The sequence below is a fragment of the Nicotiana tabacum genome, chromosome 3 (genome assembly GCF_000715075.1).
Source record: "Nicotiana tabacum cultivar K326 chromosome 3, ASM71507v2, whole genome shotgun sequence".
NCBI lineage: Eukaryota > Viridiplantae > Streptophyta > Magnoliopsida > Solanales > Solanaceae > Nicotiana > Nicotiana tabacum.
In genome coordinates, this window is record NC_134082.1 from 97,325,007 (window position 1) to 97,397,095 (window position 72,089).

Here is a 72,089-nt window from a genome sequence, read left to right on the forward strand (position 1 = left end):
GAATTCAACTCGCTTTCACTGAAAATGTCTTGTTAGTTCCTATCTCTCCAGTCCCGTGCTTGTCTAACTTTTTGTCTTCGTCTGGTTGCCTATTTTCTTGCTAGATCCGTTGGTTTTTCCCCTTTTAAAGTTATTTGGGTTTTTTTTTGGGGTGGAAGTATCAAAGGTTGGGGCTGATTCCTAAAAGAAAATGCAGAACTTAGAACTTAAGTAGACTTTTAGACATACTTATTACTTGCTAATAATGAAATATCATTTGCAAACACTTATTATTTGCAAGTCCTTTGTTTCATAATTTGTTCAATTTATTTCAACTTCAACTTAAAATAGAGAATATGAAGTTGAGAAAGTGGGTTGTGGAATATTTCTAGTGAAATGATAGTTGTCACCCACAAATGTCTAACTCTTTTCCCAGGTGAATTTCATGTCTAAACACAAATTTCATCTTTCAAATACTCCTTTTCAACTTCAAATACTCATTTAATATTTCAACAAAATATTGTCCAAAGGAGCAGACTTTGCTAGTTTATTGCGAGGTTAAGTGCAGTTTGCCTGCACAAGCAAGCGAGCCTTACTTTGAGATGCATTTCTATTCCACTCCTGAGTTAGTCGCCGTGTCCATGTGCATGTGTGTGGGGAATATGCTTCGCAATCTTGTCTAACAGGTGACTTAGAAAAGTTGAGGGCACATGGGAGGTAGGTGCTTAACTTATCGTATTAAACAGAATCCAGAAAAGTGTATCCATAAATATCCAGAGAGGGTCACATAACCATACACATCACCACTAAAATCCATCATAATATTACAATTCCCGTAAGAAAAAAAAAAAAAAAAAAAAAAAGCAAAGGCCAACGACAAGACACTCAAAATTCCACACTAAAGTAATGATACAACTGCAAGGCACTTTGTGCTTGCCTCTAGGTCATGTTAGATTCCAGCAAACATGGTACGATGGGGCAACAACAAAAGTAGAAAACCAAAGAAAATATTGTCCAAATCAAGGCCCTACAAAGGGGAACACAAAGGCTCCTCCTTTGTACTGAAGTTGATGATGATCTTATCCTTGAAAGATAGCCTCTATTCAAAAGCACGCAAGTAAATAGTGGTGGAGTAATGGCCCTTGAGTTTTTGTTGATGGTGCTGGTCACTGGTCACAAAATTAAATCCTAAGGCATATATGCACCAAACACATGCCATTGGCATTCCCCTGCCAACCCTGCACATGCTTCCTGTCCCCCCCCCCTATCTATACCATCCTTCCTTTTATTCCTTTCTACTTTCCCCTCTAAATATTCTTTCACTTCTTCCACCTGTCTATACATTAACCAACTCAATATCTTTACAATCACCAAATCATATCACTTGACACCTCTAAATTCATCACCCAAATAGAAAAAAGGGGAAATATTGTTAGACAATCAACTAGGCTTCTTAACAACTTTTTTGCTACTTAAAACTATGGCTTAGTAGAGCATTTAACAAACTTGGAGATGATTAGGTAGTTATTGAGTTGGGGGTGGTTGAGTTGTCAATGCCTCGCATTTGACATGTCGTGGGCAGGTGGTTAGGTGGTCGTTGGTAAGGCCGGCCGCCTGCATGAAGGAGTGTATAACGGTTGGGCCGACGTAGCGGAAGCCTCTTTTCACCATGTCTTTGCTTATGGTTTCTGATTTTGAGGTCTTCACTGGGATTTTGTTGCATGCCTTGTATTGTGTTGCAATGGGCTTGTTGTTTACAAATCCCCACAGATACTTGTCGAACGACCCAAATGCCTTCTTTATCTGAAATATATTGAAGAAATTGATCCCCACATTTAAAATTTGCAAGACTAGAAATGTCCAAATTTTATTTAAGAATCACAGGAATGTAACAGTATATGAGAAGTCTACTTTATTTTTTAAGCCTAAAACATTTATTTAAGTTACTAATCTTTTTTTCTTGGGGTTGTCAGGATAGGCATGCAATACTTATTCCATATGGCCCATGTGGTTATGTTATTTAAGAGGTGTTAGCTACATCCATGATTGGCTTCAAGCACATTAATTAATTTAAGAGTTTCCCATCTGTACTTTCCATTAGGGCATCATAATGTTTGGAAGGATTGAAAAAGAATGAAGATGCTGAAATAGAAAAGACAGTTGAAAAGTTTAATTAGTGTTTAAAATTCTTTTATAGAGCTCATATTGTATGATTACCTCTAAAATTCTGTTAGAGTTGTCGACAGCTCCTCGGACTTGGCTAAGCTCTATACCATATTCAGCACTTGTTGAAGTTATCTTCTTTTCATTATACTTGGAAACAAATTCTGGATCAAATCCTGAAAAGGCATCCCTGGAAGAAAGTAGAATGCAAAATACAGCTAAGGCCTCTGAATTTTTCGCAAAAAATGTTAATCAAGAATCAGTTAAACACCAGCAAAAACCTACCTGAACTCTTGCCTTTTCTTTAACACTGAAGTCCAGTCCGATCCAACTTGTGCACCAGTTAACACCAGCAACTCAAAGAGCAGACTGTGTATATACAATAAAGAAATTAATATAAGTATGAAGCTGACAAATATGAACAATGCACAAAAAACAGGGGAAAATTGATGCTTACTTATCGTCATGGACAGGAACTCCCCATTCTTCATCATGGTATGCAATATACAGCGGGTCTGGAAACACAACAAAACACCAAAAACTTTAGTCCTATTTATCCACTTACACTAATTTGTGTTAGAAGATAATTTTAATTACCAGAATTAGGCGTGATAAAGCTGCATCTTTTTTCCTCTCGCGTACTGGGGTTAGCTGCTGAAGGAGAGGAAGAGTCGAAAGAAGATACTTTTCCTTCATATTTGGCAGATTTTGTTCTTCCATAATGGGCAATTTTCATTTTTCTTTGAACTTGCGCGGTTGCAACTTGTTCCCTTCTTGCTGCTGCTATGCTTCCTGGAGCCTCGACTATCATCGAGGACGAATATTTCAATAAAGAGTTCTTCACGGAAGGGGGTGAAGTTATTCCCCCACTGCTTTGCTTAGGCTTCTTCAACAAAGTTGGTGCTTTATTAGCAGTGCCTTTCGGAGTCAAAATTTTCTCAGCACTTGAAGTCAAGACATTAGGATCAATATTCCCTCTTTTGATAGCTGGTTGTCTTGGCGATTTCAGTTTAGGAGAGACCGGTGGAGTTGTTACTGAAATCTTGACTTTAGTACTGCCATTTGTAGCAGGAGGAGCACTGTTAGTTCGCTGTAATACATTTGGAGGTGTCTTTTTAAGGGAGTTACGGTGTTCAAAAAGAGGAAGTATGTTGCTATTTGGTTGAAGAACAGGGCGACCATTGATTTGGGAGATGGTTTGTTGGCTGCCCTGCAGTTTAGTTTTGGAGGAACACATCTTTTATGGCTAGCTGTACTTCTCTTGTGAAGAGATAACAAAAGGAAGAAGAATAAACGAGGCAAAATGAGAAGAGGGTTGAGGCTTTTTCTTGGTGTTGATCAGGCTCAAATTAAGGGACTCGAGTATTGAGAGAGTTTGGGGGAAGAATGTGGGCGGATTTTATAGAGAAAATAATAAAGCAAGGGGGGTTGGGGCCTTTATGGGGGGAGGTAGGGAAAAGGGGTATAAGGGGGAAGTTATGAATTTGGAACATGGAGAGGTTGGGGTCTGCCATATATAAGACCTCTTTTCTTGTGAGGTTGGCACTTTCTTCTGTTTAAAGTGACCACGAGGATGACAGTGACCCAATCCTTACTCTCATCTGCATCTGCATTTCTAGGACTTTAGAGTATTATCTGTTTTAAGTTACTACTCCTAGTACTTATTTTGTTTATTTGCTCATCTAACTATAGGAAATCGAGTAACTTTGTCCTCCCTTAGACACGTCTCATCTAATATTGTGTCCGAAAAAGTATCATTTTTCTCCCTAATCTCTAATGGAGCTAACATGAGGTAATTTTAAATTATAGTTAAAAGTAGGTGTGGTTGGGTTGAATATGCGCGGGTAATGCAAAAATGAATAAATTATCCGACATGTATTTAGTACGAATAGAAAAAAGGTTAACCGGCGGATAAACATAGATATTCATATGGTTTATTGAATAGGATCACTTTTGGGAGAATTTATAGTCTGTCAAACTTGAAGAACCCTCAATTTGAATCTTTACAAATGTAAAAATTAAACCAATTAGTTCTTCATTGGCTATTCATTTTCTAAGTTGAATAATATGGTTCTTTTCCACATACGATCCGTTTTTAAAAAGTTCATTATTCAACCCATTTTTAGTGGATAATATGGATGAATAACTGCTTTTTATCCATTTTGCCACCACTAGTCGAGAGCATATGGATAGATTTTTTCTCAAATATTTAGACACATGAAGTTCAACTATTTCATGTTGTACCTTTGTTAATGACAAGGGCAAATACATTACAATTTGCTAACGGCAAGAAGAAGAATAAGCCGAAAGTATAACGGAAGACAAAATTGAACAATTTAAAATAAAATAAAGGCAAATTTAGCCGTTATAGAATTAGAAGGGAATCGAAGTGGTGCCAGTGCCAGCAGTTTAGGATCCTTCCTTTTTCATTGCCAACCAAGCCTAGTTCGAAAAACCCGAGCTGGAGTGCTTGTGAAGTTTTTGGGGCCAGAAAACAACCAATCATTGCTCTCTCTTCTTTAGACCTGGCTTGTATTTACCCTTTTTTCCCCAACTCTTTTCTTGTATATACCAATTCACCTTCTCTCCATTAGTTAGTAAATTAGTAGTATAACTTAGTTGTTGGAACTAATCATATACTTACTTTATTACACTACTAAAAGATTATCGCAACTCTCCAAAAGGGTTTGTTTATCCACATTTTTGTCAAAGTTGACATTTTAATTCAAGACGTAACCACTTTTTAGTCTTCTATTAGTAGCTTGTGTCATTTATACACCTTTTTGCTGCTTTTAGGAGGCCTAGAATAAGGATATCTCGTGTGAAACCTCTAAAGAATCTGTCGTTATTAGTAAAAGAAAAATCAGGGAATGAGTTTGAGATCCCAAAACCACAGAGTTAAAAGAATTCATTAAAAAATAATAAACTATGAGATTGAGCAGTTGAGAACAATAATATCCAATTACTAGGAATAAATCTTGAAACGCGTTGTTCCAACTAACAGAGAGATTAAGTAAACAGGTTGTCATTTCCCCTAAACAAGTAACATAGCCAGCTATAAGGTATTGAACATGAAGCCGATCGTGTCCTAGTAATTTCGTTCTGATACTATTATGGTTTTATGTTCAAAGCTTCCCCTGTTTTTGGATAAGTATCTTATTCCCCTTGTCCATCTAGGCACGCCAAGTATAACGATTTCTTTTGTTCCTATCAATCAGCTATGGCATTTACACTACCCTTTGTGAATGTACCTATGTTAAACATTGTTTTTTTCTTTTGTGCACTTTGATTATTTCATCTGGGGTTTACAAACCTAACCAGAAAACTGCACCAAATCGAAAAGTCAAACCAAATCGATTAAAAAAATCCGACTAGGTTTGGTTTGATTTAGTTTTGTATTGAGTAAAAAACACTCGAACCAAATCGACATATAAATATATAAATTTTTATATATACTTTTAAGATTTTATATAGAATTTTCTTTAAAAAAGTCCAGAAATATTTGGGAATTCTCTTGCGTGATCGAATATTTAATAGAATATGAAGTGCTCCATATTTATTAACCTTAAATAATGGGTTGTATGATCACTTTCTTATCAAGTGTTACTGAAATGCGTCAATCTCTTTGTTCTTCCATATTCATATGTCAAGATCTATTAAATTCTTATATCTTTTTCTAATTTGAAGTGGTTATTATTATTTAAGTATCATATTAATTTTTATGTTTAATTACTAAATTCGATTAACTTTGAAAGTATACATCGACGAAAAATTATTGTCACATGACTAAAAAAATAACTACATGTTACTACGTAAATTCTCCCAAAAGAATATTTTAATAGATAATATATTTGTCAATTTTTTTAAATTTTTACTAAACATATATTTATTTATAAAAAATTTAACAAAGTAAGATTGAAATAGTAAAAAAAAAAAAAAAACTGACAAAACCGAACCAATCCAAACCAATATATTGGTTTGATTTAGGTTTTTTATAAAATCGAATCAACCCGGTCCATGTACACCCCTATTCATCTGATATATGTAACCTCGCACTTCATTGGATACTTACTATCTCCTATTAGAGCAAGTCTTGTTTAACTTTTTCCATCAAAGCTTAGTTAGATAAAAAAAAAAATCTTCTAAAATTGATACCCTTATCTCCAAATTTTCATCAATCTCACTGAGCAGTAGGCCAAGATATGTAGCTATTCGGACTTTCTGCAACCTTGCCCCCAACGGGGAATATTTGGGGGAATTTAGCTCCAACCCTTCCCTATTTTTGTCCCTAAAATGGGGATGAATAGTGTTCCCTCAAATATGGGGTACACTATTCATCTCCCATATTATTATTCATCACTTTTTATTATTATTTTATTATTTAATATTTTAATTTATCTTTTTATATATACCTAATTATGTTTATGTAATATATTTATAATATTAATATTATATCTTAACTTTGGTGTATAATTTTGATAAATTAATTTTCGTGCATTTATTATTTTTATGTAGAAATGACAGTAGATGGAAATCAACGATTTCAAGAATTTTTATTTAGACATAAAAGAATTAAGGACAAAGATGTTCATTTTGCACTTCGTAATGCATTAGTAGATCATTTATAAGAGAATATTAGAGGTTGGAGTTGAATATTTATCTAGTATTTCGAATGAATTTTATCGTTATGTAATATGTTTTTAATTAATCTTGTATCGCAATGATTTTACTTTTATTTGAATTATTAGTTAATCTATAATAATTGCTTACAAATTATATTATTTAAAATTTTATAGAATTGTTTTAATTATGGAAATTACAAATTAATAAAAATAAAAGATGGAATTTGTTTAATGGAAATTAAAAAATGAAATTAAAATGAAAGATAATAATATAATATAGAAGAATTAGAAGAATATAAAAAAGTTTGAAGAAAAAAATGGGGAAATGATTGGAATAAGTTGTCCCCAAAATAAGGAAAGCTCCGTTTTAGGGACTAAAAATGAGTTAAGGGTAAGAGATGCTAAGTCCACTAAGTCTCAAATAGTAATCATGTCCAAAAAATATTGGAGAATATAGTAGGTTTCTCGGGAACAGTAATGGTTAAGTAATTAATGGATCACAATGATTCAGCTGCAGGAATTGTCCATTCTTTGGTGCCTTGTTCCAGTCACTAGCTTTTAATTTCTCCATGAGTATAACCTAACCTTAAGTTGCAAGCAAATTCAAGCTCACCAATTGTGACATCTTGGGAATTGAAACGATAAAATTTCATCTCGAGGATTCATATAAAGTGATTATTCAAAACAATAAAAATTACTCCTTCCGTTTTAATTTACGTGAACATATTTGATTGGGCATGAAATTTAAGAAAAAATAATTTTTTTTGGAATTTGTAGTCTTAAACAAGTTAAAAAGGGGTCCAGAGTATTTGTGTGATTATAAAAGCTTCTAATTAATGATAGAATTGAAAGTTTAAGCTAAATTGTTTTCAAATGAAAAAGAGGTCGTTCTTTTTAAAATGGACAAAAAATAAATAGGTTCACATAAAAAAAAAAAAGGATTAACGGATTGAGTAGTTTTTTTTAAAAAAAAAAAAAAAAAACCTTCATAATATGTGTCATTTGGCTTTGGCTAGAGGACTCCTTTAGTACTGACCTTAGACCGCTCACTTATGATCAAGCCTGAAGAGGTGAAAAGTAGCTAGTAGTGCAATTGATTATAGCATTGTTAATTTGGTTCTTCCCAATTAATGGCAGCTACTTTGTTAACGTCAATTACCTAAAATACTGATTAATTAGTGGATGTTAATCACATTTAAGTCACGCTGGAGCTCAAGGGAAAAGAGAAACAGGCCATGTGGAAGTGCAACATAATTGTACCAATAATGAAAGGCAATCCTAAGCATTAACACATGATTGACTTGATGACATCTTATCTAATTGTCCAAGATGTCTATTACTAAGAAATTAGTACTATAATTATATGTATACTTTCCAGCCTTCTTCGTATATTCTCTTATTAGGAAAACGGCCTACGAAGGATATACATATGGTTTTGTGTTAACATAATTAAGAAAAATCATATCTAGCAAGTTTCTTGATTCTATTGGAGCCACTTCTTAAAGCCATCACAATTAGGTTTAATTGTTTTTGAACATCATTAATCCGTCATTAAGAGAACTTTTTACCATGACCATTCTCATAATTAAGCATCCGCATTATTGATTGAAGAATCAATTGAGATGACATCCAAGACTTCCTAACATAGTTGGACCATATTGTAATGATAGTCGTCCTCATATGGTCCATTATTTGTTCATATGCTAGATTACATTGAGACTCTATAAATTACAGGTACAACGTTTCAAGTTGTGCATTTTCCCCCAAAAGTATATAGTTTTGATTGATGAAACGCGAGGCTAGTAGTAGTAGAGCGTACTTTCCTTCTATTCCCATAGCTGTTGTATTACTCTTCTTCGTCTTTTTATTAGATTTTTAGTAGTATATGATGTTGCTTCTGCTTTGATCTAATTATAATTAGCTAGTTGTGCTACTATCTCTTCTCCTATGACTCTTTACTATTGGTATATTTCAATTTGCTTTACTTTTTTATCTGTGCTTGCCTGAGCCGAGGTCTCTGGAAACAATATCTCTACCTGCGTAAGGCAGTGATAAGGTTTGCGTAGATATTACCCTTCCCAAACCCTACATGTGGGAATATAATATATCGGGCATATTGTTATTTGTTTGTTTTCTAGGTTGATTATTGTCCTACTATATCCGGGTTCATATCGTCAGTTAGGGTATTTTTTAATTAGTCATTTACATTAATAACATACTCTTAACAATTTATAAACACATGAACGGGCAGAAAAAAAAGTGGTATATAATTAGGAAAATGTCAATATAGGCAACCTGTGCAGATATCATCAACTGCTTTTGACACATGTTGGGCTCTATGACAACGTTTTTTCCTCTCTTTTGTCTTATTTTCTTCTCCCCCATTTAAAAAGAAGAAACAAAAACGAAAATTATTACTACATTATATCATGACTCATGAGGAATTAATTATTAGTAACGTAACTCATACGATCATTGTGTAAGTACGAACGAGAGTACGATCTGAAAGGGGAAACTTCTGATTTTGTTCCTCGATCGATCATGCTCTTTTTTATTATAAGTATGTAACCCGTATGTCGACCGCGCGCCTAGACATATTATTCTGTATACAGCTAAATAATTCATAATATGTTCTTTTCTTATTCTTTTTGACAATGGACGGTATACGTTATTTCAACAATTTATTCATCCAAAATAGTACCATTCATGTGCAATATAATTCTTCTTTTCTTAATATTTTATCATTTTTTTTACAAAGTGAAAGTAGCGCGAATATTTGAATGATGAATTTGTTGGACAGATGTCATTATATTAAACATGCACTTATAAAAATGGAGAGATACTGTATAGGAGTTGAGCCATCATATAATTAAGTTATTATCAATGTATCACAAATTACTGTACACACAAAATTAAATGCTCATACCCTCTTAGTCTTTACCCCTCCGGTCCATAATAAGTGATCAATTTGCTTTTTTATTTTGGTCCAAAATAAGTGTCCATTTATAAAATCAAGAACAGATTCAATTTGTTTTTCTAAAATTACTCTTATGTATGTATCCCTAAAAAGTCATTTACTCCTCACATTTGAAAAGAGAAGTGCTATTATAACTATGGTGCAACATTTAATGAAGGATAGTTTAGTCACACTAACTATTTTCGTCTAGAATTTAGTATTTCCTTAATGGGCGTGCCAAAAACAAATTGATCACTTATTGTGGACCGGAGGGAGTATCTCATTACTGCGATCTTAATGTCTTATGAAAGCTATATTATGGTGCAGTAAGTAAGCGTTGTCTTTTGGAACCATGTAGTTTATTCAATTTGCAAAAGATAGCCAATTAGTATTGTGACCTATTACAATTTTTTTTTAGTTCTACGTCATAGATTTTCAATTTTACGCATGAGAAATCGAAAAATAGAACACAATAAGTTTTGTAGGTTTTCTTTTTTACTCTTATTCAAACCGTAAATATTGAACCATTTCCTCGTCAGCGTGGCCTAAGTTAACATTATTAATTTCGTCTTGTCATTGCCTCTGAATCTAGATGAGATTTTACTGCACTGTGTTATGGTCAATGCTAACGTCTCCATTCTCCAAGTATATGATAAAAGAGTATTTTTAGCCCTACCATGTGCCAACTTAGAGATTTGGAGACAAATACTGTTCCAATGAGGCAATGAGAGCAAGAAATTAGTTCAAATTGACAACCACTAAAGCTATCACATGCAGCATGCCCTAACTATTGGGCAAGAAAGTTCAAAGTAGCAACAGAAATCCAACACGCGTACACAGCAATATTGCAAGGTGAATAGCAATGAAATCACATGACTATCTGACATCACTAACAATTATTCTGTTCCATTTTATTTGACACTATTATTATTTGAAAAATATTGTCAAACATTTTTATATTTTAAATTGTTAATAATATTGACTTTCAATATTACTATTCACATAGTTTTCAAGAGTCCAATACTCAAATAATCACTCAACTACCCTAAATTATCTCCTAAAGTCACTTTTCTTTCGTTTTTAACAACAAAGTCACTGAACTATGCCTATTGCACTCAGAAGATCACTAAATTGGATTTTCCAAATTTTGGATTGTCAAATACCTATTTTACCCCCTATATTACAAACATTTATCTTATTTTTATTTTTTATTTTTAACTTTTTTATATTATAATTTTTCCCTTTTTAATTTACATTACGTACTTCCTATAGATAAATAAATAATATTTATAAATTAAAAAAATAAAAATTATTTAAGCATATATAATGCTGGAATAACAAAATAATGAGCATAATAAAAAAAATTAATTAGAATAATTTGTTAGTAATAATAATTTTAGTATTAACAACAAAAATTCAAAAATTTATTTAGATAATTCAAAATGAAAGAAATAAAGGTTGTAAAATATATATTTCATGCACGCAATATAAAAATAATTATTTAAATAAAGGTATTTTATGATATACATTATATATTCTTAAAAATTATGCTCAATTATATTATATATATTCCATGCACGACTTAACATAGCATATTTTACCCTATACATATAGTACTCATGCTTTTCGGTGACATAACTTTGTGTCATCGAAAAGTTGGTAGAAACATAATAATATAATTGAGCATAATTTTCAAGAATATATAATATATGTTATAAAAATACCTTTATTTAAATAATTATTTTTATATTACGTGCGTGGAATATATATTTTACAATGTTTATTTTCTTTCATTCTAAATTGCATGAATAAATTTTTGAATTTTTGTTGTTAATACTAAAAAGTTTAAAAAAAAATAAAAAGAAGATAAATGTTTATAATTTAGAGGGTAAAATAAGTATTTGGCAATCTAAAATTTGGAAAATCTAGTTGAGTGACCTTCTGAATGCAATAGGCATAATTTAGTGATTTTGTTGTTACAAAGAAAAATGACTTTAGGAGATAATTTGAGATAGTTGAGTGAATATTTGAATAATTGACTCTAGTTTTCATACTGAAAATTAAGTGTTTTGACATTTGTCTTTCACTCCCGAACACCTTCAAATAAAACGGGACTGAGGATTAATGTAATGGAGTGTTGTTGTTGTACCCACTTTTTGTCTCTGAAGCTGCATAAATTGTGTCACGAATCACGATGCCAAGAGGCGAATCCAAGATTTAAATTTTATGGGTTTATATCGCAACTCTACCACATCTCATCTAATTTAATGTGTTCAAAATTTACTATTTGTACATATTTAATAATTTTTTGAGCAAAAATACAATATATGAGCGAAAACTATGAGTTAAGTCAAACCCATAGCTTCTACGAGGAACACGCCTCTAACAATGCCCATTGCCCCAGCCCTCACCCATCCCCCCCCCCCCCAAAAAAAAAAACAACATATTAAGATATGCAGACAATTATAAAGGAAATAAAAAGGACGCGAGAGGGAAATGTATAGAGCTCGGTAAAGGTCTTCAGAGAAGAAGGCGGCATAGGTCCAAGGGAAACTAATTGGCTAATACATTAAAGTGTGGGGCGCCCTTAATGAGTAATTTGCAGACAATGTGCCTTCTCAAGGATAGAAATATTTATGGTTTCTGGTTTCTGCGTCAGTAAACGCTGCATGAGAATTTATGATAAGTCTACCCAAAAGTTCAGAAGATATAAGGAAATTAGACAGGGAAAAGGAGAATGCGAAAGAGACCTCTCCTACCAAGTGTCCAAGTGATTACAAACACAGTGAATCTGTCCTTTGGCATAAACTGTGTCCATATGAGCACTGCCAGTCGTGTAGCATCACTTTCATCAATAATTAGGATAAAATGAACCTCACCAATTATTGCATCCTAACATTTTGTCTTTCTCCTTAGGAAAATTATGTTAGAAAGAAATTTTTTTTATGCTTAGTTAAAACATGTTTTCTATCATAAAATATAAAGGATAATATGAGCTTTCCTCACGGATAGGTAAGAAATTATTTTTTTAACAAACACAGCCGTGCACTACCAACACAATATGGGCGAATCGAACAAACCTCCATTCTTAGGGCAGCTATGTGGGGATTAGCCAGTACTTTTTTTGTTCTGAAATTTCAATTAAAAATTGTAATTTCAAAACAACTCAAAGCATTGTGTCGCGAAAAATTAAACTGAAAAACATTCATCCGGGGCTCATTGGCTGTTTTCTAAATAGCAGCCTTTTAGAATGGCTACCCGGTGAATTCTACATAATATTTAGCAAATAATAACTATTGGGCTAGATTGGATCTTTTATTGGGGAGAAATTCAAAAATAGCCAGATTTACAAGTGGTCATTCAAAAATAGCCATAATTTCAAAAGTAATCGAAGTTTAGCCACTTCTCATGTAAAGATAAATCTGAACTGTTCAAAATTCGGAAAAATACTCCAGTATAATATACTGGAATTTCAGTATATACTGGAGTTCCGGTATAATATACCGATGCAACATAATATATTGGAGATTGGAGCACCGGTGCTCCAATCTTCAGTATATTATACTGGAACTTTCCGCGTGTTGGAGCTCCAGCATAATATGCTAGAAGTTCATACACAGGTGCATCGATCTCCAGTATATTATGCTGAAACTTTCCGTATTGCAACAAAATAGTGGCTATTTTTCAATAATTTACAAACGCCGACTATTTTTGAATGACCAGTACAAAAACTGGTTAGCCCGTGCTATTTTTACCGTTTATTGAGTTGCTAACTAAAATTTTGCACTTCAAAAGACATAACATTTAGAAAAATATAACATGTAGCATCACAAGAAGTTTAGGAGAAAATATAGACTATATAGTTTTTTTAAAAAATATTATAAAAATATTGTAAATGTGTTTATTATGGTCGATTCCAAATTGTTTGAGACTAAAATATACTTCCTCCGTCTCAAATTAGATGAGGTATTTTTCTTTTTAGTCTGCTCCAAAATAAATGCACATTTCTAAATTTGGAAATAATTCAACTTTAAACTCTTTATTTTACCCTTAATAAAAAGCTTTTATATTCATAAAAATATCATGGTCCCACAAAACTTTTACCTCTTAAGCTTTTAAAATCACAAGTTTTAAAAATCTTTGTTTTTTCTTAAATTTCGTATTGAGTCAAACTACCTTATTTAAATTAAAACAGAGGAAGTAGTTATTATTTATCACAAAATATAAAAGAGGAAGACGAAACAAGAAGAGGAGAAAACATACACAAGAAGAGGAGAAAACATAACTTGGCTTGACTCTGAAATTTGCCGAAACCAATTTAGATTCAATAATATTAGTAGAGTTAATTTGCATATTACTTGTAGTCCTTTCCATTTGAATCGTCACTAGGCCCATTGTCAAAATTTTAAGGGATTCTTACCTATCTATACCATATATCAAATCTTATTACCCTCAATGTTTAAGGTTTGTGTTTATTACATTTAAGCATACCAAATTACCATTTCTATACCATAATTCAAATTAGGGATATAATTAAGGGTTCATTTATATTAGGCATAATTATAGGATTGTATCTTCCCACTTTCTCTTTCCTTTCATCTCAACTATTCACAACACACACAACTCACGATGCTCCTATGCTTCCTCTCGTTGATCATCCCCAACTGCCCACCACCGTCAAAGAATATCATATTTTAAGATTCACAAGAAAATTTTAAATTCTTTGATCAAACCGCTTGAATTCCCACTGGAAATAATAATGGCAGAGAGTTCGAAATTCTTTGACCTCTTTTTTTTTTGGGCAGTGGTTGAAGGTTACTGGTTAACACAGTCGATTGAAACTCGAAGAAGAAGAAAAAGAAGAAGAAGACATATTTCCAGAATTTGTAGATATTTTGTAGTCAAATTGTAGTCAAATTAGAAAAATTGTAGATAAATTGTAGAAGATTTATAGAAGTTTTAGTCTTCCCAATCTACAATTTATCTACAATTTATCTACAATATATCTACAATTCTACACTTTAACTACAATTTAACTACAATTTCTGAAAATACGTCTTCTTCTTCTTCTTCGAGTTTCAGTCTAAAATTCAGTCAAAACCAAGTCTAATCTTCACCAAAACCCCTCAAAATTGAGATATAAACTCCTAAACATATTCCGAATTATTTATAACAACACCCAATCCAAACAAATAATGATTTTTGAAAACCCAAATTTGAATTCAAAGCTTTCAAGCTTTTTAATGGCTATCAATGGTGGAAAATATATGGAAGAACAAATGAAGATGAAGAACAGAAATCTCCTCAGAATCACACGCAGATCTGGTGCCTTCATTTTAGCGCGTTTTTATGGCAAAATCTACCTATTTTTGGATTGGTATATAATTTGTAGTAAAAGTGTGGACTACACGGGTAAATAACAAATTATGAACATTTTTTGTAATAAGGTTTGATATATGGTATAGATAGGTAAAAATCCCAAATTTTAAGGTGCAGGTGCACATATGGCTATTTTCATGGATATTATTTAGAGATTAATTAGTATTTATTTTTGTTCTTAAATTTTAAATTAAAAGTATTAATTTTAGGACAATTCAGGATATTTTTGTTCCAAAAATTTAAACTGCAAAATTGAAATTCAGGATGCACTGACTAATTTTTAAATAGCAACCCTTTAGATTGGCTACCAGATGTCATTTCTACAAAAAAAATTAATACTTTACTATTTTTAAAGTCAATATATTCTTTGATATATTTTATGAACATAAAATTATTCGGTTCAGTTCGATCGGTATTGCTTTGGTTTCTTCTATACTAATATTTACCCGTAAAATGGTACAAATGAATTTATACATGGTTTATAGACAAGTGAATTAATTTGATCCTTAGATGATAGTTAAATTAGATAAAAATATAATATTTAGCCTTGAAATAAAGATAAAATAGCATAAATCGTAATTCTGGGAGCAGGGCTTCCGGAGGCAATAGTAACGATATGGATGAGCAAGAAGATAAAATTATATTGAGCTTTGAATAGAGTGTAGAATATGTTTCCCAAAAAATTCGTGTATTGCAATGATAATATAGCTCATTATTTATAGTTGCACCAAGGGAACAAGGTCCTAGGATCAAGCCCCCTCTTTACTGAGAATTATGAGGGCCATTGAAGAATGTATAACGACAGGCAGTGAATGTCATATTCTTTGTAACGGGCCGCGTACTTAATGTTGTAGAATATTTTTTATTAAATACTATCGGGTGACAAGCATTTATTTCACCTTTAAGAGTGACGTTCTCTCCGGTAACAGACGAGATCGTTGCCTTCAGATCCGACTGCCTTCTATTTTCGGCTTCACGTGTCACTTTCTCATGCGATCATTTAATGTAAATATATTTATCCTATGCAACTAATATAAAACCTACCATAATAATTCGGTATGGTTATAAATTTATGTAGAAACGTATAGTTTTATTTATAAAATCTAAAAGTTGACTCGATAAGGTTTGATTTGGTAAATTTAAAGAATCATTGATACGCCTGGTTTAAAGTACCCTTATCGAGTTTAAAATCTAAAAGTTGACTCGATACGGTTTGATTTGGTAAATTTAAAGAATCATTGAGACCCCTTATTTAAAGTACCCATTTCGACTCGATAAGGTCTAAATTAAAGTACCCATTTTGACTTTGTTTCACAAGCATCAGAGTCATCCTTTTTTTCTCTCTTTCATCATTTAGGTCCTGTTTGAAATATCACCTTGTAATTGAATTTGGACATAAGTAAATGCCATTACACATTTTCACATGTTTGGGGGTAATTATATGGTATTTTAATTACCAAATGACTTTTTTTTTTCATTTTAAATATTTTTTATATAATTATGTATTTGTTACACAGTAAACCTTATTTACATGGTATTTTTTTTATAATTAAATTTGATATTGAGAATTACACTATAATTGTACTATGAAAAAAACAAGTCATTAAAATTACTATATTATAAAATTATTTGACTATGTAATTACTATTTTATTAACTAAAATAGCGTGAAATTATATCGTGGTTTCTAGACAGGTCTTTGTTTTCCATATTCAGGATCGAATTTACGACAATGAAAATCATAGAAAGAGAACCCCTTCATTAATCCTAGAAAGGCTAGATAAAATCTTTGTTAATAATGATTGAGTATCTTTATTTGGAGATGATATAGTAAACCATCTTCCAAAGACCTACTGGGAGCACAACCCTTTACTACTTCAATTAATGAACCTTCTAATATTGGTAAAAAACCTTTTAGGTTTTAAACTATTTAGTGTTCTAGCCCAGACCTTAAGAACATTATTAGTAATAGTTGGCAGAATACCGAGGACCTTATGCATGCTACAAAAACTTTTGAGTATAATGTAACTTGGTGGAACACCAATAAATTTGGTAACATATTTAGGAGAAAGAGATCAATTTTGGCGCGCTTACAGAGAATACAGAATTCTCCGAGATATGCCACTAGTGACTTTCTCAAGAACTTGGAGACCTCCTTAGTGAGAGACTATAATGACATTTTAAAGTTAGAAGAAGATTTCTGGAAACTGAAGTCCTGCATAAACTGGCTAAATTATAGGGACACAAATACTAGTTTTTTTCAAATCTCAGCTTTGAATAGGCATAGGCGTAATAGAATAGTATCTTTTAAGGACGATCAAGGAAATTGGATTTATGAGCCTAGAGAAATCATTCAACACACCTACAACTTTTTAAATCAACTCTACCGTACAGACCACAAATTTTCCCCAAATACCCAAATGCTCCTATGAGTACTCACAATATCCTCTCAACTGAAGATAGTTCATATAGGTGGAAATATTTCTAACCAAGAAATCATAAATGCTCTCCCCTCTTTTAAACCATTCAAATCCCCAGGACCGGATGGCCTTCATCCATTCTTCTATCAAAGATACCAGGATATCGTAGGAGAGTCAGTTACCAACTTATGCCATGGGGTTTTTCACAATCAAGCAATACCCTCTGCTCTGAATAATACCTATGTTTGCCTAATCCCTAAAATTGATAATGCAAATAACCTGAAAATTTTTCGGCATATAGGCCTTTGTAACACCATTTATAAAGTGATCGCAAAGATCATTGCTAATCGAGTTAAATCTTTTTTGCATAAGATTATAGGCCCCTTCCAATCGAGCTTCTTTAAAAATAGAAAAGCTTCAGATAATGCTATAATTATCCAAGAAATCATCTCTTCATTCAACAAAATGAAAGGAAAAAAAGTCAATATGCTAATCAAAATCAATTTAGAAAAGGCTTTTGATAAACTTGAATGACCCTTTGTCCACACTACCTTTAAATTCTTTAACTTTCCGAACAATATCACGAATCTCATCATGAATTGTATCACTAACACTAGTATCTCTGTGCTCGTCAATGGGACAAGAACATATTATTTTTAACCTTCTAGAGTCATTTGCTAAGGAGATCCTCTATCACCCTACATATTCATCCTTTGCCTTGAACTACTCTCAAGAAGTATAACACAAGAAGTTAAGAAGTAGAAATGAAGCACTGGATCCTCATTAAAATAGGTAGAGTAAGACCTTGTTTATCACATATTTTCTATGTTGGTGATCTAACTTTCATGGCTCAAGCTTCCACAAAGACTAGTAATTCGATCAAGAAGATTATGTATACCTTTTATAGCTTTTCTGGGGAAACTATAATTATGCTAAATCTAAGATTATTTTTTCCAAAAATAGTACAAATAACCTCAAGCAAGATATTTGTAATATTCTTAATATTAAGGAAGGTACGACTTTTGAAAAGTATCTTGGTTTTCCAATATTTCATAACATGCCAAAAAATTCTGATTTTCAATTTTGCTGGACAATATGAAGTCTAGACTTGTAGGTTGGAAAACAAATTTTTTAAATATTGCTGGTAGAACCACTCTTATAAGATTCACTCTCAATACCATCCCAAATCACGTGATGCAATATATAAAACTCCCCCGAAAAATCACTAACTATATTGACAAAATGCAATCTGACTTCCTCTAGGATTCTAATGATAAGAAAATCAAGCTTCACATAGTCAAGTGGGACATAGTGACTACCCCAAAGGAACAAGGAGGACTTGGTTTGATCAAGACCGATTTAAAATATAATGCTTGGTTAATAGGCTTAGCCTGGAGACTCTTCACAAACTCCTTTCAATCCGTGGGCTCAAGTCCTCGTACACAAGCACTGTACAAATGCCCATAGCAATAGAACCCTCACTTATCGATTCAATCCCAAAACTAGAATTTGAAATAATATTCTTAAAAGGTGGTCATTTTACAATGAAGGGGTTGCACGGGAAGATTGGGAATGGAAAAAAAATATTATTCTGTGGTCTTCCACCTGGACCCCTGTTAAATAGGCCTTTAAGATATGCAGTACATGAACCACACAGGAAGGATGAGTTAACCATGAAAGTTAGTTCAACAATATGTGATGGTAAGTGGAATCTCAACCTAATCTCCTTTGGCATTCATGAGAACATCACTAATATTATCAAGAGTAGCTATATTCCTAAGAAACCGTGTGAGGACCTCTCCATCTGGCCTCACACAAATTCTGGCCTCTTTAGCATGAAATTAGCTTACAAACTTATCTCTCCCACACAATAGAGTGGTAAGAATTTCTCTTGGATTTGGAAACTTAATATCCTGAGGAAAATTAACTACTTTCTTTGATTATGCTATCACAACAAAGTTCCTACTAGGGCTCATCTTCACAAAATCGGCATAAATATAGACGGACATTGTACTACCTGTAGAGGTGAGGATGAAACTTTAATGCATATTTTCTTTGAATGTGTTCATGCTAGACTATATTGGAATAGTGCAGGTCTCCCAAATTCGGTACACCTTGTCATAAGCCAGAATGATAACCACTGTCTAGACTATTTGAGGAATTACCACTATACCTCTGAAGATTCCCTCTACGAACGGAAAGATATTTTTTCATTCAGCCTTTAATACTTATGGTTAAATCGCAATAAAAATTATCATAATAACTATAACAATGCAATCTCGTGGAGAATTGTCAGAAGTAGAATTGTGGAATACAAGCTCCTAACTCAAAACGAGCATCACCACAACTCTAATATAACTTTGAAGCTTAATTGGAACCCACCTCCTTTACAATCATACAAACTCAATACAAATGGAGCTACTAAGGGTAATCCTGGGCTAGGGGTTCTAGGAGGTGTAATTCGAAATCATAAGGGCCACTGGGTAGTGGGGTATTACTCTAGCATCCCAATAACAAATCATACAGAAGTTGAGATATTGGCTCTTCTGCATGGACTCAATCTAGCTGTATCACATGGATTATATCTTTTAAAAGTGGAGATAGATGCAATGGAGGTAATCAAAATGATCAATGGCAAACAAAATAAGTTCACTAACTTAATCCTTGAATGCAGATCCCTTATGAATCAGATGGGTACGAGGAGGGTTAAGTATTGTTTTCGGGAGCAAAATCTAGTAGCTGACTCATTAGCAAAGGAGGGGATGAAGCATGCCAACCTTAATATTTTTGTCCATAGAGGAGAGTCTAGGATTTAAATTATATGGATTCAATTTTTAAGATTTTTAACATTGAACCCATTATATATTTAAAGTTATGGGTTCAAATCTATTATTTTTGCAATTTTAATGATTTTTACATATAAATTTCTACTCCGCGTCAAAAGTTATGGGTTCAATTGAACCCGTAATCCTCACACTCCATCCGCCTCTGTTTGTCCATCTGCTATTAACCCCCGTAGCAATAAATAAACATGTTACTAGGGACATGCAAGGGAAAACATCTACAAGAAATGTTTTGTTGAATACTTGCCGGTTAGTAGCAGACTTACGTAACTATTGTGTGTCTGGTACTCCTTCTTTTGGTGCATCTAATACTTTTAATGATTGTAATGTTATTTAATATTTAAATGAATTCCAGTTTACAAAAAAAAAAAAAAAAAGAGGGACGGTGGCATCGCCCTTGATCTAGAGTCCGCGGTTTGATTCGCGCTCGGTATTTAATAATCTAGTATTTTCCCTTCTAAGTTTTTCTATTAATTCCTGCTGTATTTTTTTAAACTCTACTATTACAGTAGTAATTAGTAATTGTTGTTGACTTTTTCTTTTTCTTTTTACAAACTGTCTAGTAGGGTGTTGATGGTTCGGTTTGTATCGATTTTTCCCTTAAAAGAAACCAAACCAAATAGGTCGGTTTTTCAAATATTAGAACCAAACCAAACCAATTAATTTGGTTTTTTCTCGATTTAGTTTATGTCGGGTTTTCGATTTTTTTGATTATTTGTCAGTTTTTTCTTAAATATAAGACATACACTGCCAAACACATATTCCGACGATCACATTTTTAACATAACACTATCAAATCAATTGCCATTTGAGAAATCTATTATTTACTAAAATATATTGATGATAATTGAATCAAATAGTGATGAATAATTTAAGAATTCAATTAAAAATATATATTTTTTAACATGAAATGGATTCTTACACTTAACATGTTAAGAAAACTACAAATCAAACTAGAATATAAAAGTAAAAAACTATACTAAAAGTAAAAACAATTAACATTCACCATAAAATTTTTGAATCTTTGTAGAAATATATATATATATATGTAATAATAAATTTGAAATAACTATCCCTGTAGTCGGTTTGGTTCGATTTTTTTCAATTATTTTTTGATTAAAATCAAAACCAAACCAAACCAAACAAAAAAAAGTATCAATATTTTTGGTATATCTGGACGTTAAACAAAAGAACCCTCCCCCTGCTTCCGCAGCCCCTCCGCCAGTTCACCACCGCCAATCCACCTCCGGGCCTCCCCGTCACCGTCGTTCTGCTGCACGTGGGGCTCAAGTCTGCCACCACCGACTGCCATTCCGTCAGCGATCTCTATAACTGTAAGTCGTTCTCCTCGAAAACTTCATCTGGCCCTATTTCTCTCTCTTTTTTTTTTTGGTTCATATTTCTAGCCCTATTTTAGCTTTGCAGTCTATTTTGCTTGTATCGCGCTCGATATTTAATATGATTCCAACGATTTGTGTTGTCAGATGGAGAATTCAAATACTCCAGCGTTTGAATCGAACCCTGCCGAAGCTGAAACTGAGCAGCCGCCAACAGCTCCACCTTCTTCAAGTTCCGGTAGCCTCCTCTTCCTTAATCACCAACCAATTTATTTGTGGTTATTTGCGCTCTCATAAATTCTTTTCTCTACTAATGGTTAATTGCATAAAAAAATTACACTTTTGGCCGCTCGGACAAGGTTAAAATATTATGGTATCAAGCTTCTGTATAACAGTAATTTTTGGACCGAAGTACACAATATCTACCAAATTACAACATTGATGTGAAGCAGTAAAGTGTACTCCAGCGCTGAAATCACAATTTAACTTTGTAGAGTATTATTACGAGATTAGTAATTTGGAATTACATCTAAGCTCAACAAGTATTACTATTCGGATTAGCTGTAGCCCTTCACATCTCGTCAAACATGTGATATTAAATTATACATGGCTCTACAAAAAAGATGCTATGGGAACTTAACTCATCCAACTTGTTTCTCTAGTTGCAAAAACAACAACTACGTCTCAATCTTAAGTAAGTCGGGATTCAGCAATGAATTCTGACGGACCATGTTGTTCCATTTAAGCTCATCTCTAGTTGCAATGAAAAGAAAAGAACTTTTCAAGTCCATATGTTTGGTGTCACAAGTGATCATCTTGAGCTTGTCATTGGACATGGCTGTTGTAACTAATGTTCCATTAAGTACTGGTTTTGTTAGTATCCCTGGTTTTGCAGATATCCATGTATCTTATGCTTGCAAATGTTAATCCTAAGTTCCTTTTCTATTCTAGCTTGTTTCTGCATTCTTTTGTCAATTTACTGGTTCAATTTTTTTCTTCTTATTATACTTTTGTTTCCTTTCTTCTATTTGCAGTATGCAATTTTTTTAAGAAACCATCCAAGGGCAAAAATATCAGAAAGCGTCCTACGGTTGAGGAGGGGGAGAATGACGATGCAGAAGGTGAAGGTTCAGTCATATATACCAAGAAAAAGCCAGCCATTGCGGATAACAAGCTACGCTTTTCTACTGGAGCTTCAAAGTGTAACAAGGCTACAGAATCCAATGTGGATTCAAAATCTCGAGTTTTTCATTTTGAATCCTCTAAAGAAATTCAAGTTCAAAATGATAGTAGAGCTACAGCTACCTTAGAAACTGAGACCGAGTTCTCTAAGGATGCCCGGGCCATTCGGGAGAGAGCTTTGAAGCAGGCAGAGGGGGCCTTGAAAGGAAAAAGCAAGACTGGTGGGGATGAGAAATTGTACAAGGGGATGAATCAATATACTGATTACAAAGCTGGTTTGAGAAGGGAACATACGATTTCTAGTGAGAAAGCTGGTGGAGCACATGGTCCTCTCAGGGCTTCTGCCCACATTAGAGTTTCAGCAAGGTTCGACTATCAGCCAGATATTTGTAAGGACTACAAAGAGACGGGATATTGTGGATACGGGGACTCTTGCAAATTTATGCATGACCGTGGAGATTATAAGTCTGGTTGGCAGATTGAAAAAGAGTGGGACGAAGCTGAGAAAGAGAGGAAACGTAAATTGGCTATGGGGATGCTCGACGAGGATGATGAGGATGCTGAGAAGAGTGATGAAGATGATGATGACGCCTTACCATTTGCTTGCTTTATCTGCAGAGAGCCTTTTGTTGACCCCGTTATGACCAAATGCAAGCATTACTTCTGTGAGCATTGTGCATTAAAGGTAATTTCATTGACCTTTTTCTCTTGCTTGCTTGATCTCATAATGGAATCTGTGAACACCAACTCCTATATGTTCCTTTTCCATTCCTCTTGTTTCTAACCTATTCCTCTTGTTTTTAAACTTTACCTCTTGTTTGAGGTGGCAATAGAGTTTACCCCCTCCCTCTTCCCCAACCGCAACCACCTAAAAAGGAAAGGAATGCAGTAGAGTGGACTTTCTTGGTGCATATTGCCCTTAATGTGCCCTTTCCTTATTGTTTTTTTTATATACAGTGCAACTATGGTCAGGAGAAATTTTGTATATGTGGAGTTAGATTGACACTAGGATGTAAAAGTACCAACTGAAATAGGCAAGAGTTACTTCTCCGGCAAGTATTGGAATTTACCTTTTTCCTTAATTAGAAAAAACTACCCCTTATATTGGTTGGGCTTTCGACAAAGAATAGAGATTAGAGACTACTTAAATTAATTTGAGTTGCAGTCATCTCGGTCACACAGATATGACTTATATGAATTGTTAAATATTCGAAATGTACTTCTCATTGCCGATCTCAAGTGGTAATGGTAGAGACCTGCTCTACAAGGCGATGGGATATGAGATTCCCCTTAGGATAAAGCAGGATTCTTTCACTTCTATTTTTCTCTTGTGTGAATTGATCATATTACACAGCTATGACTTATTTCACTTCTATTTTTCTCCTTTGTGCAAATTGCAAGGTAATCAATTTTTTTTTTGTTTTTTTTTGGGGTTTTGTGGTTAACAGCACCATGCAAAGAACAAGAAGTGTTTTGTATGCAACCAGCCAACGCTTGGAATATTCAATACAGCATTTGAAATACGTAAGAGAATGGCGGCTCAAGGAAAATGATGGATGCCAAGCAAGGGGTTATTGCTTCACAGATGAAGACATGTGCTTCAAACACGATGTGCACAATAATCCAATTGAGAAGTTGGTCGGTTGTCTGAATCTCAACTTTGAGGAGTTGGACTAATGTACGCATTACTGTATAGTGGATGCTGAAATTTTGTTATATTAATGCAATTTGACTAATGTAGTACTAAATTCATATATGTTTGGTATTTTTTAACTATCCTTAAATTTTGTGCTTCGCTTCAGAGAAATGTGCGCTTTTTACTTCTTGCTTTTCGCTTCAAGCTTCGTAGACATTGTTGCCTTTTTTACGCTTTTAAAAGCACTGCTGGTCAGTTCTCTCTCTTCCAGTATACCACGGAAACTCGTCTTCCGCTTTATTGTAAGTACATACAAGTTGGATATCTTGGATTTGCGTTTTTGTATGTGAAAGGTATCACCCTATCAGTTTTCTTGCTAAAGCTCTTGTATAACTGATTCTCAGACTGTTGTAGTCTTCCTTCATGTGTAGAACTTTTTTGTTGACAAGCACCTAACATGTTCAGATCATATGCTTATAAAGCTAACTTTAATAGAAGCATACTTCTGCCCCAGGGCCTAGCTCAAGTGACAAAGGGTGGTGGATTTGTGTCTTAGGTCACAGGTTCAAGTCCCCACACCATGCAAAGCAAAGTCTGGTATTTAAGTGGAGAAGGGTAGAGGGGTGGGCCCGTTATCCACCGAGTTTCGAAGGCTGTTGGTCCAAAGGATCGGCTCCAGATGGATTTCTCGGTCATAAAAAAAAAATAGAAGTATACTCCCTTATTCTGGACAAGGTTGGGAATATTATAGTGCCAATCCAACTCTTCATGCGATTTTTCATATTTTATCTACTAAATCTGTTCCCCCCTTAGATTTTTCAAAAGCTAGCTAATTGCTATCACGCGTAACGGAGGATTTACCCCCTGGAGTACATGCCATGTATCCTTTTTTTCTTTTAATCATATAATTTGTTTTCTCACAGAAGGAAAAGTTTCAGGTTGTCGTGACTCATCCATTCTAGTCGCAAGGGTTTTGTCTGCATCACTAGTCCAAGTATTAAGCTGAACCTTTTTCTGATTTCAACGGCTAACTGGAAAGTGATACAAGCTAATAGAATAGTAATGTTGTGTGGCTATCGTTGCCCTTTGAAGAAACTATACTTAAAACTCAAGTTAATGAAGGTTAATTACACAACAAATGCAATGGTGAGAGTTCCACATGCCAAGTTTGTCTTGCTTCTTATAACAAATGCAACGAAGAACTTTATCCCGAACTAAAGAAGAAAACAAGAGCGGTGAATTGAATCACGCTACAAGAAAGTCAACAAATCTAATGGTGAGTGTTTTACCAGCCAAGTTTTACTCTTGCTTGTCATAGTTTTAGTGTCAAATGCATTAGCAAGTAAATAATTATTAGACAGAAAGCAATCACTGTCTCAAAGTATTGGGAACTTCTTTCAATAATCTGGGGAACTCTAACATGCCTTATTCAGCTATGTGCTGTACCAACATAAAAATACCCTTTAGAGCAACGGCTTCTTTAGATCTCAATCCTGAAATTTCATTGTCAAGTGTTCATGGCTCTGTTCAGCAGCATCACCGACTCTAGCTGATCAGATCTACATTGAATCTAATGCTTCTGTGAGAGTTTTAAGCTACAATTTGTACTGTTTTTATCCCATTTTCATTCTGATTAGAAGAAACCAATGAGAAGAAACTGCTAAGCTGCTTGTAGCATATTTACATGTAAGGAACTCTCCAATTTTCATTTGAATTGTTAATACAAAAAGTTGAAAGACACAATGCTAATAATCACAGAAAGAACTTTCCTTTCTTTTCTCCTATTGTATACAAAGGATGGTTAGTGAAAACCAGAGGAGAGTGAGCATTCATCCACTATCTCTAAACCTGTTATAGACAATAAATTAGCCATAAATATTTCCATGGCTGACAAGATTCAATTAAAAAGAAAAAAGGAAAAGAAAACGAAAATCATCCTTTGGCTCATCTCTCATTGGACAAAAAGTTAGGAATCAGCAGTCCTCTAGAACAAAATCCGGTTAACCTGTGCGTCACGAGTGTATATATGCACGGACAACATCTATTATGGGGGTTTCACATATTGGACATTTTCCGGTGCCCCAAAGCAATTCATGGGCACACCTGAAACAGGTGCACATATGCCCACACCTGAAAAGAATGGATAATGATACCCAAGAGATTAATATTACTTGTTTCTTGTGTATTTTGAATTGCCTTAGTGAAAATTCTTGCTGCAATCAATGCCAAGTACCTGTAAAGGAGAGAATCAACTTGCGCCCCATAGCAAATACGACAATTTGCTCTGTTTGCACCCTTATCTGAATTATTCCCAATCATTGGACCTGCATTACAAAAATGTTACACTCTACTCCCTTTCTGTATATAACCAAACAGGGAGGAAAAATAGAAAAGAAAAAGATCACAGGTATATGAAGCTCCATAAGTGAAGCCAGATCTTGGAACTTACTCAATAGTTATTCAAAAGTGTGCAAAGATTGAGAGGAGGAAGAAAACCATGGTATGATGCAACAAATTTCAACAAGGTAAGCTTGTTCCCCCCAAAAAAAGTTCAATAAGGTAAAGAATATAAGAAGTGAAACGACTTCACAATATAGCTATTTCTTCTGTCAAGTTTTTCTTATAGGTTATGAAGGGTTTTATGAAGTTAGAAAACACAAAAACAATCAAATCGTTTTATGAATGATGATGGAGGAGCTTAGTAAGCATCTTATATTTAGATTTCAGTAAACCAACTCACCTGACTGAGTTATTGCAGCTGTAACCTCCTGCTTAATGGAATGTTGTAATTTCATTTGCATGTTCACGCAGCTGTTTATTGATCTTCGTATTTCAAATATCTCTTGGTGGAGTTGCTCCATATGTCCTCGCAATTCATATATTAGTTCCATTTCCTGTTAATGCCATGTTGTTATGACTAGTCTCAAACTCAGGAATATCTGGCAAGTCATTGTAAAAATAGTGGGGGAAAAAAACTTACAATTGAAGTGTGTATAGCGGAGGAGGAGCATTGTTGATTGTGATGGGAGTAAATATTGGATGACTGAGATTGTGGTAAAGAATTAGACGGAAGGTGACAGGAGTCATCAGTGACACCCCGGTCTTGATTATTGCTCCATGACGGTAAAGTATGTGAAGCTTTCTTCTGATCAACTAATTCCTCAGGTTCGAGGTAATGTTGTCTAATTGGTGTATTGTCATCTTCAAAGTCATCCTCATAACCCGAGTCTTCTTCTTCCTCATCATCTTCGGCCTCTCCTCCTCGTGTTTCATTATGTGATACCATTTCCTCTTCCTTCTCTTTTTCTTTAGGTACACGTGCCTCTACTTCTTCCTGAAGCTGGCCGGTCATTGCATTAGGTAGTTGTTGTGAGCGAGACGCCATTAGTCGATCTATTTTCTCTCTCAAACCACTATTAAGAAAGATTGAAACACTTTTTCTGCACAATTATGAAGAGCAAAAGTAAGTGCAGATCAGGGGCTATGCTTCTACTACAGAAGCTGAATATTAATATCTTAGGGCAGCTAAAGGAGATATACAGACTCTATATTCACTCGAGTATCACTTTCATTGGCAAGCAGGGGACTATAAAATCTAAACTATGACGTCCTTTTCCAAATTGCAAAGTCCGTTTTCTTGAATCTCATCTCATTTCGATCAAACACGTGTCACATTCTTCTACGAGGTTAAGTCGTATTTTCAGAGATTATCTCCACACCGACACGGACAAGTACAGAAATGATCCATGCTTCGGTCCTGTTTGCCTGATATACTCTAAGTGACAATTATGTTCTGAGGTGGATTCACTTTTGTTATTGCCTTAATTTTTGTGATCTCTGTCTGATCTCTAGTGACAGCCTTCATGTAGTAACAACGGTTCATTTCTGTCTGATACTCTTAGTGGAAATCATATTCTAATGGTTTGCTATTGGTTCTCCCTTGAAAGCTTTGTGCTTCATTAATGTGGGCAGGCAAATGTCTACGAATCGTACACATTTGCCAAAGTAAAACATATATCCAACTGGTGCAACAAACAACAACAACAACAACAACAACCCAGTGTAATCCCACAAGTGGGGTCTGGGGAGGGTAATATGTACGCAGACCTTACCTCTACCCCGAGGGGCAGAGAGGCTGTTTCCAGGAGACCCTCGGCTCAAAGAGGCAACAAGAGACACTATATTAGTACTATCAATAGACTCATAATAAAACAACATAAAATACCATAAAATCCATAACATAACATAAATACCATAAAATAACAAAGTAACAGCAATATAAGAGATATAGGAAATACGAGAAAGATGTAAGGTATTAATACACAACAGATAAAGCCCATCATCAGTAGTTGATCAATAACATCCTAAGACTAATTCCTAACTGGCTAGTCTCACTCTAGTGCGCTGTAGAAAAGACATCACAATTTCCCCTAACCTACAACCTTAATGCTCGATCTCCACAATTCCCTGTTTAGGGCCATGTCCTCAGTAACCCTAAGTCGCGCCATATCCTGCCTGATCACCTCTCCCCAATACTTCTTAGGTCTCCCTCTACCTCTCCTCGTACCCACCACCGCCAGTCGTTCACACCTTCTCACCGGTGCATCAGTGTTCCTCCTCTGAATGTGCCCGAACCATTTGAGTCTTGCTTCCCGCATCTTGTCCTCCATGGGGGCCACACCCCTTGGTATCTTTCTTGTCTAAGGCCTTCCCACTCTTTACGTGGACGGGAAATATCACTTACCCAGTCATGGTTGGATTCTGACTGCTGCTCGTAGTTAGACTGTAGTTCATCCCATCCACTTGGTGTGTGAGAATAATCACTTACCCAACCACAATCACTGTCCATTAGATTCTGGTTGGTCGCTTCCTCTTCCCAGTCACTTTGACGTTTGGTGCTCTCACTAGACCACTCATTACTTGTTCCTGCATGCTGCAAGTTATTTGCATCTTGTTCTTCTCTATGGACACTTTGTTCACTATACTTGGAAGGTTTTGGTGTCTCTACAAATTCCAGTGACTTGTCATGGCTAGCTTCACAGCTTGCATATCCCCAGCTAGCTTGGTCATGGGAAATATCTGATCTCCGTAGTTGTGAAGTACAATGTAGTAATTTGGAGCTAACTGCTTGATGACTGTGGTCCACCTCATTAAGATTTGGACTTAAAGAACTGTCCGAATGTTGGGTATGAAATGGCATTTCTTTCTGGGGATTTGACGAGCTTGTAGCTTTCACATTTGTTGTAACCCTTTGGGAGCTTATCTTCTCTTCTCGCTGTTGATTGGAGGGAAATTTTTTTCCAACTTGTGAGTTGTTATCTACCACCTTTGTGCAGAGAGTTATCGGCTCACTAGGCTCTTGTGAATGATTCCCTCGTGCAGACGTGGACGCAGATTCTGATTTTGGACTGTTATTTTCCACTGCTATAGAGGTGCTTCTTGAGTCAGCTACACCAGGCTGCATTCCCTGCTGATTCCTTTCTCTCCGCTTATACGATGCTAATTCACTTCCAACTTTTACAGTGTCGTTATCAGCCAGTTCTCTATGGCAGCTGATCGAGCCTTTGTCATCCCTTTCACAATTCTGTACTCTTTGCTGATTTAGTGTGGAATTCCGGCTTTCCTGGGTGTTATCTGCCGCTTCTCTTGAGAGGCTTCTTGATTCAGCTTCACCATTCTGACTTCCTGTATTGAACCTTTTCCTGAAATGAATTAACATATTTCAATTTCAATTATTCCATATTAAGGTACATTTTGAATCAGAAAGACCATAACTTTGTTTCCATAAGGTAGAACCCGAATGGATAATTAATTCCCTTCAAACCACATAACTCATAAGGAAATGCCCTGATTCTTAAATACTTTTCATTGTGAAAATGGAAAGAACAATACAAGAAAAGCTGATTGAAGGGAAAGTCTACCAGTCTCATTAACGTGTTTTCAGCTTCAATTGTTTAGTTTTTCATACATTTGATGAGTTACAACTTACGTGCATAGTTCATATATATATATATATATATATAGAGAGAGAGAGAGAGAGAGAGTCCACATTAAAATAAAATGGCAACTAAACGACGGATAAACTGTCAACAACAGCAATAGGTTCCCAAGATTGGATTCTCCCTAGACTGTGTTAACAAACTATAATCTTCTTTGCCTCAGCATGTCAAAGAAAAAGAACTGTTCAACTGAGAACAAATGGTGCAATTTTGCTCTAAAATTTTCATATTTTAAGCAGTTGAGAACATGATGATCAGAAACATTCTCCATAAGGTAACTGCAGATTAATTCTTTGTAATGGCCATTTGATATTTACAAAGACATGGATCAAAAGGAGTTAAATAAGGACCTTTACCTGATATGCGTGATTGCAGATTGAGACATTCTATTTGATTCGGATGATGTGCCTTTGGTTGATCGATCATCTCTGGCGCCTATGCCACGACGCAGGAATCTAACTTTAAGCAAAGCCTATTCAGGAAGTTGGATTTGAGTAAATGATACTAGTTTAAAGCAAATTCAACAGTAAAATTACACTTGAATGAAGGATTAGAGAGCAAAAAGCAAACCTGAATACGACCTCTTTGTTGGAACTTGGAAACGGCCTTACGCTCCTTAAAACCTTCAAGTTCCCGGTATCTGTCACGCTCCATTTGCAATAGCAAATCGCTCAATGCCTGGCGACCTCTGATAATACGGGGCGAGTGCAGAACCGGGAAAAAACTCCTCTGTTGTTGCTGTAATTGCTCTGAATGATCAAATGATGTTTTAATTCGAGGCAACGATTCACCACCACAGGCAAGGGCAGCATTATTACCATTGTTCTCGCTCTCATGATTCTCTTCACCATTACTACTCGCCAATTTCCTAATTATATCAGCAACTCTTGGCTTTTCTCTTTCTTTAATATTTGAATGTCTTTCATTCACAACCGTGGTTTTATCCAATGGTTCCCAATCTCCCGATGATTCGCCATTGACGCTCATGGACGGAGTCTCAAATCGTCCATCTACCGAAGATTCATCACATGTATCATCACATCCTTTCTGAGGTGAATTGTTCCCCAAATTCACGCTCTTTGATACCGTTTCAAAATCCCTCCAACGGCGTACAAGGGTCGAAACTCCACCATTATTAGGAACTTCTACGATGCTGCCTTCAGGCAATGAACCATTCGTGTTCGCGTTCGCCTCTCTCTGTTTCGTAGTCCTAGTAGAAAACACCATTTCTCTAGCTTTATCCCATTTATTATTATTAGTGGATTTGATGTTAGTCGTGGGACTATTCTCATTGTTATCCCATTGTGGTTTGTGAACCCATAAATCAGCATAGTCAACATGACCAGGTCCATGACTATCAACAGAGGAAGGGGTGGGTTGACTTGTAGAAATGCAAGAATGGATGTGGGTATGAACCAAATCTTTGAGATTCTTTTGAAAAGCAGCATTAGTTGAATCTCTATGGCTGCAACGATCACGCCTATTACGATCTCTGAGGACATGACCAAAGGGAGAAGAAGAAGAGGCTATTTCTACCTGAGAAGATGCCATTTCTTCTGACCCTTTTTGCTCAATCAAGAATGTTGCTATGATGTTAATTATTATTTGTTGACAAAAAGGAGAAAACTTTGAACATTTCAATGTTCCCCTATTAAAAATTGGAAACAACCCATCTGGTTGAAAAAATGAAAATGACTGCAAAAATGTCTCGCTTTTCAATGAAGAAGAAGAAGAAATTAGGAGAAACACAATAGAAACTAACCATAGAAACATTCAAGAATAACAAAAATGATATAATTCATTCCTATACCTCTCTTTTAACTGTTTTCCTCTCTTTCAATGATAAGAAAATCAAGAAAATTCCTAGTAATAAATTGAATGAATGAAAGACCAAAAGAGCTGTTTTTTGGGTAATTAAAACGTCAAAAACGGTCAATTAGCGCAAACCGCACGTCTCGCCGATTATTTCTCGTCTTTCATCATCTTGTTAAAACTTATCAATATTCTTTCCAAACGGGGTCTAATTAGAACTTTCCACATGGAAAAATGAATGGCAAAGGAAAGAGAGAGAAGGGGGGGGGGGGGTTATGTGGGGGGGGGGGAAGAGGGGTAGAGGTGAGTAAGATGTGAAGTGTAGAGCAAACAAACAAAAGATGGGAGCTTCGTGGGGGAAGAAAAAAAAATCTTAGAGAAGACGAAAAGAGAGGGAATGGGGAGATGTGGACATGTGGTGTTGTGCTGTTGTTATTGTTGTTGTGCAAGTGTTTTTTTCATTAATAAAACAGTAAGCTGCTGTGCATATGTGTAGTATCAGAGTTTGGTGTAAGGGAGCTCTGCAAAAAGGGCAAGAGAGAGAGAGAGACGTTGGATTTGAGCCGTTGGAAATGTGGGGTCGCGATTGAATTATATATCCCTCTGTTTCTAAGGCTTCCTTTTTTTCCTACTTTGCGGTAAAGCCAAACCATTTGCCATCTTTCCATGAGAGCGTCTCCCTTTTCCTTGACCACTTCTCCACTATTCTTTTGCAACTCAACAATTTTACGTGACAACAATAACAACTTTTTTTTTTTTTTTTTTGTTAAAGGGTGCAATTCATTAAAAAGTACTACCCGTTAAGGCAGAAACCAGTAGCATTGCTATTAGGGGTATACTGATTCCCCCTCACTGTGGCCATAGTTATAAATATTACGTTTCAAAACTTGTCTTGAGAAAGCAGTTCCTGCGATGTCTGTCCAAAAAGCATGTGTAGCAAACAATGGAGGAACTGCTGTTACAAAAATAGTATCAAAAAATCTTTCTTGGCACCCTCCTTTGCTAGTAAGTCAGCAACTTTGTTCGTCTCCCTGTAGCTGTGTTTCACCACTACGTCTCCTAGTCTTTGGACGATTGACCTGCATTCAAAGATAATTGAGTTAAAGACAAGGTTTCCGTTGTTAAGCATTCTAATTACCTCTGTGGAGTTTGTGTTGATTTCCAAGGGCATTAGCTGCCTTTCTTCAGCGATTTGCAAGCCTTTCAGTACTGCAAGCAACTCAGCCTGAGTTTTGGTAGTGTGTTGAATACTTCCCATGTAGCCCAGCACCCAGTTTCCACTTGCATTTCTGAAGACTCCTCCCACTCCTCCCTTTTCCGAATTACCAACTACAGCCCTGTCGGTATTGAGCTTGTACGTGTTGGTTAGAGGGGTGTCCAGTTGACCCAGATAGATATCTCTTTTGTAGGTTTTCTGTTGATCAATATGGTTATATACTCTGTTGCTTTTGCCAGAGCAGCTTTTGTATTAACCATATCCTTCCTATTGTTGAAGAGATTATTATTTCTTGAAAGCCAATTTTGCCAGAAGCAGAAAGAGAGTAGGTCTTCCCAATTGATGATGTTGTGAATGGTTTCTTTTATAGGAAGGCCCATGTGGTTGGCAAGTCCCTACTAAAGGAGGTAACATGGCTTGGGAGTGGGTTGGTACTTTTTGAGACAAGGTTTGTCCAGACTAGTTTTGTGTTGGGGCAATCGAAGAAGATGTGGACAGATGTTTCAATTGTCTGGTTACAGAAGTAGCATTTAGGATCCAGATGAATTCTAATATGGTGAAGGAAGGCTCTAGTGGGGAGCATATCATGGAAGAGTAGCCAAAAGAAAGACTTGATCTTATTTGAAACTTTTAGTTTCCCGACCTACAAGTAGTTATTACTTGTGTCTGCACCTTTTTGTTGGGCTAGATTATCTAGTAGAGAGTATGCTGGCTTTGAGGTGAAGATGCCATTGGTGGTGATTCCCCAGATCATTCTGTCCTCTTTTATTGGGTTAGATGGTATGAATGTGTTTAAGATGGTGTTTTTGATACTTGGGGGGATGCTTAGGGATATAGAAGAAAAATTCCAATTCCCATTATTGTGAAATGATGCCACTGTAATAGTCAGGTCCTCCTGTGTAAGAGGGCCTTCAATTATGGATCTGATTGAGGGGAGGTTTTGGGATCCAAGGGTAATTGATGAATCTGACTCTGTTCCCTGAGTGGACAACCCATCTTTTGGCTTGTATGCATGTTTCCCACCCTTTGAGGATGCATTGCCAGGTGCTTGGTTTTGATTTTTTTGGAGGGTACCTCCAGTTGCAGTGCTTGGCTATGAGAGTTTTTTCCAGAAGGAGGATGGGTTCTGGTATAGCCTCCATGCCAATCCTAAATGATGGCTTTATTTTTCAGGTCAACTTTGTGGATTCCAAGGCCACCCCGTGCCTTAAACTTTGTAATTGTATCCCAGGAAACGAGGTGCATCTTTCTTTTGGTAGTGGTGGTACCCTAGATGAAATTCCTTTGGATTTTGTCAATCTCTTTGGATGTTTTGGAGGGGAGTTTGATGTATTGCATGACATGGTTAGGGATGATGTTAAGAGATGCTTTTGCTAGGGTAGTCCTTCCAGTCATATTAAGCATGTTTGTTTTTCACCCAACCAACTTTGTGTGCAGATTGTCTATGATGAATTGGAAACCATTGTAGGTAGGCCTTTTGTCACGACCCTAAACCCGATCCCGGTCGTGATGGCGCCTCTCGTGAAGACAAGGCCAACCGACACATTCCCAATTCATTTTTAAGCAGTTAAGATAATACAAGTAAGTCTTAAACATAATAAGTATCCCAAATAGATAAGTTGAAACAGTACAGTTGCGGAAAATAAGCCCAATACAACCGGACATCGAGGTGTCACCAGTCATGAGCATCTATAATACTACTACAAGTCTGACAGAGGCTACTAAACTATTTCATAACTAATACAGAAAGAAATAAGATAGAGGGAGAAGCATTGGGCTGCGAATCGCCGGGCAGCTACCTAGTGAATCTTCAAATCCGCCTGAGCTGGAAGGATCAACACTCGCTAGCGGGACCTGAAACGCCTGAATCTGCATAAGGGATGCAGAGAGTAAAGTGAGTACTCCAACTCAATGAGCAATAATCATAAATAAAGGCTGAGAAATATAAAATCACGTAAGACACATCACATGCTATAAGGAAGCAGTAAAAGCCAGTAAAAACAGTGAAACAATGAAATTATGTAAAGTCATTTTAGTTCAGTTTAAACTTCATGAAATGCCTTTTTTAACAATTAAGCAAGTAAATGACAGACAACTAGGAAAGATAAACACATAAAGGAACGCCCCTCGGGCACAATACCAACAGAATCAGCCCCTCGGGCAATACATGGAACAATAACCATCCCCTCGGGCTATATCTCACATCACAATGGGTACCCGTGCTCACTAGGGGTGTGCAGACTCCTGGAGGGGTCCCTTACGGCCCAAGCGCAATATCAAGCCATCTCGTGGCATCATCACTAGGCTCTCGACCTCATATCAACAAGCCACCTCGTGGCGTACAAATCTCAGGCCCTCAGCCTCATAATCATAATCAATGTTTCCTCACAATATAGGCCCTCAGCCTTACTCAGCCAAAATTCTTACAAGCCACTCGGGCGACAGTAAAATATGATGCTCAGCCCAAAATATCATTTAAAATATCATTTTAAGTGTTAAAGCAGAGTAAACATGGCTGAGTTATGAAAATAGTAGAATATAACATGGCTGAGTTCAAGTATAAAGTGAAAATAGTGAGGAAATATCAGTAAAAATCCCCTAAGGGTTCAAATAGTTGGCACAAGGCCCAAATATAGCATTCATCCCAAAACATGATGATAACAAATAGTTTTCAATCAAATACACGGTAAAACAATCATTCAGGATGGACTATGTCACAATCCTCAATAGTGCACGACCCCACGCTCGTCATCTAGCGTGTGCGTCACCTCAATATAGCACAACGATGTGCAATCCGGGGTTTCATACCCTCAGGACAACATTTACAATCATTACTCACCTCAATCCGATCCAAACTCTAGCCCGCGACGCCTTTGCCCCTCGAATCGACCTCCAATCGCGTCAAATCTATCCAAAAATTAGAATCATAACGTCAAAATATGCTAAGGGAACGAAGCCCATGCGAAAATAATCAATTTATAACACAAATACCAAAATTACCAAAACTCGACCCCCGGGCCCACGTCTCAGAATTCGATAAAATTCACATCAATAGATTCCTTAACTCCCCACGAGTTCATACATATCAAAAGTACCAAAATCCGACCACAAATGGTCCCTCAAATCTTCAAGTCTAGGTCTCCAATACCAAGCCCTAGTTTCCCCAATTTTACCCCTTAAATTCCATTAATTATAGTTATAATCTGTGAGATAATACCATAGGAACGAGTTTTAGGTCCAAAATCCTTACCTCAATGAAACCCCTTTGAAATCCTTCTTCAAATCGCTCAAAAAGCTCCAATTATCGACTTAGCAATGGTGGAATAACTCAAAAATCGCGAAGGAAATAATTTATACCTTTTGGACCAGGCATTTTGCATCTGCGGCCCTTTTACCGCTTCTGCGGTACCACTTTTGCGGTCCAAGTCGCCGCTTCTGCGGTTTTCACTTATTCTTCAGCTTCCGCATCTGCGATGCACGATCCGCACTTGCGCCATCGCAGGTGCGACTCCTCAGCCGCTTCTGCGAGTCCAACCTTCCTAGCCCCTTTCCACTTCTGCGACTCCTAAATTGCTTCTGCGAGACTGCACCTGCGGTCCCCTAGCCGCAAGTGCGGTTATGACAACAATTCCACACTTCAGCTGCCAAACCTTAACCAAAAGCAAAAACACATCATAAACCACCATCCAAACTTATACCAATCTTCTAAACACCTCAAATAACATCGAATCAACCAAAACACATCAGATTCAAGCCTAAGTTTCCAAAATCTTCTAAATTACGTTTTTGATAAAAAACCCAACCAAACCACGTCTGAATGGCCTAAAATTTTGAACACATATATAAAATGACACAACGGAACTACTGAAACTCTCAGAATTCCATTCCGACCACTATATCAAAATCTCACCCATCAAGCAGAAAATGCCAAAAATCTAATTTCGCCAATTTAAGCCTAAATCTACTCCGGACCTCCAAAACACATTCCGATCATGCTCCTAAGTCCCAAATCACCTCCTGAAGCTATTCGAACCATCATAATTCACACCCAAGCCCTCTAACACATAAGTCAACATCCGGTTGACTTTTCCAACTTAAGCTTCCTCAAAAGAGACTAAGTGTCTCAAACCTTACCAAATCCTTTCCAAACCCGAGCCAACCAACTCGATCATATATAGAACTGATAGAAAAAGCAATAAGAAGCAAAAATAGGGGAAACAAAGCTGTAAATCATAAGACGACTGGCCGGTTCGTCACACCTTTTATGGAAAATAGGGAATCCAAGGTATTTGCCAAAGCTGGTTGATGCTTGGATGGCAAGGGTGTTGGAGATGGTTTCCATTTGGTGGGTTTGGCAGTTGGCACTGAAAATGACTTTAGACTTGCTAAGGTTGATCTTCTGCCCTGAAGCATGATTGAATGAATTGAGTGAGCGTACTCAGGATTGTGTTGCAGTTACTTTAGTTAGCTGTAGCAAATAGTGTTAGATCATCGGCAAAGAAAAGATGGGATATATTAGGTCCAGTTCTGCTAATGCTAATGGGGGTGATGGGTTTATAGTACCTTAACTTTATGTTTTGATGATCTAACAGACTTACTGTCAAAGAACCAGATAAGGGACCTGACACACTTGGTACACAGCTCAATCAATGGACTCAAGCTAAGTTGAGTTGTTATGGCTTCAGAAGATAGAGAATCAACACATGGACCTGATCCCTTTGGGTTTCCCTGACAGTCGTACAAAGTCAACTGTCTACAGCTGGAAAACTGCCTGCTGCACTGTTTGCGCTGTACACGCAAATAGTGCAGCATAGTACAATAGTCACTCCCCATTGACTAACCAAGTGATTACATCATTCAAGTGGTGTCATCCAAGTTGTATTAACAAAGAGTATTACAACAAAACATCACTTGAACACTTAAGAACTCATCCAAGCACTCCAACCATTTTCCGTCAAGCATTTAATTCTCAAGTGCATCAAGAACAAATACAACACTACTACAGACCGGTTCCTAAAACAAGTCTCTTGTATGTCCTTAGTTGCGTTGTAACTTTGTAATTGATCTTCATTGTAATTCCTACTTTACTTATCTATAAGCTTTAATTAGGAACCTCTTGTAAACCATAAACCTTCAGCGTTTCTGTCGTGACTAGAGTTAGTCATGAGTTGAAGTCTTTGTAATAGGTGTATTGCAAAGTAGCTTGTAATAGGTGTATTACAAGTTAGTGAGTGATTAATAGTTTAATTCTTATATTGCGTAGGTTGTAATCTAAAGTTTGCTCAAAGTGAAGTTGAAATCCTACCAGTATAGGTCATGATTTTTTATCCCCTTGAGCAGGGATTTTTCCACGTAAAAGTTCCCTGTTCTATTTACTTACTGTTGCATTAGCATTATCTGTAGAAACCCATATAGGACCTGGTCTCTATATAGTTTGGTGGACTCATACATTATATTAGGAGGACCATTCCTTTTGTTGGACATTCTTCTCAATGGACCTGGAGAGTCTTTCCATACATAGAATGAAGAGGTAGGGTGACAAAGGGTCACCCTGCCTGATGCCTCTGGTAGGCTTAAAGGAATTTGCTTCTTCCCCATTTACAAGAACATAGATGGAGGTTGAGCTAACACATGACATAATGATATTGATGGTAGCATTGAGAAAGTTGAAGACATGGAGGGTCTCTTTAATGAAGGACCATTCTAATCTGTCAAAGGCCTTTTCCAAGTCTATCTTAAGGATCATGTGAGGTGATTTGCCTTTCATTTTTCCAAAATGGTTGATGTATTCTTGGACTATGATAGCATTATCTGAAGCTCTCTTGTTGGAAAGGAAGCTGGCCTGGCTGGGGCCAATGATGTTGGACAGGTAAGGTTTAATTCTGTTTATTAGGATTTTGGTCACAGTTTTGTAAACAATGTTGCATAAACCTATGTGCCTGTAGTTTGTAATCATGGATGCCTGGGGACATTTGGAATTAAGCATAAGAGTGTCTCATTCATCAGTGGATGCATTGTTGCTGTTGAGAAGCAATTTTTGCAGAATTGGATCACATAATTCCCCATTATGTCCCAGTATTTCTGGTAGAAGAAAGGGTGCAGGCCATCAGGGCCTAGAGATTTGATGGGCTTAAAAGAGAAGATGACACTTTTGATTTTACTATCTCTGAGAGGCATTGCAATGGTGGATTTTTGGATGTTAGATAGGGAGGGCCTATGAGGACTATATGTGGTAGTGTACATTTGAGATTGAGAGCGAGATGCGGAGTAAAGCTCTTGGAAAAACTTGGCTATTGAAGCTATGATTTCCTGGGGCTGATATTGCTAGTGCCCTGAATCATCCTTGAGGGAGAGGATTCTTTTTCTCCTTCTTCTGTTAAGGGTGGATGTGTGGAAAAATCTGGTGTTGGCATCACCATCAGAGAGCCAATTTATTCTAGCTTTTAGTTTCTAGAAATCTTCTTCATTTTTAAGGAGAGAGTCAAGTTCCTCAATAAGGGTGTTTTCAAGGGTTTGGAGGAGATTTCTAGATTGATAGTTAGGGGATTTTTGTATCCCAGCTATCCTGGCAAGCAGTCTTTTTTTGTGGAAAATGTTGCCAAAGGTGAGTTTGTTCCAATTGATTGCATTTTCCTTGAATCTAATGGTGGAAGGGATTAGGGTGGATTGGAGTGGGAAGGAATACCTGATGAGGGCTTGGAATATAGGGTGGCTGCACCATATGGATTCGAACCTAAAGGGATTGGTGGTGACCATTTGAATGTTATTGTTGAGTTTGACCAGCAAGAGGCAGTAGTCAGAGTGAGTCCTAGCAAAGTGAGTAATATTTGCCTCTAGGTATTCATTTACCCAAAGGTTATTAGCAAAGCACCTATCATTTCTTTCTAGGATAAGGTAGGACCTATCCTTGTACCGCTTGTTAGACCAAGTGAACTTGATAGGTTACAAGTACCTTGGGCACAAGTACTTTACTTTATGTTTTGATGATCTAACAAACATACCATTCAGAACCAAATAAGGAACCTGTTACACATTTACAAGATCTTGAGATCACAAAGTTCTAGGTTGGGATCCAGCCCTTGGGAAAGCAAGGTGAATGCTACTACTGAATCAAAGGACCTGTAAGAGCTGATCATAAAAGAGCTGGTCAGAAATCTGAAGACCTATGAGATGAAGAGGAACATAGACAGTGAAAGAAGAGAACCAAAGAAAGAAAAGAACCTGGCACTCAAAGCTGATAGCAATGACTCAAGTGAGGAAGAGTAGAAGGAACAACTTAGGGAACAGGTCCCTACCAGTTCCCGAGGAGACTGTATGAAGTCAACTCTCCAGCAGGAAAAATGCTGCCTGCACACGCTATTATACAGGAATAGTGCAATAGTCAACTTTCTGTGGAAGACTTTTTACCTACCTTGCTTACATCATTGTAAGTGATGTCACACACTTATAAATAAAATCAAGGAAGGTAAAATGACTTACTTTATGAGAGAACCAGATAAAGGACCTGAAGCATGTCTGGTACAATCATTCAAGTTAGTCGACTCAAGATAATCTGGGCAGTGTGCTTTAGATTCACAGAAACCAGATTAGGGACCTGATACCTTGGTGTTCCCCTGATAGAAGTATAAGTCAACTATACAGCTGGAAAGCAACTGCAGAAAATGACTGCCTGCAATTGTACACGCAACAGTTCTGCAGACATTGCAGTAGTCACTTCCCATTGGGAAAAGGCATGTACTAACCAAGATTTGACATCACCATTGGTGATGTCTTTTGTAATATAAACCTGGTGGAAGACACAAGGCATCCTCCTCCACGACATGCAAAATCAGAAACGAAAATCCTCTCTCAAGACTTGCAACAACCTCTCTAAAAAACAAAACTGCTGCAACCTCAAGGACCTGATCCAAGATTGAAGATATCTTAAGTCCTTAGGTTTGTTGAGTCTTTGTTATTTGTTCTTCATTGCAACTCCTATTTTGCTTTATTAGAAGCTGTTTTTAGGAAACCCAAAATCCGTAAACTCTTCAGTTTATGTTGTGACTAGGTTTAGTCATAAGTTAAAGTCTTTGTAACTAGAGAGTAGCAAAGTGGCTTGTAATAAATGTTATTACAAGTTAGAGTGAGTAAAAGACTTTGTAGCTGTAGAGTGACAAAGTGGCTTGTGGTGAGAGCATCACAAGTTAGTTAAATTCTTTGTAACTAGGGAGTCACAAAGTGGCTTGTGGTAAGAGTACCACAAGTTAGTTGAATTCTTTGTAATAGAGTCATTACAAAGTGGCTTGTAATAGGTGTTTGCAAGTTAGTGAAGTTGAAATCCTACAAGTGTAGGTCGTGGTTTTTGTCCCCTTCAGTTGAGATTTTTCCATGTAAAAATCCTCTGTGTTCTTTACTTACTGCCATGCTACTGTGGAACAATTAGAGAACCTGATTCCCTATAGTGGTTGGTTTTACAGTCTGTTGATTACAGTAGGAGCTGATAGAGAATCTGGTTCTCTATACAATAGGAACTTATCCTGTGTCTCATTTACATATTGGTTTAGTAGTTAGCACTATGGGAACTGATATAGGACCAGATCGCTATACAGTTCGGGTCATTAGTATCTTCAGTGGAAACTCATAGAGAACCCGGTTCTCTATACAGTCTGGTAGATGCTTAGTTTCTAAAAATTGGTATCAGAGAGGGTCCTTTCTAAAAGGTTAACACCTAGAAATGATCTACATGGCTGCTCCACCAAACTTTGAGGAAAGTCAATCAACCAATAGACCACAACGATTTCAGAAGATGGTTCGTAAAAATGGTGGGATCCCAAAGAAAGGAAGTTCCAGTAGGAATTTCAAAGGAAATGATTGCTGTCATAAGTGTGGAAAGACTGGGCAGTTCATCAAAGACTACCTATTTCTGAAACAAGAGCATCACAAACACAACTCTGACAAAGTAGCAAAAAGGAACCCGGTTCCTAACAAACTACTCAGCCGAAAAAGTGCAGCTGACAATTGTTGTGAAGTAAGCTCTTGCTGCATGGGGAGACTCCTCCAGTGAACTAGAAGAGGAACCAAATTTAGAAAACAGCTCCATGATGGTAGTTCAAAATGGAGCAAAGGAATTTGATTCATTTTTTGCATTTATGGCTCAGTCCGATGAGGATGAAGATGATGACAATGATGTGGTAACTTTCAAGGATGTTCAGAGAAATCTGAAGTCTTACTCTTCGAAAAAATTGATGTCATTAGCAAATGTTCTAATTGATACATATTATAGTTTTGTTAATGATAAAGATGCCCTAATCATAGAGCTAGGAGATGCTGAACAATCTAGAGATGATTTGATGGTAGTGATTGATGACTTGAAGGAAACCATAGAGACCCTTAACAAAGAAAAGAATACTCTAGTAGAGAAAATTGCAGCTATTGAGCAAGAAAGGGATGACATGGTAGTTTCCATTGTAGATTTAAGGAGACAAGTGGAAGAAGTAACTAGAGAACACAACTTGTTGAAAAAACAAACAAAAAATGGATGGACAACACTAAGGGAGAGGAAGTGGCTAGAAAGGCTCAACTTGAGCTTGAGAGTGAGCTTAAGAAAGTTAAAACAAGTCTTGTTGTTGAGCTTAAAAAGAATAGACAACTTTAGGAGGATTTAAAAAGGGTTAAAAATGAACTTGATAAGTCACTTAATGGACCCGGTCCTCTGATGTAATAACTTCTATGTACAGGAGTAATGATGGAAACAGACAAGGCATCGGGTTCCAAAAGGCTAAAACCTCCTATAATCCCTATAGGAAGTATGTAACTGTGGCTGATAATAGGTTGTACACTCACCGTGGTCAAACTGGTCATTACAAGGACTCTTGTAAAGTTAAAAATCAGTCTTTGCAGAAAAACAAAGTTTTTGTTGAAAAAAGGCGTACTGATAAGGAACCTGGTTCCCTAAAAAGAAAATATGTGCTGCCTGCATGGGTAAAAAGAAGTTTGATCTGCCCGTTCTATCATTATAAGGGACCCAAGCTGGCTTGGGTTCCTAAGTCTAATCATTGACTTAAGTGTGCAGGGAATAGTAAAAGGGAGTAGTCAACAGTGGCACATAGATAGCGACTGCTCGAAGCTCATAACTGAAGAACAAATGATTTCCTTTCACTGAAGGCCTTGCAAGGAAGGAATGTATCCTTTGAAAATGGTAAGAATGGATACATTCTGGGAGTTGGAAGGACCGGGAACAGTATGAGTCCATTGAACAGTAGAGTACCTGGTCCTCTACGAGATTTTGTTGGGTATTTCCCAAATCTGTGACAAGGGGATCTTGGATGTCTGAGTGTTATTAATGATAATGCTGAGCTATGGCACAGAAGGTTGGGTCATGAAAGTTTCACATTGCTGAACAAATTAGTCAAGAAGGACCTGGTTCATGGTCTGCTCAAATCAAGCTTCAAGGATCACAGGGTGTGTGATACATGTGTAAAAGGAATGCAAGTCAGATTCTCTTTCAACCCCAAAAAGGAAGTTAGTATCTCAAGGCCACTTGATCTCCTCCATATGGATCTATGTGGACCTATGATGATGCCAAGTAGAGGAGGAAAGAGGTACATATTCTTGTTAGTATGGATGATTACTCCAGATTTACATGGACCTTGTTCCTCAGAAGTGAAGATGAGACTCCAGCCGACATAAAGGAACCTGGTCTATCAATCATAATATCTGAAGTAGAAAATAGAGTTGTGGATGCCGTACATGGAACTCCAGCTGCTGAGAAATTCAAACCAGATCAAAGACAAGAAACTCACTTGCCTTCTCAGCCTTTCTCTCTCAAATAGAGCCTAAGAATATCAAGGAAGCATTGAAAGATGCTGACTGGATTACAACTATCAAGAAGATCTCCGTCAACTTGAGAGGAACAGAATGGAAACCTGGTTCTACGACCTGCTGACAGAACTGTTATGGAAGCCAGGCTCCCCGTGCTTGGTGTGAAAGAAATCAGGAAGGAACCTACTCATTGTGCAGATCTATGCTGATGGAATCATATTTGGAGCTGCAACTGACTCATTATGTGAAGAATTTTCTAAACTCATGGGAAACGGGTTTGAAATGAGTATCTTGGGGAACTGAATGTCTTCCTGGGTCTTCAACTGAAGCAGTCCATAAAGGGAACGTGTATCAGTCAACAGAAATACATCAAAAAACTCTTGAAAAGGTTTGATATGGAAGCATCAAATGGGAATCATTGGATCTCTACTCTATCTTACTGTCAGTAGGTCAGACATTGTATTTAGTGTGGAATTATGTGCAAGGTTCCAATAAAATTCTAAGGAATCTCATCTAAAGGCTGGTAAGAGAATTCTAAGATATTTTAAGGGGACATAGAACCTGGTTCTGTATTATTCTTCAGGTGACAATTTCAACCTTATTAGTTATGCTGACGTTAATTATGCAGGCTATCTAGTGAACAAGAAAGCACATCTAGAATGGCTCATTTCCTTGGATCATGTTTTATCTCATGGGGTACAAGGAAACAAAACTCAATAGCTCTCTCAATAGTTGAAGTAGAATATGTTGCAGCTGCCTCGTGCTCAATCACTATGGATCAAGCAACAATTGGAAGATTTTGGTGTATACATTGATTGTGTACCGCTTCTATGTGACAACACCAGTGCTCTCAACATGTCATAGAACCCGGTTCAACACATAAGAACCAAGCACACTGACGTCGTACACTATTTTCTCAGGGACAATGTTGAAAAGGTTCTTATCTATACGAAGTTCTGGAAGACGAAGGATCAGGTAACAGACATCTTCACCAAGGCGCTGAGCAGGGAACATTTTGAAAGAAATCATCTGGAGTTGGGGTTGATCAAGCACAACTGAGGACCTGGTCCCTCGATGATTAACTATGTTAAAAAGGAAAGGTACAATGCTAAAAAGTGTTTTTTGGCGACATCTAACTCAAATCTATACTATTACAGGTATACACATATGGCAGTTTTAGGACAAAAACAAGTAAGAGTGACATTGCACTTCTAGGAGTCTTTGCTCAAAATTTTCAAAATAGTCACGGAACCTGGTTCCTATGACTCAGGTTAGTAGTCTCTTCAATACGTATATGCCTTTTAAGCTGCTGAAGTGTCATGTCATTAATTTGTTTCTGCCTTTCTCCTGCCTCTCCTCCTAACTTTTGAATTCCAAAATGTTAAACCTTTTCTAAACTGACCCGTTGCCACAAAAAGGCACTTCTCTCTATCTTACACCCAAATAATACAGATTGTTTTTTTCAAAGCCAAAATCAACCTTGTCTCAAAATAATCCTTCTTTCCAAATATGCCAGAACTGATGTAAGCCCAACTCTCTCACTTTCCAAAAACCTAACTCCATCATAATCAAAACCCTAAAGATTCTTTGGTATATTTTGATGGAAGTTTAACTGAAAGGGAACAGGGTAGATCTAACATTCTAGAGCGTGAGGCTGAAGTTGTTGATGGATTTGTGGAAGCCTTCAAGGATGGAGAAATTGGTAAATGTGAGGACTGAATGGGGGACCTGATCCCTCAAGTCCTTCTCATGAAGTTAATTTTAATGATGATTTCTTTCTCTTTGAGTTCTATGTATAAACAAACTTTTGATCCAGTAAAAAGGATTGATGAAAAGTAGGCTGATTGATGATGAAGTGGTGTAACCTACTGATGTTATTGTGGAAGAGTGAATGAAATGAAATCGTTACCTGTTAGAAAGAATTAAAAAAAAAGAAGGGAGGTTGGCTGAGAAAGATGCATCAGATGATAAGGGTAAACAGACTGAGAAGAAGAAGAGGGAGACATGGCTGCTTAAGGATAGAAAGGGTAGTGTAAGTGAGGAACCTGGTTCCTTACGAAAGCAAAAGGTTGAGCAATTAGGTTTGGTGGGAGAAGATTTGAAGTCTCAAAAAGTGCTGTAAGGCAGAGTGTTGACTCTGATATTGCTGAAAAATGGAGGAACTTCTTGACATAATTGAGTTCTAAAAATAGAATCACCTCTTTGTTCCTCCAAGTCCCAATATTTTTGAAGAAGAAGTAAAAACTTCTATGTTTTATGTGATACTATGATGCTATATGTGCATGGGACTGGGTTTGTTATTGATGAGACGAAGTTTGGGGAGATTCTAAGTGATCTAATTGATGGTTCAACCTACTCAGATAGGTTGAGAACCTGGTCCTCGATGACCCTCGGCAGAATAGAATGATAAGTTCAAGGGTGAGAATGCAAGATTGAGGAAACAGGTGGAGGAACTGAGAGAGCAGATGATCCTTGATCAAAGGAGAGTAAATGAACGAATGGACAAGCTCATCAAGGCCTTAGCCCCTTACTTTTCCTCCTGCCCAGTGATCCATGTCTTTCACTCCTTCCAAATTCCCTTGAATTCTTATCCTCTTTTGATCCCTATATTTGATGACATTGGTACTTCGGTTGTTTAAATTGTCATATTATGTATTGTTGAAGATATTGTGCTTTTATTATCATTACTTCACTATGGGCAATCACTCTATGTTGTGCATCGACATTCACTTGTTGTTCTTGTTATTGTTTATGCTGTGTTGCCCAAGTGGCCTAAGTTAATGTTGCTGAACTTCTTTTTGGTAGTACTTTTTCTGTTATTCTTTTCGATGATGCCAAAAGGGGGAAGTTATATAGGTGTCAACATGGGAGGAACAGAATCGAATGCTGTGCATGAAAGATGGATCTGCTTCGCAGGGGGGAACGTTGCTGATAATATGTTGATTATAGGTTTGATCCGCAAGAAACATGTGAGGAATCTGGTTCTCAAGAGGAAAATTGATTCTGGGTTTGTCATCATCAAAAAGGGGAAAATTTTGATAAGTTATGGAACTTTGCATTTTGATGATTTGCCAAATAGTCTTGAGGAACCAGTTGTGATCGGCTCCTTAGGTTCCATTTCATGGGGAATATAGCTGATTTGTAGGGGGAACAATATGGAGATCTGGTTCTCAGGGGGAATATCAATTCTAAGTTTGTCGTCATCAAAAAAGGGGAAATTGATAGGTTACAAGTACCTTGGGCACAAGTACTTTACTTTATGTTTTGATGATCTAACAAACTTACCATTCAAAACCAGATAAGGAACCTGTTACACATCTACAAGACCTTGAGATCACAAAGTTCCAAGTTGGGATCCAGCCCTTGGGAAATCAAGGTGAATGCTACTGCTGAATCAAAGGACCTGCAGGAGCTGACCATAGAAGAGCTGGTTGGAAATTTAAAGACCTACGGGATGAAGAGGAACATAGACAATGAAAGAAGATAACCAAAGAAAGAAAAGAACCTGGTACTGAAAGCTGATAGAAATGACTCAAGTGAGGAAGAGTAGAAGGAACAGCTTAGGGAACAGGTCCCTACCAGTTCCCGAAAAGACTGTATGAAGTCAACTCTCCAGTAGGAAAGTTGCTGCCTGCATACGCTATTGTACAGGAATAGTGCAATAGTAAACTTTCTGTGGAAGACTTTTTACCTACCTTGCTTACATCATTGTAAGTGATGTCACACACGTATAAATACAATCAAGGAAGGTAAAATTACTTACTTTATGAGAGAATCAGAAAAAAGACCTGAAGTATGTCTGGTACAATCATTCAAGTTAATCGACTCAAGATAATCTGGGCAGTGTGCTTTAGATTCACAGGAACCAGATTAGGGACCTGATACCTTGATGTTCCCCTAATAGAAGAAAAGTCAACAGTACAGCTGGAAAGCAACTGTAGAGAGTGATTGCCTGCAACTGTAAACGCAATAGTTCTATAGACATTGCAGCAGTCACTTCCCATTGGGAAAAGGCATATACTAACCAAGATTTGACATCACCATTGGTGATGTCTTTTGTAATATAAACCTGGTGCAAGACACAAGACATCCTCCTCCAAGACTTGCAAAATCAGAAATGAAAATCCTCTCTCAACACTTGCAACAACCTCTCTCAAGAACAAAGCTGCTGCAACCTCAAGAACCTAATCCAAGATTGAAGATATCTTAAGTCCTTAGGTTTATTGAGTCTTTGTTATTTGTTCTTCACTGTAACTCCTATCTTGCTTTCTTAGAAGCTGTTTTTAGGAAACCCCAAATTCATAAACTCTTCAGTTTATGTTGTGACTAGGTTTAGTCATAAGTTAAAGTCTTTGTAACTAGAGAGTTGCAAAGTGGCTTGTAATAAGTGTTATTACAAGTTAGAATGAGTAAAAGCCTTTGTAACTGTAGAGTGACAAAGTGGCTTGTGGTAAGAGTACCACAAGTTAGTTGAATTATTTGTAATAGAGTTTTATAAAGTGGCTTGTAATAGGTGTTTACAAGTTAGTGAAGTTGAAAGCCTACAAATGTAGGTCATGGTTTTTGTCCCCTTGAGTTGGGATTTTTCCACGTAAACATCCTCTGTGTTCTTTACTTACTACTGTGCTACTGTGGAACAATTAGAGAACCTAATTCCCTATACTGGTTGATTTTACAGTCTGTTGCTTACAGTGGGAGCTGATAGAGAATCTGGTTCTCTATATAGTAGGAACTTATCCTGTGTCTCATTTACATACTGGTTCAGTAGTTAGCACTGTGGGAACTGATATAGGACCAGATCGCTATAAAGTTTGGTTCATTAGTATCTTCAGTGGAAAACATAGAGAACCCGGTTCTCTATACAGTCTGGTGGACGCTTAGTTTCTAACAGAACTTGCTTCCTTTGAATCCTAGGTCTACAAGTTGGCAATTGTTAATACAATTCCAAAATAAGTTGCTCCTATTTGTGTTGACGGGGTTGCCCCCAAATTTGTCCCTAGCTTTCAAGACTTCATTAAAGTCCCCACCCACAAACCAACTACCTTTAAAATTCTTGGAAATATCGATCGAGTTTTCCTAAAGGGTCTTTCTAACCTTAGTATAATTACTAGCATAGATTGCAGAAAGTAACCAAGGAGGGTTTGAAGGGATTAACTTGACCATTATGTGAATATATTGTGGTGTTACTGCTACTTCATCTACCTGAATGAAGAATTCCTTCCACATGATGACTATACCTCCTAAGTGGCCTACTGCTAGGAACTTAATATACAGGTCATATTGCAGTTCCTCTTTGAACTTTTCATGATCTTCCATCTTGGTTTCCAACAATACTAGCATAGCTTTAGTGGATGGGGGATTGGTTGGGGGTTTCTCGTCGATGCTTTGTCCCTTCACTGGGTTGGTATCGCATCTCTTCCTCTGGGTTGAGATGGCTGGGATCTCATCACTAGAGTTAGTGTCAGAAGAGGCTTCAATACACATTGGCTTTGATGTGAGGACAGGCTCAGTCCACATCTTGCTAGACTCTTTGGCCATAGAAGGATCCGGGTCTAGCTGTGGTCCACACTAAACTCCACCGCTCGTACTATCTCTAGCCATAGATAGTTTATTCTCGATGGGCTATATGATGGTGGAATTTCTTTTACCGTAAGAGCTTCATGGTTCTTCAGGATTTCCAAGGCTCTTGATATCTCTTTCGAGATGTTCTCTAGTGGCGGTGAGCACTATTTCTCTTGCGTTGAAGATGAAGGGTCCTGGTATGGCCAGTGTTGAAGAACTTTGAACTGAGAGGTCGCAAAATGGTCCATCACTGCCAGATCCGGGAAGAAGGGAATGGAGTTGAAGATTTTCTACATCATATTGTGGACTGAAGGTGGGTCGTTGGTTTGCTGTAGGGGGTTGAGGTTGCTGTAAAGCACTATCGACTGCCATAGTTGTACCAAATATCACCAAATCCTTGTTTAGTGCCTCTGCAGTGACTCTGGATAAATGGGTCGAATTTTGGATGATGAGGGATATTGGATGGTTGCCCAGCTAAAATTTGTAGCACAAGGCCTGGACATGAAGGGCTATCTCCATGCAGGACGCCGACGTGTGGTCCGGTGGTGGTGGAACGGAGGTCAGAATGGTTGGGGGATTGGGAGAGATTCCATTTTTGGGTTTTTTCTATCTAACCTTTTTTGGGTAGTTATTAAATGGGGGGTTATTGAGGTAATCAACGATTTTTGTTGATGATGGAAATGGATCGACACCCATGGTGGATGCTTCGATACCTATGTCTAATACACAGGTTAGGGTATTACGGGAAAATCCAGTTGAGTTGATGGCTATTGTCAAATCAGTTGTAATTTTTAGATTTCACAGATTTGGCTCTTCAGTTTCCATGGAGTGATTTTGCACAAAGTGCATTTGTAGGGGAGATGTAGAACAATAGAGATCATCATTGGGGTCTACTAGGGAGTTGATGGGTTTAGGGGTGGAGTGGGTCTTCGTCTGGTGCTTTGTCAGATTTCCATCTAGGCCCTTTGGGATAGTTGACTTAGGGTTTTTGGGGGGTCTGTTTGGTTTTGCTTTGGGGGGTGGGGGCATTTGGTTTTGGCTTTGGGGTGTAGGCCCCTTCTACGCACTAGGTATTTGTTCACTAGCTTCTAGGCCTGCTTTTCTCTTAATGCTTGTATTGGGCCTGTTCTTTTGTGAGCTGCCTGTGGGTGGGTTGATTTTCCATCGGTGAAGTGGTACCTTTTATCCACTGGGCTGGGCTTGCATCCTGCATTGGGTTAGTTTTAGTAGCATAGCAAAAAGTTTGTATTTTGAGAAACTTATCGGAAATGGCGCCGAACATTTGAACCTGGATGTCGTCCGGTTGGGCAGATGTTTTACCTTTTCTATTCAGATTTGGTGTTGGGTGTTGTTGGGTGTGGGGTCCTTGTTTGCGCCTTCTTGAAAAAGAAATAGTTTTCCATTCATCTTCTTTGTCACCAGTTGTTTTTGAATTGGAGCAGCCTGAGTTGTCTTATGGTGGTGGTGATTGAGTTTGTTTTTGCTTGTGTGAGCACCCTTTTAGGATGTGACCTAGCCTTCCACATCCTGTACAAAGGACGTTCTCACCTTCTTAGATAACCAGCTGTTTATGGTCTCCCATAGTGACAGATGTTGGAACTGGTGATTCCAGTGGAACTTGGATGTAGATTCTGGCATACCTCCCTTTTAGGGTCGCTGAGGTGCATGTATCAATTTTAAGGAATTTCCCAAGATTTCTGCCAACCTTTTCTAAGATCTCTTTGTCATAGAATTCGGTGGGCAACTGGGGGACACGAACCCATATTGCAGTGAAGGATAGAGTGGCTTATTCTGGGACAAATTTTAGTTCCCACCGTAAAAGGAATGAATATTAGAATGAATCATTAATTTCCTTATAAGCTTCGACAATCCTCCTCCGTTCGAGCTAAGTTTTTGGGGTGTCAGTTATGCGCAAAGTTTATTTTAACATGGTATCAGAAGATGCATAGGTCCAAGTGAAGGGCATGTTAAAGATATAACTAAATAAATAAAAAAATGACACATATTGTTTTCTACCAATATAAAAATAGAATAATTTTGTCCACCAAATTCTATAAAAAATAAAAATATTTACTAAATTTTTTATTTATACTGAAATTTGAATCATAATATCCAAAGATTTCACCCACTAAATTATGTCGGATAGACCTCTTCAGAATGACTATTTATATTGTGATCTCGTTAAGAATTATTTTAGTAAGATAGCCCCGCTACAAGAATTTTGAAATACGTTGCCAAAATTTTAAAGTCGCTGTCAGAATTTTAAAGTACATTGCTAGAATGTTAAAGTCGATATCAGAATTTTGAAGTACACTATCAGATTTTTTTCATTATAAAAAAAATCTAACGACTGTCATATTTTCTAGTAAATCCTGGTGATCACCAAATGAATTTTTTTGGCGATTGCCATATTTTTACAAATTCCGGTGATTACCATATGACACTTTTTGGCGATTGCATGTTTTTGCAAAATTCTGGTGATCACCATATGAAACTTTCTAGCTTGTCATATTTTTGTGGCATAATTTTTAGCAAATCCTAATGATCGCCATATCAAAATATCTGGTGATTGTCATGAATGCTTCCCAAATTCTGGCAAATACTATTTTCCTAAGACTTTTTTACCAAGGTCGAAAAGTACTAGTGACATTAAAGTTCTTATTTATACCATTTGCCATTATATTGCGTATTTGGTCATATTTTGGGTGCATATTATTCATTTACATTTTATACACTTCTCCATTAATTTATTTTCCTTTCTGCTTTTTCTTCAAGAAAATTGATTTATTAAATCTTACAAAGTGGCTGATGGGTTTTTAATGTCTTTGCCTTATATTTTGATTATCTAACAAACTTACTGTCAAGAACCAGATAGGGAACCTGACACACTTGGTACACCTTGCTAATCAACGGATTCTAGCCTGTACTCCAGCTAATGAGAAAAACTGCAAGTGTAGAAAATAGAGAAACAAGATAGGGACCTGATCCCTTGTGTGTCCCTGACAGCAGTACGAAAGTCAATTGTGCACAACTGGAAAGTGACTGCCACAGAAACAGTGCACACAGTGCAACAGTTTTGCAGTCACTTGTTGTTTGACCAACCAAGTGCTTACATCATTCAAGTGATGTCATCAAAGGTGTATTAACAAGAGTATTACAAAAAAACATCACTTGAACACTTGAGAATTCACTTCAAGCATTCAAGCCTTCTGAGACAGCGAATTTAATTCTCAAGAGCCTCAAGAACAAAGTTAAACGCTACTACGAACCAGTTCCTAAATCTAGTATTTTGTTGTCCTTAGTTGAGTTGTAACTTTGTAATTATTCTTCATTGTAACTCCTAAATTGCTTAGCTAGAAGCTTTGCTTAGGAACCCCTTTGTAAAATCATAAACCCCTTGTATTTGTATCGTGACTAGAGTTAGTCATGAGTTGAAGTCTTTGTAATAGGTGTATTACAAAGTGGCTTGTAATAGGTATATTACGAGTTAGTGAGGGATTAAGAGTTTAATTCCTAGATTGCATAGGTTGTAATCTAAAAGTTGCTCATAGTGAATTTGAAATCCTACCAGTACAGGTCGTCATTTTTATCCCATTGAGCAGGGATTTTCCACGTAAAACTCCCTGTCTTATTTACTTACTGTTTTATTAGTATTCTCAGCGGAAACTCATAGAGGATGTGGTACTCTATAGGTTGGTGGACTCTTATAAATTATCAATTGGTATCAGAGAAGGTTCCTCCTATCAGGCTAACACCTAGAAAGGATCCTTATGGTTGCTCCACCAAATTTTGAAGAAGATCAATCTACGTACAGACTACCCAGGTTCAATGGGCAATACTATAGGTGGTGTAAGACAAGAATGCATGATTTTATCATGGCTGAAGATTCTAAGTTGTGAGATGTCATATGTGATGGTCCTTACATCCCAACGAAGGACGTCAGAGATCTTCCATTGACGATGCCAAAAACCAAAAAAGAATACACTGACGCAGATAGGAAAGCTGTGGAGAAAAATTTTTGTGCCAAGAAAATTTTGGTGTGTGAAATAAGACCTGATGAATACAATAGAATCTCTGCTTGTGAAACTGCCAAGGAGATATGGGAAGCTTTGCAAATAGCACATGAGGGAACCACTCAAGTAAAACAATCTAAGATTGATATGCTCACTATCGAGTATGAACTCTTTAGGATGAAGGACGATGAATCTATTCAAGATATGCACACAAGATTCACTTCCATCATAAATGAGTGGGACTCACTTGGTGAAATCATTCCCAGGAACAAGCTAGTGAGGAAGATTCTTAGTATCCTACCCAGTTCTTGGGAAAGTAAGGTGAATGCTATTACTGAAGCAAAGGACCTGCATGAGCTAACCATAGAAGAGATGGTTGGAAATCTGAAAACCTACGAGATGAAGAGGAAGATAGACAGTGAAAGAAGAGAACCAAAGAAAGAAAAGAACCTGGTACTCAAAGCTGAAAGTAATGACTCAAGTGAGGAGAACAGTGACATGGCTTACTTAACCAAAAGGTTTTAGAAGATGGTCAGAAGAAATGGAGGAATACTAAAAAGGGGCAACTCCAGCAAACCAAAGAACTATGATCTCTGCCACAAGTGTAGAAAGCCAGGGCACTTCATCAAAGATTGTCCTCTCTTGAAGCAAGAACACTCCAAATACAACCCTGAGAAAGCAACAAAGAGGAACCCGGTTCTTGACAAGCACTTTAAAAGGAAGAGATCTATTAACAATGTGGTGAAATAGGCTCTTGCAGCATGGGGAGACTCCTCTAGTGAGTCTGAAGATGAAACTGATGTAGGTGACAGTTCCATGATGGCAGTTGAAAGTGAGGAAACTGAATATGATTCATATTTGCTTTGATGGCCCATTCAGATGATGATGAGGATGATGATAACAGTGAGGTAAACTTCAGGGATGTTCAGAGAAATCTGAAATCCTACTCCCCTAAGAAAATCATGTCTTTAGCTAGTATATTGATTGATGCCTATCATAGTCTTGTGGAGGATAAAGATGCTTTGACCTTAAAGCTAGGAGAAGCAGAACAAACTAGAGATGATCTGGTAGTGTGTGTAGTTGACCTGAAGGAAACCATAAGTGACTTGGAGAAAGAAAAAATTGTTTTAACCGAAAAAATTGCTAGCATAGAACATGAAAGAGATGACTTAGTGGTTGTAGCTGTTAAATAAAAGGAAACCATTGAGAATTTTAGTAAAGAAAAGGAGTCCTTAGTGAAGAGAATGACTGAAATTGAGGAGGAGAGAGATGATCTCTTGATAGTGATTGCAGACCTGAGGGAAATTATATAGGGACTAGGAACCGAGTCTAGACCTGGAAATTCTGGAAAAGGAAAAGAGGTAACCAGTGAGGCACACATTAGGCTTGAAAAAGAGTTGAAAGTTGTGAAAACTAGCCTGTGTGTTGAAACCGAGAAAAACAAGCATCTCCAAACTGAACTGGAAAGAGTAAAAAATGATCTTGAAAAATCCGTCAAATGGACCTGGTCCTCAGAAGCTATCACTGCCATGTATGTTAATAATGGTGGAAATACGCAGGGAATAGAGTTTCAAAGGGAGAAAACCCCTTACAACCCCCATAGTAAGTATGTTACTGTATCGGATAACTAGTTGTGTACCCACTGTGGGAAGAATGGGCATTTCAAGAAAAATTGCCAAGCCAGGGTCCACTCTATTCAGAAAAACAAACTGTTTGTTGAAAATGTAACTACTAAAAAGGGACCAGGTGACACCTATAAAAAACGCATTTTACCTGCATGGACAAAGAGAGCTCTTATTCATCCTCTTGCCTACTACAAGGGACCCAAACTTGTTTGGGTTCCTAAAACTAACTCTTGATTTCCTTGTGCACAGAACAGTGAAAGGAAGTAGTCAACAATGGTTCATGGATAGTGGATGTTCAAAGCACATGACTGGGAACACCATGGACTTTCTTTCACTAAAAGCCCTGCAAAGAGGGAGTGTATCCTTTGGCAATGGGAAAAAAGGGTACATTCTCGGAGTTGGAAAAGTCGGGAAATCACTGAGTCACTCTATTGAGAATGTGTACTATGTCAATGGTCTTAAGTACAGTCTCTTGAGTGTTTCTCAGATCTGTGATAAAGGAAACAAGGTGGAGTTTTTGTCCAAGATATGTACAATTACTAATTTGGTAACTGGTGAAGTGATACTTGTAGCCAAGAGATACAAGAACATATATGTTGCTGATTTCGAGTCTATACAAAGTGGTGCTCTGAGTTGTCTGAAAGATGTTGATGATGATGCTGAACTCTGGCACAAAAGACTGGGGCACACAAGCTTCTCTCTTCTGAATAAACTAATTTAGAAGGACTCGGTCCGCGGTCTGCCCATGTCAAAGTTTAAAGTAAAAAAAGTGTGTGATGTCTGTGCTAGAGGAAAGCATGTGAAATCCTCATTTAAGTCTAAAAAGGATGTCAACACCTCAAAGCTACCCGATCTTCTTCATATGGATTTGTGTGGCCCCATAAGAGTGCAAAGTAGGGGAGGAAAAAGATACATCTTTGTGATAGTGGGTGACTACTCCAGATTCACATGGACTCTGTTTCTTAAAACAAAACATGAAACCTTTGAGGTATTTGTGGCTTTTGTGAAGAAAATCCATGTGAATATGGAGTCTAGAGTGGCGTGTATTAGATCAGATCATGGAATAGAATTTGACAAGGCCAAATTTGATGAGTTCTGTAATGAAAATGGCATTACCCACAACTTCTCAGCCCCAAGAACTCCCCAGCAAAATAGAGTTATGGAAAGGAAGAATATAACTCTTAAAGAAATGGAAAGAACAATGTTGATCGACAGTGGGATTGCAAAAATCTTTTGGGCTGAAGCTGTCAACACTGCCTGCTACTTGGTGAACAAGTGCATGATCAGATCTCTCCTGAACAAAACCACCTATGAGTTGCTGAATGGAAGGAAACCCAAGCTGACTCACCTAAGAACATTTGGGTGTGTCGCGCCCCCTTTTTTCCCTTTTTGATGGGGAAGTCTGGGTTTCGACATTCATGGGGGAAATAACTCGTTTCCTTTTGGGAATTGGGTATTTGAAGAGTCGCCACCTAACGGATTATGGTGCGTTAGGGCACCTAGAGCGATTAACTCATGGAATAGTTTGCATTACCAGAGATTAGGGTAAGGGCTCGAAATAACCTTGAGGGAAAGGTGTTAGGCACCTCTCGCGGTCCACAACGGTGGGTCCCGACCAAACTTAAACTATGTGAATTAGCCATTTTAACAAATAAATAGTTTTAACACGTACTTGCAAGTAAAGGCATGTTTTGACATTCTAAGCTCATGTATGATTCAAGTAATGAAATAGGGAAAATGCTTGAACAAGTTGCACATATATAAAGAAGAGTAGATTTTTTTTATTTAAACTACGGGAGATGGGGAAAGTGGGGTCCTAGGTTGGTTGGCCTACAGGATCATACCCACACAATGCTCGGTAATCACTCCTCAATGAGGGGCTACACGTGACATTAGTGCGCAGTCATCATATCCTTATTACCCAATTCCCTCTCCTTGGTCATAGCCTAAAACGTTCTAGCAACTTTGAAAGGTATCCTATGCGTGCACTACCCGTCCCTTCCTTGTGGCCCTGAAGGCATTTAGGACCTCTAGTTTAGGTAGTTCTAGACCATCCTAAGGTATTTAAAGTAGAAAAGTCTAAGCGTCAATCAAAACAATTAGGACTGCATTTAAAGAGGGAACAATTAAAGGCTCACATTTACCTCCGCAAACAGAACAAGTAAGTGTACGTCTCAAACAATAGTTTCAGGTATTTAAGAGAAAAACATAGAGCATGACAACTATGTTTATTCTAAATCCTACTTGCCTACTGATTCTTTTAAACCTGTTGATTATGAGCAGTCACAGATTATAGAACATAGTTTTACATTTGCAGGACTCTTAATCGTCATATAGGCTTTCCTAGGCACGTAATAGTGATATCCTAGGAGCATGATATCTATTATTGATTAAGAATGGAATAAAACAACAAATAGTTTTTCTTTTAAAACGACAATTTAGATCCTATAGGCATGTTCTCTAGAAATATTAATTAAGACAGCGTTGAAAACTTATTAAAGGAGCGGACATATTAATTAACTAAACCGATTTAGAATAAACATAAATTAAACTAATTTTCTAACTGAACTGGTTTTAAGTCCTATAGGCATAATTTCTAATTAAACATAATGTGAAACAAGCAGAATTCATTTGACCAAAGTGAAACTCCTATAGGCATGATTTCTATTAAAGCTGATTTTAACTCCTATAGGCATGGTACCTAATTATTAAAAGCTGATTTAGATCATATAGACATGAATTCTAATTGTGTGGAAGTAAAGCAAACAAAACTTATTTAAACAAAAGCAGATCCTATGGGCATGTTATCTAACAAACATACTTGAATCAACATGAACCCTATAGGCATGGTATCTACCCAATTTTACCCACAATATATAACTACCTTCATTTTTCACTAATCACCCAACTGTTTGTTTACAATAATTATTACAGACCAATGAATTGAATAAAAGAAAAATTACATAAATAAAACAGAAATTCATCTATAGGGAGCCTGAAGTAGGCCCAAAGTGATTTCCAAGCCTCCAGTAGTCTCAAATACCCAAAGTTCCATAACCAATTTCATGTCTAGGTGTGTCAGAGTTCCCTAAAGACCTCAAGGATCCCAAGCAGTGCTCACACCTAGACCTTTCTCAAATAATAACTGATTTAGGTGCAGTGTGGAAGTGCCAGCCCTGACATGCCAGAGTTCAGAGAGATCTCAAGGGTCTCAAGGCAGTACACATATCATAGGGGCAGGACCTAGTATTCAAAGAGTAAGTGGCAGTGCATAATGGTTTGGAAGAGTTTAATAGACAGTTTAAAGAAAGGTCTTAGGATTGAAAAGAATTTCTGAAAACCAGTGCTGATTTAGTGATAAAACAGTTTGAGGAAGCGTAAAGAAACAATTTTCAATCAAAATTCAAGTCATAAAACAAACAGTTTTTAGGAAATATTTTGGCAAACAACTGTCACACAAGGGAAGAAGGGTTAGGAACATAGAGAGGACACCTTAATGGAGCACACAATCAATAGGATACATAGAGCTTTTGAAGGGTTCTATAGAACTAGTAGGTTAGATAGAATGCAAGTCAAGCAACAAGGATCACAGCAGAAACATGTCAGGGACATCGACACAGCTAGAATCACTCTAAGCAGATTAACTAACTTAGCAGGAGGGGGACATAATAGGTAAAGATTTAAATGAGCATGCTGGGCAGGTATTAATAAGTGAAGACATGCTAGTTATATAGAAGCAGAGTTTAGACATGTCAGATAAACAATATTTAATCAAACAGCTTAGTTACATATGTAGACATGTTAAACAAGATAGCAAACAAGCAGGTAAAGTGGAAACATACTAATTACAGGTTTGAATATGCAGTATTGGGCATGCTGGGTAAGCAGTAAACAGAAGCAATAATGGACTCAGGCCATATGAACTAAGACAACAAATAAACACATAGGTTTTGATTCTTAAAATTAATCAGAAGCATACATAGTTAAAGAAAGAAAACACAAGATGTGAGCAAGGTATTGTGCAATTCCCAGCCTTGGCTTGCAGCCGGCTAGAATAACAAGGATCACAAATAGCAAAGAGAGCAGAGAGAGAGCCTTTTTAGAGTGTAAAGTGATAGTTTCTGAACTATTGTTCGTGTTTTGAAGTTAAAATATGAGGGAGTTTATATAATAATCAAGAGTTAAACAAAATAAGGTAAGGGATCAATTAAGTATCAATTAGAGAAAATCGCAGAATCAGTCACACACGTAAAATCAGTAGGTCTTCCCCTTAATCAAGGGATAATCAATCAATGGTAAAAGCATGACAGGTATTTAAGGAAGGGAATCAAGTAGGACTTGGGTATATAGTAGGTAATTATGGGTGAAATAACGGGAGTTTAATTAAGGAAACAATTGGCAGGAAATCAACAAATAACAAATAAGGCAAGAGAAAACTTAATTAAGGCAAGAAGTTCAACCAAAATGAGTAAAGAAGTAAGAATCAAAGGTTTTGTTAAGGAAAATAGTTTCAATCAAACCAAAATAAGAACTTCAGAATAGTACAGGATTTAATTAAAAGAGAAAATCACGTAAAGAGTCAACAAATATCGCAGACAATCCTAATAGGCCAGGAAGGAATAGTCAGGGCTCAACACATAGTTTTAAATGAAGCAAATTGGTAAATCAAAATTCAAAACAACCCTGATTTAAGGAGAAAAATATAGTCTTAACATGAATAGTCAGAATGAACATAAATATATAGAATCAGTAGAAAAGTTGAACTAAGAAACTCAGTAGAGGCATATTAGGATAAGAAAACCACGAGACATCTAAATGGCTAAAGAAAAAATCACAAGAACCAAGGCAAGAACAAAGTTAGTACACAAGTACTCAGAAACCAAATAAAGAATGTCGAAAAATTAGGGTTTTTAGTATAAACGAGTTAGGGTTAGAGAAAACCTAATGAAATCGGTTAGAACATATAGGAAACAGAAAATTAAACACTCAAAATTACCAAATGTTTTGGAAAAAGAAATTTTCGGAAACCCTAGTTTAGAGAAAAATGAAAAATCATTCAAAAATCAGACAGTTCTTGTAAAAACTCATATGAAATAGGTCCAAACCATCTCAGATCTATATAGATCTAAGAAGTTCAGAAGAAAGAAATTAGGGTTTCGAGAAGAACAATCACAGAGATGAAACAAGCAAGCCTAGAAACCCATAGATATAGGAAGATCTTACTCGGAATCAAACCGGAACAACCTGAAATAGGCGAGAAATGTCCATAGATGCAAGCAAACTAACCCTGGTCCCTTGAGGATCCTGGAGATGGTGATACCAGTACAAGAGAGGTCATTAGAGGCCTGGGGGTGGTGAGAAACCACCATAGATAGCCATAGATGAGTGACGGGGAGGTCCGATTTGGGTTAGGTTTGAGAGCATTTAAGAGAGGAGAGGATTAGGTGACGACGTGAGAGGTGAGGGGAATCAGAGGGTTTTTGAGGGGTCATTAGGTTTAGTTTAGGTAAGGGTTAATCTAGACCGGTGATCATTGCCAAGATTTTCCCGGGTATTGGGTTGGGGCATATGGGTATTGGGCTGGGTATATTTTAGGTTTAAAATTGGGCTAAGTGTTGGGTCCAATTTAGGATTAGAATTGAATGTAAAATAGGGCCAGATTTTAAATAGCCAATTTTAATAACTAAATAATTTATAAGAAAATAAATGAGTACAAAAAAAAATCTTTGTGTACTAAAATAATTTAAAATAGTTATTTAACATTTTAAAAATATAAAAGATTATTTTATGCATAAATAATGTAATTATACATTAATATGGGCTATTATTGCAAAGATGTGCAATTTAGCCTAAAAAATATAAATACAATTATAAAAATGCGCTAAAAATATTTAAACACTATGATGACACAAATAATAAATTTAAATGGCTAAATCATCACGAAGGATAATTATTGGATATTTATGTAATAAAAAGAGAAGAAATAAATTGATTTGGAGCTTTTAAAATTATGGAAAAATTATAAAAAAATACTTATGCATGCTTATAACTGCATATGTGCCATTTTGAAAGTATATATATGTTCAAAATATGTGAGAAAAAATTGGGTATCAACAAGGTGCAAATGCTATATTCTCAACAATGGAAATGATCAGCTCAGTAAATTTGATGCCAAGAGTGATGAAGGAATCTTTTTGGGGTATTCTTCTCAAAGCAAATCCTACAAGATATACAACAAGCGGAGTCAATGTGTTGAGGAAAATATTCATGTAATCTTTGACGAGTCATATCCCTCATGTGAGAAAAACAACAAGGATGATCAAGATGGGGAGCCCTTACTAGTTCCAAGTGAAGTCATCGACATGAAAAATGGAAAGACAGACATGTTGAGCCAAGTGAAGGAGCCAAGTGGAGACAATGCTGCCTCTTCCTCAGGGGAATCAGGAACCTCAATTACAACCACTGAAGTTGAAGATAGAGTGGTTGATGCAGTGCAGGGTACTCCACAAGTACCTGAGAGAAGAACACAAGTGAACCAGTTAGATATACCCAGCTCCTCCACAAATGAGCCTCGTATACCAAATTGGAAACACAAAAGCTCTCACCCACTTGACAACATAATTACCCCTCTAGATTCTGGAGTGCAAACCAGATCAAAAGCCAGAAATTTACTTGCCTTCTCAGCCTTTCTTTCCCAAATAGAACCCAAAAATATCAAGGAAGCCTTGAAGGATGCAGACCGGATTACAGCCATGCAAGATTAGTTGCATCAGTTCGAAAGGAATAACGTATGGCACCTGGTACCCAGACCCTCAGATCGAACCATTATAGGAACCGGGTGGGTATTTAAGAATAAGCTTGATGAACATGGAAACACTACAAGGAACAAGGCTAGGCTTGTGGTTCAAGGTTACAATCAGGAGGAAGGAATTGATTATGATGAAACGTTTGCTCCGGTTGCTCGTATGGAAGCTATTAGAATCCTAATCGCTTTTGCATCTCATATGAAATTCACTCTATTCCAAATGGATGTCAAAAGTGCATTTTTGAATGGACGTCTTAAAGAAAAAGTCTATGTAAAGCAACCTCCATGGTTTGAATGTCATGAATACTCTGAATATGTGTTTAAACTGGATAAAGCATTGTATGGGTTGAAGCAGGCTCCTCGAGCTTGGTATGAAAGGCTGTCAAAGTTCCTCTTAGAAAATGGTTTTACAAGAGGAAAAATTGACAACACCTTGTTCCTGAAGAAACGAGGAAGCAACATGCTCATTGTTCAGGTATTTGTTGATGATATCATTTTTGGGGCAACAACGGATTCACTGTGTGAAGAATTTGCAAAACATATGGGAAATGAGTTGAAATGAGAGATGAATTTCTTCTTGGGTCTTCAAGTGAAGCAGTCCACTAAGGGTACATTCATTTGTCAACAGAAATACATCAAGGAGCTCTTGAAGAGGTTCGATATGGAAGCATCAAAAGTGATAGACACTCCCATTGCTTCGACTAGTCGACTGGATATGGATGAGGCTGGATCTTCTGTGAATCAAACAATTTATAGAAGCATTATTGGGTCTCTTCTTTATCACTGCTAGTAGACATGATATTGTCTTCAGTGTGGGGCTATGTGCAAGGTTTCAGTCAAATCCCAAGGAATCTCATCTGAAGGCTGCCAATATTTTTTTGATATAAGGGAACACAATACCTGGTCCTGTATTACCCCTCAGGTGACAGTTTTAATCTTATTGGATATGTTGATGCTGACTATGAAGGTTATCTTGTGAACAGGAAAAGTACTTCTAGAATGGCTCACTTTATAGGATCATGTATCATCTCTTGGGGCACAAGGAAGAAAAACTCAATGACTCTTTCAACAGTTAAAGCAGAATATGTAGCTGCAGCCTCGTATTGTGCTAAGCTCCTATGGATTAAACAACAACTGGAGGATTTTTGGGTATTTACTGGTTGTGTGCCTCTTCTATGCGATAACACCAGTGCACTCAACATGGCCAAGAATCCAGTTCAACACAAAAGAGCCAAGCACATTGATGTGAGACATCATTTTCTGAGGGACAATGTGGAGAAAGGGCTGATCTGTATGAAGTTCTGCAGTACAGAAGACCAAATTGCAAATATCTTCACCAAAGCATTGAGTAGGGAACATTTTGAAAGAAATAGGGTGAAGCTGGGGCTATTGAAGCCTAATTGAGAACCTGATTCCCATCAGTTTGCTATGAAAATCACCTTCAGGTAAAATTAGCTAAAGTATTTTCTAGCCAAGTCTAACTCACTTCAATACCGTTGCAGGTAAATACACATGATGATTATAGAAGCTGTAAATGCATTGCATGGGCGGTGAAAGAGGATTGAAATTTTCAAAGACAGGTCAAGAACCTGGTTCTTGTACCAAAGGTTAGTAGTCCTATGCATTCTTTAATACACATCTTGAAAAGGTACAAATATCAACTGCCATGTCATCCACCTTTTCAGACTCTTTCCATCTCCCTCTAAAATGTTGCATCTCCCCAAGCACTACTGCTATTTCAGAACCGGTTCCTATCTCTCTCTTTATTATTATCTTCTTTCTCTTAAAAATCCTCTCTTTTCTTCGCTGATCATACTCCCTCATTAGACCCTCTCCAAAGATTCTCAACTCTATCTCTTCAATGGATGACAATCTCTCTGAAATCCCTTCTTCAGTTGTCACTAACCCAGAGAAAACCCTTGAGCCCTCCATCCCCCATGAACCCTCTGTCACCATCCCTGTCCTAACCACTGAAATCACCTCTAACCCAGATTTCCCTTCACCCTCTAGTTCTAAGGCGACTATCTCAGAACCCCCAAAAGTTGTTGATCCTTCGTGTCTATCTTCTGAGATTCTCATTGACCAAGGGAAAAATGGAGAACATGGTAAAATTCCTAACATTGTAGAGGTTTCTGCCATTGTTGCTTTAGAATCTGTGGTGGCCATGGAGCCTATCGAGGATGAAACTATCGCGACCATCTTTGTTGTGTTTGTAGATGGATTATTGTATGAGGTAATTTTTGGTGTACCCAAGTCTCATAGGAATGGGACACAATGACTGGTGGGAGAAGGATACATGGTGCTTGTTGAAGGCTCTGCTCCAATAGAAACTACTGGGCCCTCTTGTAAGGGACTTGACCCCTCTCCGGAAGAAACATGTCAAGGTTCCCACTCCCAGGCCAGTTCTGCTCCTACACCTTCTCCACACTTTGTTGTTGAGCCCTTGGACATTATAGTCCCTGAGATGAGGTCTAGTAATGAGGAAGATCAAGACACCATTGCTCTTGATGCATTCATAGTCAAGAGAAGTGCAGTAATCACCCCTGAGTCTTCTACTAAGCAACCTACTACAAGGTTGCAAGCAAAGGTAGCTTATGACTCTTCCCTTCAAAAGAGCAGAAAGAGCGGTAATAAGAAAAGGAAGAGACTGGTGAAAAATAATGAAGTTGTATGTGATAAGGATGTCCCTGTGGTGGAAGTTGAAGAGGAAACAACAGAGGAACCTAGTTCCTTGGTGAGAAGGTCCTAGAAGAAGAAACAATCTGCTTTAGTGGAGAATGTTACAACCCCCAGTTCAAAATTGAAGGATGTTGTGAGTGAACCCTCAGTTTCTGATGAGGATGTGTTAGTCAAGTCAAAGGAAAAAGCAAAATCAAGTGGTGTGAAGTCTGGCAAGGGAAAGCTGGAATCTGTTAAGGAACCTGTTTCTGCGAATAGGATGAGAAGTGAAACTAGTTCTGCTTCAGAACGATTAAGGCACCAAAAGGTCCTGTTAAGTAGCACTTTTGACCCAGCAATTTCTGATATGGATGGTATGAGACAAGTAATTGCAATGGTTGAGTTTCAATATTGAGGGTATCTGTTCCAAATGGATGCACCCAAGGTGTATGAGGATGAGGTTCAAAGCTTCTATGACAGCCTCTTTCCTATTGATACCGACCACATTTGTGCCTTAGTGAATGGTATGGATATCGTGTTTGATGTGAGTTAGCTTAGGGATATTCTTAAAGTCCCTATGGTTGGTGTGTCTACTGTGAAAGATGCGTGTGGGTCAAACTTCCAAAATGTTGTGGTGAAGGATAATGCAAACCAGAAGGGGGACCAGGTTCATAAGAAGGCCTTACTCCATGTTTATCAGTTACTTTTCGAGCTGGTGAACAAGGTTCTATTATCCCATGCTGAGAAGAGGTCCATGACTTCCAGGCTGACCTGTATCTAATGGAGCAACTGGATGGATTTACACCTGTGAACTTGCCTGCCATCATTATCGAACATATGCAGAAGGTAGCAACTTTCAAGGATGGCAATCATGGTCTTTCATATGGGTTCCTTCTTACGCAAGTGTTTAAGTTTTTCAAAGTGCCACTAGGACAAAGAAAAGTAGGCACCAAGAAGCATACCTTCTCTCAAACAACTTTGGAAGAATGTGAGTGCATCGAGAAGAATGTGGGGTTAGGCAGTACATCAACAATCTCTCAGCTCATCAATGCTCAAAATAGTGCAACTGAGAAGATTCGAAGGTTAAAGGCGGGGTACGCTATCCTGGAAGGTCAGCAGGCCCAAGGGGCCTCAAAGTCAAATGAGGAGGTGATTCGTTTGACAAAAGAAAATGCTGATCTTAGGGCACAAATGGAGAACCTGAAAGCAGAACTGCTCAACGAGCAAAAGTCGGCGAATGCCCGAATAGACCTAGTTTTCCAAACCCTTGCTGCAGCTTCCAAGCCCTCTACTCCTAGTGCCCCCTAAGCAACCCTTTCAGTGACCAGTTTCTGGATTTTTGGTTTTTGTTTTAATGACTTAGTAGTTGTGTTTGTTTCTTTTGTTTTGATGTGGATGGGATGTATCAGTACTGCTCCCAATTTCAACAGTCCAATCTTGCCTTTGCTTTATAAGTAAAGGCATATGTTTTATATATAAAAACTATCCTCTTTTGCTATCTAATTGCTTGTGTTCTCTGTTTCTCTTCTCTATCATGTTGTGTGAACATATGTGGCATGAGTTAGCTACGCTAGACTTCTTTATGTTGATTGCCTGCTTGTGTATTTTTAATGATGCCAAAAGGGGTAAGTATAATTGAAATAGGGATCAGATGAAGGGAGAAGCATGAAGTCAGGGGGAACTTGTGAAGTTCCTGTTGCTTCATCTAGTTATTTCTGCCCTAAAAATATGTTATCAATGTCTAAGTTTGTCATTATCAAAAAGGGGGAAATTGATGGGTTTCAATGCCTTTGCCTTATATTTTGATGAAATAACACACTTACTATCAAGAACCAGATAAGGAACCTGACGCACTTAGTACACATTGCTAATCAACGGATTCCAGCCAGGACTCCAACTAATGAGAACTGCTGCAAGTGTAGAAAATAGAGAAACAAGGCAGACACCTAATCCCTTGTGTGTCCCTGACAACAGTATGAAAGTCAAATGTGCACAGTTGGAAACTGACTACCACAGAAACAGTGCACACAGTGCAATAGTTTTGTAGTCACTTGTCCTTTAACCAACCAAGTACTTACATCATTCAAGTGATGTCATAAAAGGTGTATTAACTAGAGTATTACAACAAATCATCACTTAAACACTTGAGAATTCACTTCAAGCATTCAATCCTTCTGAGACAACAAATTTAATTCTCAAGAGCCTCAAGAACAAATTTAAACGCTACTACAGACCAGTTCCTAAATCTAGTATTTTGTTGTCCTTAGTTGAGTTGTAACTTTGTAATTGTTCTTCATTGTAACTCCTAAATTACTTAGCTAGAAGTGTTTCTTAGGAACCCCTTTGTAAAACCATAAACCCCTTGTGTTTGTGTCGTGACTAGAGTTAGTCATGAGTTGAAGTCTTTGTAATAGGTGTATTGCAAAGTGGCTTGTAATAAGTGTATTACGAGTTAGTGAGAGATTAAGAGTTTAATTCCTAGTTTGCATATGTTGTAATCTAAAAGTTGCTCAGAGTGAAGTTGAAATCCTACCAGTGTAGGTCGTGTTTTTTTTATCCCATTGAGCAGGGACTTTTCCACATAAAACTCCCTGTCTTATTTACTTAATGTTTTATTAGTATTCTCAGTGGAAACTCATAGAGGACTTGGTACTCTATAGGTTGGTGGACTCATATAAACTATCAATGGCATAAATTATCCTCCAAATATACATGGTTGAACTCTTTAAAGTCAAAGGAACAATGGAGGGAACAAATAGGTTCTGGTTCCCATGGTGATTGGACAAGTCAATCGCTCCAGCTGTAAAGTTGCTGCCTGCACACGCAACAGTGCGAAAATAGTGCAACAGTCAACTTTATGGGGAATGCCTTTTACGTACCTTTCTTACATCATTCAAGTGATGTCACAAATGAATTATTAACATCAAGCAAAGGCAAAACAAAACACTTGCACATTCAAGAATTGATTAAGCATTCTCTCAAGTCATCTATCAATCTTGTAAGTGACTCTCGAGGGCATCAAGAACAATGAACAACATAGCAACGGATCAGTTCCCTGTATTGAGTTATTATATGTCCTTAGTTGTGTTGTACCTTTATTGAAGTTCTTTACTTGTAATTCCTACCTAGCTTAGTTAGAATCATTGCGTAGGAAATTTTTGTAAATCATAAACCCTGGTGTTTGTGTCTTGGCTAGAGTTAGTCAAGTTGTAAAGTCTTTGTAATAGAGTGTTTACAAAGTGGCTTATAATAGAGTTGTTACAAGTTAGTGAGAGATTAAGAGGTTAATTCCTAGGTTACAATAGGTTGTAATCTAAAGTTTGCTCAGTAGTGAAGTTGAAATCCTATAAGGGTAGGTCGTGTTTTTTAATCCCGTGAGCTGGGAGTTTTCCACGTAAACCTTCTCTGTGTTATTTACTTACTGCAGTGTGCGTGTGTTCTGTGAGAACTAATAGAGAACCCGATTCTCTATATAGTTTAGTGGACCCTTAAATTCTATCAATTGGTATCAGAGTAGGTTCTTTCTATTAGGCTAACACCTAGAAAGGATCCTCATGGTTGCTCCTCCAAACTTTGAAGAAGGTAAATCTACCTACAGGCTGCCAAGGTTCAATGGCCAATATTATGGATGATGGAAGACTAGGATGCACGACTTCATCATGGCTAAAGATTCCGAGCTTTGGGATGTCATCTATGTTGGACCCTTCGTTCCTGCCAAGTTTTTGGCAACCCAGCTGTAACTGTTCCCAAAACAAGAAAGGAATTCAACGACGCTAACCGAAAGGCCATAAAAAAGAATTTTTGTTCAAAGAAAATTCTTATTTGTGGCATTGGTCCTGATGAATATAACAGGATATCGACATACCAATCAGCTAAGGAAATCTGGGAAGCTTTTCAAACAGCTCATGAAGGAACAAGACAAGTCAAGCAATCAAATATTGACATGCTTACAACTGAATATGAGCTTTTCAGGATGAAAGATGATGAATCCATCCAAGATATGCATACTCGGTTCACCTCTATAGTCAATGAGCTTCACTCTCTTGGAGAAATCATTCCAAGAAACAAACTCGTGAAGAAAATACTCAGTGTCCTGCCCAGCTCCTAGGAAAGCAAAGGAAATGCTATCACAGAGGCAATGAACTTGCAAGAGCTGACTATATATGAACTTGTTGGTAATTTGAAAATATATGAAATGAAGAAGAAGGACAATGAAAGAAGAGAGCCCAAAAGAGAGAGGAACCTGGTCCTCAAGACAGACATCAATGATTCAAGTGGTGAGGATACTGATATGGCTTACCAGACAAAAATATTCTAGAAAATGGTTCACAGAAATGGAGGCATTCTAAAAAGGGGCAATTCTAGCAAGCCAAAACATTATGACCTATGTCATAAATATGGCAAGCCGGGACACTTCACCAAGGACTGTCCCTTCTAAAGCAAGATCAATTCAAGCACAACACAAACAAAGCAACCAAGAGGAACCTGGTTCCTGATAAACGCTTTAAGAGGAAGAATGCCGGTGACAATGTTGTGAAGCAAGCTCTTGCTGCATGGGGAGACTCCTCCAGTGAATTTGAAGAAGATAATGATCAAGGTGACAGCTCCATGATGGCAGTGGAAAGAGAAGCAGCTGAGTATGACTCTATTTTTGCCTTGATGGAATAGTCTGATGATGATGGAGATGCCAACGATGATGATGAGGTAAACTTTCTAGATGTTCAAAGAAATCTAAAGTTTTATTCTCTAAAAAACTTATGTCTTTGGAAAATGTTTTAATTGATGCTTATCACAGTCTTATAAATGATAAAAATGCTTTAACTGTGGAACTAGGAGAAGCATAACAGTCTAGAGATGACCTAGTAGTCATTATGGTTGATTTAAAGGAAACAATTGAGAGTCTGAAGAATGAAAAGGATGCCTTAGCCGAAAAAATTGCAAATATAGAACATGAGAGAGATGATCTAATGGTTGTTGTAGTTGATATAAAAGAAACCATTGAGTGTGTTAAAAAGGAGAAAGAAGTTTTAACTGAGAGAGAACCTAACATTGAGCATGGGAGAGATGACCTATTAGTGGTGGTGGTAGACCTAAAGTAAATAATTGAGGAACTTAAAATGTAGAGTAGGCCTGGGAACACTCAAAAGGGAAAGGAAGTTGCAAGTGAGGCACACCTTAAGCTTGAAAACGAGTTAAAATCAGTTGAATCTAGTTTGTATGCCGAGCTTGAGAAAAACAAGCAACTTGAGGAAGAATGTCACGACCTGAATTTCCCACCGTCGGGACCGTGATGACGCTTAACATCGCACTTGCTAGGCAAGCCAACGTTAGAGTTATAATCACCTTTTTCCTTTACATTTTCATAGTTAAGATTATCAAAATCTAATTCAAACAGAAATAAATGCGGAAGTACATATTTAACTGATTATCTATAACCTATTAACAACTCCAAAGCTGTTACCACCCAGAAACTGGTGTCACAATCCACGAACGTTCTGCGAATTACTACAAATACTGGTCTGAAAGAAAAAGTACATTTGTCTCGAAAGAAAATAAAACAAAAAAGTAGAACATAAGAAGGGGACGCCAGGGCCTGTGGATGCTTGCAGAACTACCTTGGGTCTCCTGATGAGTGCCTACACCCGATCTCTCGATCAGCCACAACCAGCTTCAAAATCTGCACAGAAAGTGTAGAGTGCAGTATCAGTACAACCGACCCCATATACTGGTCAGTGCCAAGCCTAACCTCGACGAGGTAGTGACGAGGTTAAGGTGAGGCTTATACATTATAACCTGTAATAGTATATAATAAAACAAAAGGAAATACAGAATGAATTGAAACAATAACTTGCAGCGAAGTAAATAGGGAACCCAGATATTTTGCCAGTACTCAACTATACCAATCCTTAAGAGAGTTACAATGCTATGGAATAAAATCCAGCAGAGGAAGAATACATAAACAACAAAATAATGTGGCGTGCATCCTGATCCCACCATATAACAAGTAACAATATAAACATTCACCCTTATTGCTCCTTGTTGCGGCATGCAACCCGATCCCACCAGTCCACCCTTATTACTCCTCAATATATATATCACCCTTATTCGTCCTGTTGCGGCGTGCAACCCGATCCCACCTGTCCACCCTTATTATTCCTTGTTGCTACGCTCAACCCAATCCCACCAGACAATCACAATTCATCCTTATTCCTCCTGTTGCGGCGTGCAACCTAATCCCACCATTTTAGTACTAATCACATAATAAGAACAAGTATTTCATAATTTAACTCAAAACCATCCACAACATTTATACCTCAAGCCAAAACAACGGGAAAGTTATACCATTATGAAAATTCACAAGTTAATACTACACAATGAGACCAATCAAAGTGTACCATGAAGTACCAATAAACCAACTTAAACCAACAATGTAATTTATTGAAACTACGGAACAATTAATACCTTCAATAGAGAAAACAACTTTTAACAAGAAGCAATTAGACATGGAAACATTAATAAGCAAGTAGCAGTTAAGAGAGGAAAACAATATACTAGGAACGGGGAAGGGAACATGCTAAACAGATAATTTGGCGGCGCATACGTACTCGTCACCACACCTATATGCCACATACATGGAATTTCACATAGCAATTAAGTCGGGGATCTCTAGTCCCTCGAGTCAAGGTTAGACCAAACACTTACCTAAATCCAACGGTCAATTAAAGCTCAATTACCACTTCACCTCTTGATTCTATCTCCAATACACTCGTACCTAGTCATAATTAACTTAATAACATCAATTATCGCTAAAGAAATCAATTCTAATGCATAATTATAAGTTTCCCAACATTTTCCCCTAAAAGTCAAAAACCTACCCCAGGCCCATTTGGTCAAAACCCGAAATTCGGACCAAAACCCGATTACCCATTCACCCTTGAGCCTGGATATACAATTGGTTTTGGAATCATACCTCAGTTTGAGGTCTAAATCCCCAAATTTCGAAATCCCTGAGTTCTAGCCAAAACACCCAATTCCACCATGAAAAACCCTAGATTCTAGGATGAAATCTTGTAAAAAGATGTA

At 37.2% G+C, this 72,089-nt stretch overlaps 5 protein-coding genes across 5 annotated transcripts in view; 3 read left to right on the forward strand and 2 right to left on the reverse strand.

Moving 5' to 3' along the window:
• The window catches only part of LOC107828845 (uncharacterized), a 4,651-nt gene extending 3,804 nt beyond the window's left edge, over positions 1-847 (forward strand). Inside the window, exon 1 of the mRNA XM_016656259.2 lies at positions 1-847. This exon is cut by the window's left edge and continues 3,804 nt beyond it. The gene's annotated coding sequence lies outside the window, so the exon portion shown is untranslated.
• On the reverse strand, positions 710-3,532 carry LOC107828930 (uncharacterized). The gene is made up of 5 exons (XM_016656359.2): positions 2,740-3,532; positions 2,600-2,657; positions 2,428-2,511; positions 2,197-2,332; positions 710-1,782 (listed from the first exon to the last, which is right to left on the reverse strand). The coding sequence occupies exons 1-5, from the start codon at positions 3,377-3,379 to the stop codon at positions 1,504-1,506; spliced, it is 1,197 nt and encodes a 398-aa protein (XP_016511845.1). The 5' UTR covers positions 3,380-3,532; the 3' UTR covers positions 710-1,503.
• Positions 3,533-21,561: 18,029 nt separating this feature from the next.
• LOC107829014 (zinc finger CCCH domain-containing protein 1-like) lies at positions 21,562-24,681 on the forward strand. Its single transcript, XM_016656459.2, has 4 exons — positions 21,562-21,695; positions 21,846-21,936; positions 22,733-23,565; positions 24,329-24,681. The coding sequence occupies exons 2-4, from the start codon at positions 21,846-21,848 to the stop codon at positions 24,431-24,433; spliced, it is 1,029 nt and encodes a 342-aa protein (XP_016511945.1). The 5' UTR covers positions 21,562-21,695; the 3' UTR covers positions 24,434-24,681.
• Positions 24,682-26,206: 1,525 nt separating this feature from the next.
• On the reverse strand, positions 26,207-32,839 carry LOC107829098 (uncharacterized). Its single transcript, XM_075244910.1, has 7 exons — positions 31,086-32,839; positions 30,872-30,987; positions 29,198-30,218; positions 27,497-27,961; positions 27,257-27,410; positions 26,750-26,840; positions 26,207-26,646 (listed from the first exon to the last, which is right to left on the reverse strand). The coding sequence occupies exons 1-7, from the start codon at positions 32,286-32,288 to the stop codon at positions 26,529-26,531; spliced, it is 3,168 nt and encodes a 1,055-aa protein (XP_075101011.1). The 5' UTR covers positions 32,289-32,839; the 3' UTR covers positions 26,207-26,528.
• Positions 32,840-68,665: 35,826 nt separating this feature from the next.
• LOC142176714 (uncharacterized) lies at positions 68,666-69,114 on the forward strand. The gene is made up of 2 exons (XM_075244917.1): positions 68,666-68,742; positions 68,859-69,114. Exons 1-2 carry the CDS (start codon positions 68,666-68,668, stop codon positions 69,112-69,114), a joined length of 333 nt encoding a protein of 110 aa, XP_075101018.1.
• The last annotated feature ends 2,975 nt before the right edge of the window (positions 69,115-72,089 follow it).

Bases quoted from the DNA above. Each gene is read 5' to 3' on its own strand.
- LOC107828930 (XM_016656359.2), bottom strand. From the start codon at position 3,379: ATGTGTTCCTCCAAAACTAAACTGCAGGGCAGCCAACAAACCATCTCC. The intron at 2,658-2,739 runs GTAATTAAAATT...TTGTGTTTCCAG, and splicing joins CTTTATCACGCCTAATTCTG to ACCCGCTGTATATTGCATAC. The intron at 2,333-2,427 runs GTAGGTTTTTGC...ACTTTCTTCCAG, and splicing joins AAGAAAAGGCAAGAGTTCAG to GGATGCCTTTTCAGGATTTG.
- LOC107829014 (XM_016656459.2), top strand. From the start codon at position 21,846: ATGGAGAATTCAAATACTCCAGCGTTTGAATCGAACCCTGCCGAAGCT. The intron at 21,937-22,732 runs GTAGCCTCCTCT...TTCTATTTGCAG, and splicing joins TCCACCTTCTTCAAGTTCCG to TATGCAATTTTTTTAAGAAA. The intron at 23,566-24,328 runs GTAATTTCATTG...TGTGGTTAACAG, and splicing joins GTGAGCATTGTGCATTAAAG to CACCATGCAAAGAACAAGAA.
- LOC107829098 (XM_075244910.1), bottom strand. From the start codon at position 32,288: ATGTTTCTATGGTTAGTTTCTATTGTGTTTCTCCTAATTTCTTCTTCT. The intron at 27,962-29,197 runs GTGTGGCCCCCA...TCTTCATAATTG, and splicing joins GACAAGAAAGATACCAAGGG to TGCAGAAAAAGTGTTTCAAT. The intron at 26,841-27,256 runs GTGAGTTGGTTT...TTTGTAATGCAG, and splicing joins AGCTGCAATAACTCAGTCAG to GTCCAATGATTGGGAATAAT.
- LOC142176714 (XM_075244917.1), top strand. From the start codon at position 68,666: ATGGCTAAAGATTCCGAGCTTTGGGATGTCATCTATGTTGGACCCTTC. The intron at 68,743-68,858 runs GTAACTGTTCCC...TGAATATAACAG, and splicing joins AAGTTTTTGGCAACCCAGCT to GATATCGACATACCAATCAG.